Source organism: Myxocyprinus asiaticus, chromosome 6 (genome assembly GCF_019703515.2).
Source record: "Myxocyprinus asiaticus isolate MX2 ecotype Aquarium Trade chromosome 6, UBuf_Myxa_2, whole genome shotgun sequence".
In the NCBI taxonomy this organism is placed as follows: domain Eukaryota; kingdom Metazoa; phylum Chordata; class Actinopteri; order Cypriniformes; family Catostomidae; genus Myxocyprinus; species Myxocyprinus asiaticus.
The window spans coordinates 39,965,155-40,017,620 of record NC_059349.1 but is presented as its reverse complement, the minus strand read 5'-3'; the positions used below and the strand labels follow the sequence as shown (position 1 = coordinate 40,017,620).

The following is a 52,466-nucleotide window of genomic DNA, read 5'->3' as shown; positions in this document are numbered from 1 at the left end:
AATACTTTCAAAAGAAATAACACTAAAGAACCTCTTGTCAGCCATGACATACCAGACAGTGCATGGGTAAGGGTAGGAGTTGACCTCTTTCACTTCAATCGTGGGCAAGGGTAGGAGTTGATCTCTTTCACTTCAATCAAGCAGATTACTTTCTCTGTGTCGATTACTTCTCAAAGTTCCCTGAAATCGCAAAGTTGACACAGACAACAAGTCAACACGTGATAACTGCTTTGAAGTCTATGTTTGCAAGACATAGGATTCCAGATGAATTCATCTCAGATAATGGCCCACAGTTTGCGAGCGCTCACTTTCATAAATTCAAAGACAGCTGGGAGTTCAAGCATTCAACTTCAAGTCCAAGATACCCTCAAGAAAATGGACAGAGTGAAAGAGCAGTACAGATCATTAAAAACCTGCTGAAGAAAGTGCAAGAAAGTCAAGGAGATCCTTACATTGCTCTTCTTGAATACAGAAACAAACCACTGGGAGGAGTGAAATTGTCCCCAGCACAGCTCCTCATGGGTCGCAGACTCAGACTGAAAGCTAAGCTGCCAACCACGGGTCAGTTGTTAAAACTGAAACTCCACATAGATGTTCAGAAAAGTCTAAAGGACAGACAGTGGAAGCAAAAATATTACTATGATTGTGGAAAAAGAGACCTACCTACTTTAAGTGAGGGGGAAAATGTTGAGAACACATGGCAACATGCAGTAGTGATGAAAAGTCATGACAAGCCAAGATCTTACTTGATACGAACAACAGATGGTGGAGTTTACAGAAGAAATCAGAGACACCTGCTCAAAACCAGAGAGATGAGTTTCCCGGATTCACACATTCAGGACCCAATGGATCCACATATAACTGACTGTGTTCCCGATGTGGGTGCAAAACAAGTGCAGACACCTGTTGCATCTCCTGTGAAAGTAGTTTTTAAGAAATACAGCAAAACAAAGAAGGAAATATTACAACTATCGGTCCAGTAAAATATCTTACCTGTCCAGTAAGAAAAACTCCATCTCTAGGTCAGTTTTAAATCCTTTAAGATCTGGGAGTTATCGCCACCTCTGAAAAGCCAATACAAGCTCTGTCGCTTTCCCTTTTTTGCTTGCAGACTCACTCTTCTCGGTTTATTTATTTTGAGAACGTGTGATTCCCCAGAGGGTTGTCTTTTTGAATGATCCATGGTCAATGTCGCTCATTTGTTGTGGCTACAAGCTTTCAGCTTTAAACTACTACCACACATATCACTGCCCATAAACATGCACTGTAATAGCTGGATCTTCTTTTCTTTACAGACATCATGTAAACATGCACAGACGAATGACGGAATCATGCAATTTCCCACCAAATCCATCCAGACAGTTCTAAAATATAAATAATTATTATAGGCTTACCATAGTGAATCGGGGTAAGGCAAAAACATGGTTTGGAAGATGGATTGTTGGTGTACTTGCTCATTAATGAAATTGTATTCATTTCTAACAAAAAAAAATCTTACATAGTGTAGCTTTAAAGTAGGTGCTCCTTGAAGAGAAATCAGTTAATGCTGTCCTATTACATTTATTAACTCATTACTCTACAGGTCAACTAGAATTTTTTGCATGTCCACTTAAGATGAAATTAAATCTCACTGTGTAGTAATTATGATAATGTTTTTAAAGTGGAACCATGAGATATTTCCCCTCAATATGATTCTGTACAGATTTAGTATAAGAATATTATAAAATGTAACTCAACATCAAATATTTTTCAAATTTGACTGCAATATACAGTACACAGATTATACACACAGCCTCTTTTACCATTGATGTTATAGAGCAGGGATTTTCAATCTCTTAAAACAGTAAGTTTACCCTCAAAATGTTATTTTATTTATTTATTTATTTTTATTTTTATTTTTTTTGCTGATTTATATACATATAATAATGTTGTATAGGCCTGAACAATAGCCAAGCAAATAATAAATACGACACCCTATGCTAAATGTCAAAAATGATCTTTCTGGGCACTTATTATAAACAGCAGTACATTCTGGGCACTTATTTGAAGTTTTATCAGGTACTGTCCTCTAGTGTTATAAATTATTATCAAAATTCATATTTTAGGCATTGGAGCAATTCACCAATGCTTATCAGTAACCTTAAATCCAGTCTGACAGACTCATTCGGCAATGCATTATACACTGATTAATGGCTATAAATATTTGTTATTAATAATATGAAACCATATATTGTATTTGTTTTATTAAAAACATATGTCTGTCCTCATGACAATGGGATTACTTAAAGAGATAGTTCACCCAAAAATGAAAATTCTCTCATCATTTACTCAACCTCATTCCCTCCCAGATGTGTATGACTTGCTTTCTTCTGCTGAACACATGAAGATTTTTAGGAAAATATCTCAGCTCTGTAGCTCCATACAATACAAGTGAATAGTGACCAGAACTTTGAAGGTCCAGAAAGCATATAAGCATATAAAAGCAAAAAAGGACTTAAATATTAATATGTTTCTCACCCACATCTATCATATTGTGTCTGAAGATATGGATTTAACCACTGGAGTCATGTGGATTACTTTTATACTGCCTTTATGTGCTTTTTGGACCTTGAAATTTCTGGCCACCATTCACTAGCATTGTATGAACCTACAGAGCTAAGATATTCTTCTAAAAATCTTCTTTTGTGTTCAGCAGAAGAATGAAAGTCTTGTAAGTAAATGATGAGAGAATTACAATTTTTGGTTGAACTATCCCTTTAACTGTTTTTTTTTTTTTTTTAGCCTGAATTTGTGATAAACTCGCATCACATGAGCCAGTCACCGTCTCTATGTGAAACTGCCACAAACACATGAAGACACTTCGACCTGGTATGTTGAACTTGTAATAATGGACACGTTGTGATTTTGTTCCACATTACATTTTTATTGTATTTACTGATCTTTTGATCTTTTGATCATTATTCGCTGACATGCTGTAGCAACCCCCTGGGGAGGCCTGCCCCCGGTTTGAAAACCGTAGTTATAGAGCAAAGGAACCATCAATCTTTTCCCTCAGTTCTTATCCATGTTGATCTGTGCAGTCTGTGCATGTTGTTATTCTGGCACAATTTCATAAAATTTCTTCAAGCATTTTTGTCTTTACTAAAGAGAAAATAATTTTCAAGCATCATTATGATCTGTAATATTACCTGCTGTTTTTGGAACATCTGTCAGCCAGTAGCTTAACTCCACAAAATTCATCTTCTATAGCCTCTTGTCCTACGTAGGGTCACAGGTAGTCCTGGAGCCTATCATAGCTGTCTCAGGCCAAAGGCAGGAAACACCCTGGACAGGTGGCCAGTCCATCACAAGGGCTAACACACACACAGACATACATTTTCTCAGTCTCACCTACGGGCAATTCAGAGTTTCCATTTCATTTTACCTGCATATTTTTTGGACAACGTGGGGGAAACTGCACCCAGAGGAAACACACAAACACGGGGAGAACATGGAAACTCCACAAAGAAAAGCCCTGGGTGAGCCAGGACTCAAACCAGGGACCTTCTTGCTCTGAGATAACTGCGCTACCCACTGAGCCACCGTGCACTTAATGTTGTTTCTCAATAAGCAAAAATATCAAATAAGTATGATGATTGTGCTAAATTCAGTTCTACCTTTTTTGTTTCACTATATTGTCATGATGCTGTTGACATCATCCTGTCCATTAGATGGAGCCAGTGCTCCTCATGATAAATCACTATCCATTGTCAATCAATTCACTGAGAAGTTAAATAGAGGAAGAAAACAGAAGTAGCATGGTTTCCTGTAAAATCACAGAAAAGCTTAGGGAAAGGGCTGTCAGTTGTGTCAAACCTTATGATCTTACTGATAAACTACAGCATTTAAAGTAGAGTGTCTGAAACAAAATCATGATTGACTATCTGTTATCCCCATGCATCATGTAATTGTTCACCCTGTTGAGAGCTGTGACAATATGGCTGCCAATTCACCCTTTCCAGTGGCAGATCTTGTCTGCTATCTCTGCACTTCTTTTTTAAAAGACTCTGTTGTTCTAAGATGTTGCCACAGTTTGTGCAAAAGCTGTCTGCAAAGCTACTGGGAGTTCAACAAGTCCCTGGAATGTCCTGTTTGTTTTAGGGAGACACAGTGTTCTGTGCTTCTTCATAAATTAGGTGTGTCTAGCTATGCCTCTAAGGGTGAATCTTCAGATGGCAGCAACTTCAAATCATTCTGTGTGGAGAAAGCAAAAGGTGAAATGGTAAGTGAACCACATTGTACAGTCTCTGAAAGTCAGTGAGCAGTTTTTGCATTATCTTAAAAAGATTACTGGGACTAAGGGATCTACTGTGGTCCAGGTATGAATTTTAGAGAGTAGTTATTTAAAAGGCAATGTAACATTGTTTGCTCTTAGTTAATTCAAGATTGTTTAGTGGGCTTTTTATGACAAAATAGTACTAAGTAGAAGAATATTGCAATCAGTAGCTTCCCTGCTGAAATAAGAAGTTCAAACCAAACCAAGATGGTTTGCTGGTCCTAACTTCTATAGACTGGGCTTAGCAGGTTTAAGATGTTATCCCAGCCTTGCCAAGCTGGTGTTCATATGGTTTTGCTGGAATGCCAGCTGGTCTCTGAGCCTGACCAGCTGAAAAGTGCCCAAAACCCTTTCAAACACACAATGCTAGGAGACCAGCAGGTTTTTTTTTCTTCCAGCAGGGTTGCTATCTCAGTACCAAAGGTCTGATAGAGTGCCATGTTTAAAACATCAATTCATGATGAAATTAATGGTTACAGAAGTCAATGGAACATGACTTATCAGAGGTAATGAGCACTTTGGCCACCATCAAGAGAGAGGAGGAGATTAGTACTATGGTCCAGATGGTTATGGAGGTAAAATATGAATCAGTGGAAACAAACATAGAAGACATCAAAAATGGGCATAAAATGGAGATCACTTGTCTAAAGGTAAGATGTTTCACAGTTTACAATGATAGGCTGGCCAAACATTCTTTCTAGCAGAGAGCACTTATTCTAAACATGCTCATGTTTTTTTATTTTTTTATTTTTTAAGATTGAGCCGTCTTATGAAACCATGTAAGTGTACCATTTTCATTTGGAATCAAATCTCTTTTTTTTTTTTTTTTTTTTTTATATAAATAGCTGTCATCGAGTCAGCTTCTGTTGAATCTTCTCAAAGCTTTTGTTTTATACATGATTTAGTGCCTCTAGGGACGAGGAGGTAGATACAAACATGATGCTACTTGACACAGTTCCTGCACCCAGTTCCATGTTAATGGAGTCCAGTGAATCTAGAGAGAAACCTCCAACACCACCCACGACTACATTAAGATCATTAAGGTCCAACTTGTGTCCAAAATGTGGCAAAAGCTTTAAAAGAAAGTCTGACCTCAGAGCCCATAAGAAGACACACTCCTTAAAGAAGCCACACCAATGCTCCACATGTGGAAAGAGTTACGCTGGTAAGCATGAGCTGTCCTTGCATGTACGATTACACACAGGTGAGAGGCTGTTTGACTGTCCTTATTGCAAGAAAAATTTCAGCAGGGAGAGTGGTTTGAAGTGCCACCTAAGGAGCCACACAGGGGAAAAGCCATTCTCTTGCTCTCAATGTGGGAAAAGCTTTTCTCGAAGAAGTACCCTAAGAACTCACCTACGGTTGCATGTAGGAACCCTGCCCCACCAGTGTGATCATTGTGAGAAGCTTTTCAACACTGCGGCAGCTATGAGAGTTCACAGGGCGACCCATACCGGAGAAAGGCCCTTTCCGTGCCCACAGTGTGACAAGAAGTTTATCATTAAGTGTCAGCTGGATGTTCACCTGTATAGCCATTCAGGGAACAAGCCATTCAGCTGCTCCGTGTGTGGGAAGAGTTTCTTGAGGAAGCAAGAACTTAACAAACATCAGCTCATTCACCAGGACAAACGTCCATTTTATTGCCCACACTGCGAGAGCAGCTTCAAACGGGTGAGCCACCTCACATCGCACATGAAGATCCATTGCTCTGACACCCCTTACAAATGCACACACTGCAGCAAGTCCTTCAAGCATCCCAATAGCCTTAAAGTGCATGAGCGCCTTCACACCGGAGAAAAGCCCTACAACTGCAAGCTCTGTGGGAAAAGGTTTCCTTCATCAGGTGATCGTACCAGACACATGGCGATACATTCTGAGGAAAAATCCCATAAGTGCTCCAAGTGTGATAAGAGGTTTCGCTTCAGGAGCAGTATGAGGTCTCACGAGGCCACTCACTCTGATGAAAAACCTTTCCACTGCAAGAAGTGTGGCAGGAGCTTTGCTAGGCTTGCAAGCCTTAAAAGCCATGAGGTGGTCCATTCCGATGAAAGACTGTTTAGCTGTTCTCAGTGCGGTTTGGCCTTCAAGTCCTCCTCTACGCTCAGGAGCCACCAAATAATTCATTCCAGCAAGAATGTGTTGCACTGCACCACCTGTGGCAAAACCTTCACACGCCAAGACACCTTCAAAAGGCATCAAGACATTCACGCAGGGATTAAAGTCCACAAGTGCTCAGAGTGTGGAAAATGCCTGAGCTCAGCAAGCTGCTTAAAGCTGCACATGCAGCTTCACTCTGGGAAGAAAATGTACAAATGTGCTGAGTGCGACAAAAGCTTTAGCTCTATGTCCTACCTGCTCAAGCACCAGAAGATTGCACACACCGACGAAAAGCCATATGTCTGCTGGGAATGTGGGGATGGATTTAACACAGAAGGGAAACTTGTTACTCACCAGCTTAAACATTCAGGACAGAAGGAGCACGTTTGCTCACATTGTGGGAAGGCGTTTGCACAGAAAGTGACTCTCAGTAGACACGTGAAAATCCATTCTGAGGAGAGACCTTACCAGTGCTCGGAATGTGGGAAAGGATACATCAGGAGCGATCAACTCAAAAACCATCAGAGACTTCATGGTGGGGGAAATTAAAATGAATTATTAGTATAATGTTTATTTTTGAGATGTTCTACAAGTATTTGGTTATATTTAAGTGAAAGGAGTTGTAACTCAATTGATGAAGCTTGTTTTGTTAATATACATGGCTTTGCATCAGTGAGCATTTTGAAAGCTTTTGATTTGCTATTGAATCTACTCCCAGCACTTTTGTCCAGCACTTTTGAGTAATCAAGATTTAGGAGCTTTTGGGCCCTTTTGAGTTTGTTTAAATGACAATTTGTACTGGTTTTCAATCCACTAGATGGCAGTCTGTGCTTTTAGAAAGAACGCAAGAATGTGAATTATAGGAGGCTGCTAAAATGTGGCTTAAACCCAGTGTTGCAGAACCTCTGTAAAATCATGAAAATGAAAGCAATTCATTATGTTAAAAGAAAAGAAAAAAGATAAGATGGAAAAATATATGTATGTGTGTATATATATATATATATATATATGTATGTATATATGTATGTATATGTATATATATATGTATGTGTATATATATAATTTTTTTTTTTTTTTTTTTTGTTCTAATGTCACGAGAATGTTGTGTTCTATCATTAGAAACATATACTTTTGTGAACAATGCTTCTGCAGTCCTTATTTCTTTAAAATGTTAACTTCCTTGCATGTCCAGTGCACTTCTCGAACAGTTCCTCATTGGTTTGAATCACCTTTATGCTTTTCAAAATAAATCTGATCAACATGTAATGGCAGCCTAACATTTCTATGACTAAAATTAGATTTTGATGCAAATGTCACCGTTTCAGAAGTTTCTCTGAACACAGTTTTCTTGATTCTACTGTTGTCATCTCTTGAAAGAGATCAGAGGGGGGAAATCACGACATATGATTCAAAGCTGCATAGGTAGCAAGTGTTGGGGGCAAAAAAACACTACTTTTAAAAGGTATTGCTATATAGTCTGAAATTATATATGCTTATGATAATGACAATATTCACTCACATCTTTCAGAAATGCCACTGATGAGTTCAACCACGCACTCAATCCGCTCTTAATTCTCGCCATTTCTCTCCCCATTCCTTTTATTATTTTTTTTAACCAATCACGTTTGCGTGTGTATTCTCGTTTGTTGATCTGAATGTTTGTAGACTCTGATGTCACTCCAGCATTTTTTCCCCCCTTGCTGAACAAATAAACATAGTAAGAAATTCTAAGTCTGGTCAGGGTAGTCACACTCTGTCTCCCTGACAACAGTCGCTAGGCAACTAACATTTGTCATCCCTTTTATTTCTTACCTCATGTCCCGTTTTCAACCATCTGCCTTTTAGAGTGAAGCCATCAAACACTTTAAAATACAAATATAGTTCACATCATGGGGCTTCACCACAGGCTACGCCAATGTTCTTTTTCTCATATAGCTGGTTTATTTGCATATATGATTAAACGTAATCACAATCGCAAGGAAAAGCTTCAGACGAGTCAGAGTTATTGTAACAAATTGTCTTTAATCTCTCATTTTCAAAGACAAGAGTGGATAACATTCATTAATAGTGAGTAACAAGTAAACGGTGCTGCCATGTTTGACCTCTGAACGTTTCCAGAACGTTGCGTTTTCATAGTTGATGCAAAAGCCTGTGTGGCCAGCCCCCACAGAAATGTTTAGTCCTGTATGGTATATACAGTGGATTCCATGAGACCATGTGGTGATGGGTTTAAAATGTGAGCAGGTGAAATTACACAACAAACCTGATCAGTTCTGTGGGTTCTGTGTCTCATTATGTACCTTTGTTTCAAAATATGCTTACATGGCACTACTTTACTCTTTCAACATTAACAATATTTCTGAATAGATGTAATTTGAGGTAACCCTCCTGATAAGGTGGCTGTGATTTTGCCAAGTAGGACATATTCCTGGATCAACATCCTTGTCAAACAAACAGACCAAACACTTCTACCTCAGTCCCCTAAAAAGTCACACATTAACACTTTTATTTTAAGGGACATTGAGTGATTTTATATATGTACGATACGTAAATAGTAGCATTTAATTCAATGCACCAATTTACACAAGCATGGATTTATGAACAATTTACACAAATTAATTCTGCTAACATTTGTTTTTAGTTTTTTGTTACAGTGGCAAAAAATAAATAAATAAAATAAAATAAAAAATAAAAAATACGTAACCCTTTGGAATTTGCTGGTTTTCTGCATGATTTAGTCATAAAATGTGATGACTTCTTCAAAGTCACAAGTATAGACAAAACACAATGTGCTTAAGCTAACAACACAAACAATTATAATCTTTCATGTCTTTATTGAACACATCCCATAAACATTAATACATAGTGCTGTGGAAAAAGTTAGTGAACGCCTAGGTTAGTCAACAAAGACTAATCCAATTAATGAAACGAGATTGGAGGTGTGGGTTAGAGCTACTTTGACTTATAAAAAGCACTCAAACATTTTGAGTTTGCTATTCACAAGAAGCATCTGCTGAAATGGACCATGCCTTGCAAAAAAAAAAGAGATCTCAGAAGACCTACAATCAAGAATTGTTGCTTTACATAAAGCTGGAAAGGGTAACAAAGTTATCTCAAAGAGTTTAGATATTAATCTGTCCATATACACAAATTGTCTATAAATAGTGAGATGATTTATTACGGTGTCTACTTTCCCTAGAAGTGGCCGTCCAGCCAAGATGACTCAAAGGACACACCACAGAATGCTCAATGAGGTAAAAAAGAACCCTAGAGTGACCGCTAAAGACTTGAATCTTTGGAACTGGTTAACATCTCTGTTTATGAGTCTATTATATGGAAAACATTAAACGGGCATGGTGTCCATGGCAGGACACCATTAAGAAAGCCACTGCTTTCCAACAAAAACATTACTGTGCACCTGAAGTTTGCCAAAGAACTCCTTGACACTCCATAATGCTACTGGGAAAATGTTTTGTGGACTGATGAAACTAAGGTTGAATTGTTTGGAACATGCAGCACTGAAGAACATGAAGCACTACTACATATGATGTAAAAAGGGCACCACATACCAACATGAAAACATCATCCAAATGGTGAAGTATGTTGGAGGGAGCATCATGATTTGGGGTTGCTTAGCTGCTTCAGGGCCTGGACCGCTTGAAAAATTAATTCCTAAGATTATCAAGATATCCTACAGGATGTCAGGGTGGTTGTGTGCCAGCTGAAGATCAGTAAAGGTTGGGTGATGCAGCAGGACAATGACTCCAAAAACAGAAGTAAATCCACTACAGAATTGCTTCAAAAATAAATAAATAAAAAGAAAATCCACCTTTTGGAGAGGCCCATTCAGAGCACAGATCTCAACACAGATGCAGTGGAATGACCTCAAGAGAGCCGTGCACACCAGACATACTAAGAATATAGCTGAGCTAAAGCAGTTCTTTAAGGTAGAATGGTCTAAAATTCCTTCTGATGTTTGTGCAGGTCTAATCTGCAGTTACCGAAAACACTTGGTTGAGGTTATTGCTGCCAAAGGAGGATCGACCAGTTATTAATTCCAAGGGTTCACTAACTTTTTCAACAGCAATGTGAACGTTTAATGAGATGTGTTCAATAAAGACATGAAAGATTATAATTGTTTGTGTGTTGTTAGCTCAAGCACCATCATGTTTGTCTACACTTGTGACTTTGAAGATGAGATCACATTTTATGACTAATTAATACAGAAAACAAGCTAATTCAAAAGGGTCCACAGATTTTCTTGCCACTGTACATTCAGCCTAGAGTAGAATATTCAGAAAAATATAAAATGTTTATATATATATATATACACGCACACACACACACACAGTATAATTCTCTGGGGGCACTTTTTGATCCCAAAATATTACATATCTGGGTCATTTTTGATCATTTTCAGTGCCATTTTTGAGACCTGAGTCCTGGTTAATTTCTGAACCTGAGCCTAACCATTAGAAACCCCTGAAATCACATGGAAATGGCAGGTTGTTACGCATGTTGCTCAAGCCCCTAACCCTAACATTTGATTGGTTGCTGATAGGAATGTTATGCCACCAGGACTAACAAAGATGTTGATCCATAAAACACATTGTACTTTGTAAAATCACAGTTAAAGCCTCATGATAACAACATTATGAGAAAAAGAAATTACATGCTTTAAAACTACATGAAAAAGTGGGACATTCTCAGTATTGCTTGTCCTAACATCGCTTTTATTTAGTAACAAGTCAATTGAGGTGAAATGTAATTTGAAGTACATTTCTAACATGAACCCAAGGCTTTATGGCGTTAAGTTAATTAAAAGTGCCTTTTTCGATCTCTGAGACTTGCATTTAGCTACTGCAAGCAGCTAAATCAAATACTATATATTACAATCAACCCGTATAAAGGAAAATAAGTCTGATTGTTTGTTCACTTGTCAGACAGTAGTGTTAACATGGCTTGCTTTTGTTAGGCAGAGGTGTCAAATTAGTTCAACGGCAATTTGACACAACTCTCAGTTTGAGTTAATCTCTAGAGTTAGCTCTGTCTGACTCAAGGGACTCTATCAAAGCTCTCTCTACAGACCAGTCTGCTTTCCCTGCCAATACTGATTGCCTAATATTGCCTTCTTTCTCATTTTATGCTCATTAAATAGCAGGTCTGTGTATTTCTCCACTGCTTTGGTCGAGTTTAATTACGTGTGTGTGTGTAATTAAGAGTTTTAATTTATGTTAATATCAGTAAGAATAATAACTACAACATTTTATTGTTGTATTGCAATTTATCATTATAACTGCTGTAGCACCAGCAACAAATGGCCCATTACATCGTAAAACAATCAATTAGTAACTGTGATTTTGCTTGCGAGTTCGCCCCAGTTAATGAGTAAACAGACTTCCTGCCAGGTTAACTAAAAGGCAATAATGTTTCAAAATTCAAATCATCAAATAAGTAAAAAAGATGATTGAGGGAGGAATTATCAGTACTCAATCACAAATATTGCTTGTTTTCTTTGAATATTGTTCTCTTGTTTTCAAAATCTATGACTAGTCAGTTAATTCCAACCATTAACCAAGAGTTTTTGAATGCATTTTCTGAAGCACTTCAAATCAGACCATACACCACCTTTTCACTTCAATCATTCATCATGCTACGGAACTGCAAATGCAAACTATTTTAGCAAGTGCCAATTCCTCTTGTAAACAAGGCCCTGGCAGGTACGATTCTCAATTACTGCAAATGGCTGGCTATTTATACTAGAAAAAAACAAAAAAAACAAATGCTTTGAATACCATTACCCCTCCTCCACATTTCTGTTGATGAGGCCCATATGTTCCACAAAGCTTTGCTATTAGTCTCAAGGCAAATTTCTTGGGTGACATATGTCTCCGCAGTAACAGCTTGCATGAAGAACGATCTGTTGGAGGTCAACACGTTGCATCAATCTTTTGGTCAAAATTTGCCAATAAATAAAACTGATCTGTATCATTAAACATTGTACATAAAGACCAATTTTGTGTGAAAGAGAAATCTATCATCAGTTCAGCTCACACTGGTTATGTCTGCGATTGGTGCTTGATGCAATGTCCTAACAAAGCGCAACAACACATTTTGTCTGTTGTTTGGTTTCCATATCAGTTGTGTCACGCTGAGTAGCCCCACCTACAGTGATATCTCAGTGATTCAAAATCCAGCTCCTCGTAGCTGTATAAAGAGCACAATAGTGCGTTCTGGAAGTAAAAATCCTATTCACATTTCTAAAGGGGACTTGAATATTAATGATAACCTTTAAAGACAGACCTACCATGAGCTCCGAGGTTGTTAATTGATGGTATATGCTTCTGTTGAGGCCATCAGTCTGTGTTATTATAAGTGCATTTAAAAAAAAAAATCATGTTTAATTGCAAAACATACAGCAAACAAACCACAGCAACAGAAACCAGCAGCAGCCATGTCCATGACACACTGTGAATGACTCCCTACACTCTCAAACAACTTACCGGTATATACTTTTTTGCTTCAAATCAAAGTTTGTACAGTACCTTTGTGATTTGTTTGGTGATGGTTAGGAAACTGTGTATGTTTCTATTATTTTCTATGTGATAAACGGAGAGATTTTGAATGGGAGTAGGGTGAGAAAAGCTAAAAGAAAATCCATGCAATAACTACAGTATCTTTTTCAGTGCCTGGGGGCCTTTATTTTTTACTACAGAACTTATACTACAGTTCTGTATCCTTGCTGTGTCAGCATGCTTCTACTACAGGAGCTACTCTATCAGCACTAACAGCCTACCACAGCCAGCACGATCTACTCATTATACTGAGATCCAGTGCTATATTTGTGTGACTGTCTTTATTTAGAGAACTCTTGCTACCTTAAAGGTTATTTTCTTTTAGGATAGTTTTTACATTGCTGGCTTCTCTGCACCACTGTCACATTCAATGACTGAGAGACTGGTATAAACAACTAATTTCACACATACTAGTTTAGGTAATATCACTGGAGGATTATCGCCTCTGTGAAGTGGTGTGTCAACACTGTCTCTTATCTCCGCACCTGTCAATCTTATATAAAGTTTTCTCTTTTATCTCTCCTTGGCTCCTCTACCCTCTTCTCCTCCTTCCACATCAACCATCTCTCGCTCTCGTCCATTTGGATGTTCACACTGACAGCGATTTGGAGCAAAAGTGACCAGAAGGCATTTGTTTTACTGAGAGTTGTTCATTTTAGGCAACATAAGCTACTGTGACCATTCGCAATGTGATGTGGGCGTGTCCAGTGACTCGACAAATTTGATAAACGTGTGTAAAAACATTATTCAAATGGAAAAGATGCAATATAGCGATGACCAACAGGAGTGAGGACAGTGGAGCTCATGTGATTCTCTGTCTCCTGTGAGATGCTGTAGCTGATAATAGGGCAAGACGGAGAAGTAGTTAATGTTAAAGTGAATTATTTAATTGTTTATGGGGTCATTCTATGTCAACTAAACCAAAGGTCCTGGGCTGTCTTATTACTGCTGAAAGAAACAGATAAATAATGATCAATGTCAGATTATAAAATGCCATGTATATGTACATTCAATATTTACTGAGTAATACATTATTCTGCCCATGATTTGGAGCAAAAATACAGGTAAAAAAAATTAAAAATAAACTTAAAGTAGCAGCATCATTTTATTTTTACACCAAAATAGGTTGACTTCAGCACTTTTTTTTTTTTTACCATTACCAGGGGTGCTGAAGTATACGATGTAAAACAATAATAATGATGCTGCCACCTTTTAAAGTTTTTTTTATTTAACTGTAGTTTTGTTCCAAAATTATATGGCGAAAATTGCTTTTTGACCCCACTCTACAAAATAATGGATTACTATATTGATACATGGCATTGAACATTATGGTATATCTTTCTTCAGAAGAAATATAAGCAAAATCTACAATTTCAGCAAATTGATTTGAAATGGAATAATCCTATTTGATTTGCTTCAACCCACGTACAGTGATATAATAATAATAATAATAAAAAAAAAAGATGCATGTGAAACCGAAAGTGTGTGTTTTGTGTGAGTTTTATACATGCAATGATAATCTCGTTTACAATTTGACATATTATGCACTGCTGCAATTTATATACAAATGTTTTGTCCATCAGAATGTTAATTTTAGCAGCAAGAAAACAGATATCTTGTCAAAATAGAATGCCATCTTATTTTTACTGGCAATACATAACATTACTTAAAAAAAATAAAATAAAATGCTATACCCAGTTGCGCAGCCCACCAATTACATTAGGGCATCCAGCGGCAAGTACGCCTGGTAGCGACCAACAGTGCCGCTATCTCCAACAATAAAATCGCTGTCAGTGTGAACGGGGCATCAGTCCTTTTTTGTTACATTAGAGCGCTGAGGTCATGACAGGAACGTGATTTCTGCCTGAGCATTCTACTTCCTCTGTGTCTACTGAGGTCTCTGTCTCTTCCTCCGTCCCTTTCTCTGTCTCTGCCGAGGTGGGAGCGAGGAACCAGCCCAGACAAGAAGCGTTTAGCTCTGCTGGTCAGGCTCTCTCTTCGAGCTGCTGCGGGGGACCCCTCTGTCCAGCCGGGCCCTAGGCTGTGGCCCCGGGCCGCTCTCACAGCCGCCTCCAGTAGATCATTAGTGTGGTGGTCCAGAGAGACGGAGAGTTCCAGATACAAGCAGCCAAACATCATTGCGCTGGAGTGAGCCTCTGAGACAGAGAGAGAGAGAGAGGTTGAGTGATACCGACACAGATGGAGTTTGACAATGTCTTGTCATATCAAAACAAATTAGCTTTTGATAACTGAATGAATTGAGTGCTCTGAGAGAAGGAACAAATTGATGAGATGAGAGCAGATAGAAAAACAAGGTAAGAAGAAAACACTTATGCAAACTGACAGTTGAGGTGTAGCTTGCTTGATCTTTTGAAATAAGATTAAGACATACTGCAACTTTCAACTCAAAAACCCCCCCAATCCACCTAGACCATTTATGGAAAAGTAAACTGCATCAATGGCTCGTTCAGAAATATAAATGGCTTGTTCAGAATAGTTTTGTATTTTTCTACAGTTTTTAATTAGTTTATGTTATTCTCAGTAAGTCATTGTGCTTTATTCCTCATGAAAGGCGTTAAGAACAGTCTTGTACCTTTATCTCTCAGTCCAATTGACTTTTTTTGTGTGTGTGTGTGTGTGTCGGGGGGGATTTTCCCCTTTTTCTCCCAATTTGGAATGCCCAATTCCCAATGTGTTTTTAAGTCCTCGTGGTCGCGTAGTGATTTGCCCAAGTCCGGGTGGCGGAGGACGAATCCCAGTTGCCTCCGTGTCTGAGACAGTCAACCTGCGCATCTTATCACGTGGCTTGTTGAGCGCGTTGCCATAGCTTGTGTTGAGGCTTCACGCCATCCACCGCGGCAACCACGGCCAACTCACCATGTGCCCCACTGAGAACGCCCCACATTATAGCGACCACGAGGAGTTTACCCCATGTGACTCTACCCTCCCTAGCAACCGGGACAATTTGGTTGCTTAGGAGACCTGGCTGGAGTCACCAATTTACTTTAAATCAAAGTTTGTAATGTTGTGATTCACCTCTGACTTTGCTTGTTTGGTTCATGTCTTAGAACTGTTTTATGAAGGATTTTATTAAATCACTATGGAAAAAAAAAATGAATGGGAAAAATACTTCCGGAACCAAGATAGTTGAAAAAGTGGGTACTAGAAAGATAAAAGATACTATTATTCCAGTTGGTAAATAACTAACAATAAGCATGCCAAATAGTTTTCTGTTGCTGGATCTGGGGTATATGTGGCTCTGCATAGCCTTTAGAAGGATCCCAGCCTTGGAAATAAGTGTCTAAAGTTTAGTTTTACCAAGGTCACTGATCATTGCAGTTCAGCCTTTACGGTTTATGCAGCAATTTCAGCATGCATTGTTTTGTGAATTTGTTACAATGTCATTTCGGCTTTGCAAAAAGACTATTATTGAAAGATGGGGTAGCGCTGACTATATTGGACCCTGCAGCAAACCTGCAACCCATAAATAAGCATTGTTACTCATTTCACATACAAAGAGGAATGCCAATCGCTACAGAGCTCATTTATACAGAAGTTTTAAAGGTACAGTAGCTAAAGCAACCTCTTTAATAATAATTTAGAGAGAGAAATGGAAAATGGTCACATAAAACTGCTGATTTTATTTTTATTTTATTTTATTTTGTGTGTGTGTGTGTGTGTGTGTGTGTGAAAGAAACCTTTACTAACACCATGAGTGGCTTGACATGATGCTGGATATGAACCCTTAAAAATGGTGTGCCCTGTTATCATAAAAATGAAGGGGAACTCATTCACTTTGCACAGCAGAGGGGAGATTTATGGAAAGTGTGTAGCATCAAAGTGCGAGTCTTCTCAAGGTTATAAATTATGTTTATGGCTATAGACTCATCTTCTCCCAGCATCAGGCTGGGTGTCTCTATTTCACTGATTTAGCTCATATGACCTCACAGCATTAATGCATTCAGGGCTTTTGTGCGTGCCTATTTATCCAAGGCTTGAATGTCAGTATCAAATAGCTGACTCGCAAATACTTAATGTAAATACAACCCATCTACACCAAGCTGTATACACAGTGAGTGTGTGTTTGTGTGTTTTTGTGTTGGGTGGTAGAGTGAGAGATACAGACAGTATATTTCCATATTGACGACCAATCTAACTGCAGCATCCTGGCGGAAAAATATGCTGAGCACAGCTGTGCCCAGATAACTCCCCTCTGCCCTTCCTACACAAGTTCCTTGCTCCCTCATTCTTTCCTTTTCTCCCTCTATATCCATCTTTCTTTCTCTCCGTCACACCAAGGTGGACTAAAATACCTGGCGAAAGCTATTCACATGTTAGCGTTCACATTCATCTACACAAAAAAAAAAAAAAAAAAAAAAGATTTTTGGTGCTTGTTCAATTTACTGAAAACACAATTCCAGAAAATTGTCACAACTTACATTTATTGCATTCTATCCATTTAATTTGTAAAATGGAAGTTTACTTAATGCATTTGAGTTGGGACTACATAAATACATTTTTGGTATTACTGTAATGATGTATTGATGAAACTAGGCAGGGGATTTCTATTTCCCAGCATGCTCTGCATGGGACTGGATAGGAAGAAAAAGTGTTTTTTTATAAAGTGTTATTTTATGCATTTTTGAGCAAGATGAGAATATGAAACATTTTTGATGTTTAATATTCTGATAAAATTAGTATTTAAAAAGAATGTCTGTTATGCTGGAGTTTTGGGGGTTACCGTTGTGGTGAAGATTGGCACGTGTGCTTATGTTTAGGATGGGCTTTCATTTTCAAATGATGCTTGATTCGATTGCTGCTTAGCTTTATAAGCAGTTGCTATTAAATTGATAGTGCAACAGTTATACTGTCCTTAAACTTGCTCACCTGGCACATACTAATAATGGTTAATAAAATAAATTAAGATGGTCCAACATAAGAAAACGTAATATATGGAGTTTTACAAACTTAATGAAGTTGAGTTTAAACTACTGTAGTACATTAATTTGGCCTAAACCAAATAAATTATGTTGGCTCAATGAAACTGACTTAATCGAAATGAAAGACATTAAATTACTTTTAAAAATGTTCTACAATTCAATTAAGTAATGGTAATGACTTCATTTTTTGAGTGTAAAAAGCAATTGCTTTCCTGGTGCATATAGCTACAGAAGTACACAATCTGCGTATCAAAATACAAGTCACAATTCAACATAATCGCAAGGCATCACAATTTCATAACTTAATTAAACTGCACATCTGACCACACTGAGAAATGTTGGTCTCAGAGTTTGTGCTTATTGAGATGACCTGCTTCATTATTGAAATGTTGGAATTTATATGAATTCATAAAAAAAGATGGTAAAAAACAAACCTTTTGGATCTAAAGTATCAATACAGTATTGTGAGAAAAAGTATTGTCAATAAGCCATGTGACATATTACTCTATGCTAGTTTACTCCTTGCAGCAGACAGGGAAAAACACAAGTTTCTGGAAAAACATACACTCCTAGCTCCAGTACTCAAAGGGGCGATAGTTACCTTCAGATGTCTGTGTCATAAAACCAAATATGTTATTATTTACAGTAGTTAGCTTCATATAAACAAATTGATATTAATTTATATTCTTGTTAGTTTATATGTTAGTTAGCAACTAGCAAGTAGTTTGCAAGATTCTCTTCAAACAGTTTCTCCGCCATGACAGTAGTTAAGCTGAAACAGAGCCTCTCCCCCAGTGTGATATTGCTTTTATACAAGTTCAACAGACAAGTAAAATAAATAATAATGGAAAAACCAAGAAGCATCCCAAAAACCCTTGTGTGTGGGACTACTTTCAAACACCACGGATCAGGATCTGCTGTTGATAGTTCAAAAGATGCGCCCAAGCCTCTGTTAAAAACTCGAAAGCATCACTTAGTGAACTAGTAATGACGGCTTGGGCTGTTTCTAACAAGTTATTTAAGTAACAAGGATGTGTGTGTGAGAGAGAGAGAGAGAGAGAGAATGACTTAGCATTTGTGATTACCTGCATCTGTTGCTGTTGTGATCAGTAATGCTGATGCTGTTAGTTTAACTGCTCTATTCCTCAGCTGTCATGTAGTAGTAATCCTCTCGCGCAATCGTGGAGTGATGCTGCTATTAGGAATTATCCTACTCCCCACTTATAAAGTGGTAATAACGAGTACGTCATGTTTGAGTATTTTGTTGTCATAGAGAAAACATGAAGGACCATATTTCTTGGGGAACTCTTATTTTGACACAAACACAAAAACCGTACTCTCCTCCACCATCTTAAAAGTTTGTCTCCTCACAACTCGCAAACTCAGGTATCAAATCTCCCCATTTCCCAGTTGTAGTTATTACTTGAGAGGGCATTTATGTGTATCTTCCAAGTAAACTTGTATTATAATTCCGATAGCATGTCAAGGCAGCATGAGAGAGAATGCAGATTGTGGTGATGGGGCGTGGCCGAGCGCTGGTTTGTGAATGGAGAGCGAGGCGTGGAGGAATGAATGGGAAGGACTCGCAATGGTGTATAATTTCTCTAACAGCTGTTCTGTGTTTCAGTGAGCAGCATTGGGGAGATAAAAGGGAGACGAGAATCCCAGAGAAGAGAGAGAACTGAACCTGTGTGTGTGCTATGGCTGAAAAGTCCAAACAGAGTATAATTGTTCAGAATGAATAAAGTTTCGGAGTGTTAAAGCCGACTCCCGCTTCCTCCTTTCTATACCTACAAAGGGCTGTGTTACACAGATGTTATGAATGAGTAAATTCGCCTACTGACAGAAAACGCAGATACTCTCTCTCACCCAATAGCACTCATGACACAAAAGATGGTCATTTGTCTCTTGGCATCAAAATCTCTCTCATTACTCTGGTATAGAATGTCACGAACTTAAAGGGATAATTCACCCAAAAATGAAAATTTCTTTCATCATTTACTCACCCACAAGTGAAAGTAGAGATTGAGTAAAAACAATGACTTACATTTCGATCTGTTTCTCACCCACACCTATAATATATATTGCTTCTGAAGACATGGATTTAAGTCATATGGATTACTTTTATGTTTCCTTTATGTGATTTTCCGAGCTACAAATGTCTGGTCACCATTCACTTGCGTTGTATGGACCAACAGAGATGAAATATTCTTCTAAAAATCTTTGTTTGTGTCCTGCAGATGAAATTAAGTTATACACATCTGGGATGGCATGAGGGTGAGTAAATGATAAGAGAATTTTCATTTTTGGGAGAACTATTCTTTTAAGTGGAGTGATACGTGCAGTAAATATATCCTAGCTTTTTTGACTCCTTTATCAGCACTCTTGAAACACCTCTCATCCATTCAGATTCAAGGACCAGAACTAACTTAAGTATAATGTTCTAAAAACAGTCCCATATACGCTAGCCTTTAAGGTGAAATGTACAATTTATGGTTCACCAAACGGAATTGCAAAATAATGACCATTTACAAACAAGTTTCCCCAAACATTCCCCCGTCCTCCATTGGCCAGTAAAACAGACCAATCCCACCCCAAAACTCACTCCATTGGTTGAGCCATTGTTGCTCTGTCAGGCTGTTCAGGATGCTCAACAAACAGAGGACCAGTAAAAAGGCAAAAAAGCCACTGTATATTTACAGTTTAAGGAAATCAACCTTCTAATGGCTTACTTTTAGCTTTCTGAATAATAAACAAGGATAGGAGAAAGTATAAATTACTCCAAAAGAAAAGAGCACAAGTAATGTCCTACTTACCCCATGACTGGAAATGCACTGCTATCAGCTCTAATACACAAAGCACCCGCACACCATTTTCTTACTTATTACATGACACTAAGCTTACTGTCCCTCTCCTTATCCTCCTTATCGCAGTCCAGCAAACACATGGCATAGGGTGTTCACGTCACCACACAGGCGAAGGAGAGAATTAGAGGATGAAAGGTGTGAGGGAGAGAATATGAGTGTATACCATCATTGGCATACAAATACAACACACACACACAAAGATAGTAACACCAGCACATTGTGGGTGAGAGATAATACAGAGCAAACATTAAAAATGCCCTAAACATGCCAAGCAAACAGATGAGAGAGAGAGAGGCAGATGTAGCTTGACTAAGGATGTAGCTGATGACCAGTTTTAGCATCTTATTTACACCGTATGGTACGACTTTTGTACAGCACAGGGTCTGAGGATACACAAACAAAATGTCAATTTGCCAAATGCATAAACTTAAAATGTCATTTCGAAGCAGATTTTTTAAAATTATAATTGAACCCTGAAATGGGCGGGAACATAAAAATTATGGTAACACGCCCCAATATAGTTTATATGAAATCGAAGAAATAACAGGGTGTTACATCATTTAGAACACAATCTGGCAAGAAAGGTGTTTTTGCGTTCGTTTCGGTGGTTCGTAACAGCTCGCCTGGGTGAACTTTTAGAAAACACTCTTAGCGGCTGCTAAACACCTTCTTACTGGCATTGGTCCACATCATCATTAGGTGTTCAGTCAGTCAAAATCAGTCAACATGAGCACACCTGTGTGCAGAGTTATTAGTGAGCTGGTGCAAATTTACTTATATCTGAACAATTGTTCACAGAGACATTTTTCAAGACCATGTCATGTGATTCTCCCCCAGCCTCTCAAATGTCTATATCCCCCAGGATACAAATCCCATTTAAGGACTAATTTGCCTTTCAAATATAAATTTATCTCCTAAATGAGTGTTATTGAGGCAAAATTGTGGCTGCACTGCTGAATAAACTCCAGTCAGGCGAATCCGTGTTCCATTCTCATATCAGCTCCTAAATGGACAATATATCCACTTACTAATGGATGTCTCCTAGCAGCACCTGTTCACGGTGATAAGCTGAGTGAAATTTTCAAACCAAGAATTTACAGAGCTCTTTTATAAATAAGGCTAGATGGAGATCGATGCTGAATCACAGTAGCAAGGGTTGAATATAGATGACTCACTAGTGGGAGAGACAGAGGTGGACCAAAGGGACATTGTTTGAATAAGATACCTGTTGATTTATGGGATTTGTACTTTAAAAGTATTTGTTACGCTGCTGGAAAACCAGCACTGTATTGAAATTCCTCATATTGTTACTTATTTTTCTTCTCCACCATCTTTTTGCTCCAAACATACAGATAATTTCAGCCTTAGGTGTGCTTTATAGTTTATTTATTTAGTTATTTATTTTTTACTTTAAGAATTTTTAAAGTTTGACTTACAATGTAAGAATATTCAGCTGTCACATTTTTATTCATAACAACCAGGAAGCTCCAGCCACTTTATTCCTTCTGTCCATATGATATAAAATGATTTTATTTACAAATATCATGAATTGATTTCTATCAATTTTATTTGTTATACATTTAATAGGGCTGTCAAAATATTCATTGAATTGCATGTATCAATATTTGCTGAGAAAGGCCTCTGTGTGGTCTTCTTGTCCATGTGAATGCACTTTAAAGCCGCACACTGCAAAGTTTAAAAATCTTGTTTTAGCGCAGCGGTTGACTGACAGGTAGAACTTTCAACCTAGAAGTCCTTTGTTTCACTAGACACGCGCTCCTCGGAGAGTTAAAAAAAAAAAACTTCTATCACATATCCACTATTGTGTTGATGCTATATCCCCCTAATTGTCACCCTAGAACTGAATCGAATGCAAGTATGATGAATAAAAATAGACCATGACAGGAATTCTACAACGGTGTCCATCAGAGTGATATAGATTGTGCAACCCGTATGGCAAATGATATGTTTAAAGAGGAGAGAACAGCATGACATTTCTGTAGAATCCTTCCCAGTGATGTGGTTGTGAATAATATGGGGAAAACAGTTTAATATGACCATTTTCAACAGATGTGTAAAAGGTTCATGAACACTCAGTTTACATTAATCGTGTGAGTTGTAACACCTTCTCTTGATTGGTCAACTTCAGGCAGATCGCCAAATCGGCCCGAATTTTTTAAACATTTGTAAAAATGATCGGGAAGTCTTGAGCTGCTCGGGTCTGCTTGTAATTCTTCTCACACAATGCAAGCCACGACCACAGAAGTGGCAACGATTTCCATGTGATCTCTCCCGACTGGAAAAAAAATTAAAATAATAATCAGTCTGGAGCACGCCCGCCTTTATTGCCCCCTGTTGACTGAGACTTGTAAAAATATGAAGGTGGAACTTCAAGCTTGAATTTCTCCGATGGTATGAATATTCCTTATTACGGTTCATGATTAATTGCATTCATATTATTTAAAATATAATTTTTTTATTTAATTAATAGGACTGAATTAACCCTTTAGAGACCCGGGACCTCATTCCACCCCCTGTACCTCATCCATTTTTTGGATTTGTTTCCAAACCTCTTTAGTATTCCTCAATTTATCTCTTATAAATGGTGTAATTTAAAAAAAAAAAAAAAGAAAAAGAAAAAGAAAACTTGCAACAAAATAATTTTTATAATGGTTTAAGTACCAAAAGTGTATAGGGGTCTTTAGAGACCCGAGGTATGTAAGAGTGTCTGTTTTTTTTTTTATTTTATTTTTTTTTATCTATTTTAGTTTACTATCACAGGATATCTATTTCTTTGTTAAAACATAAATGAGTACTATATTCATAAAAATAAACATCATGTTGATATCACTGAAACACCAGCGCCACCTTGAGTAAGAAATAAGTATAATATGTATGTGTACATATGGGATACTGATAATTCACCATTGTTGATTTTCTGCGCAACAGTGAATTATCAACAGTGGTGAATTATTAATTATCAATATCCCATATGCACGTACACGTATTTAAAAAAAATATTTTTTTATGAATCCATCAATCCACACATCTTATCACGTGGCTTGTTGAGTGCGTTACCACGGAGACATAGCGCGAGTGGAGGCTTCACGCTATTCTCCGCGGCATCCCCGCACAACTCACCACGCGCTCCACCGAGAGCGAGAACCACATTATAGTGACCACAAGGAGGTTACCCCATGTGACTCTACCCTCCCTAGCAACCAGGCCAATTTGGTTGCTTAGGAGACCTGGCTGGAGTCACTCAGCACACCCTGGATTCGAACTCGCAACTCCAGGGGTGGTAGTCAGCATCTTTACTCGCTGAGCTACCCGGGCCCATACATATTATTCTTGTTATTTCTTACTCAAGATGGCACTGATGTTTCAGTGATTGATTTGATTTAAATTTGATCTAGCTGACATAGAAATAACATTGAAGTAAACTATAGCAAGTGTAACATATGAACAGTATGATATAACAAGTCATTTAGGTATACTACTGAAATAATGCAAGTTGTTCATCTATTTAGACTCAATAAGTGCCTGAGAAAATACATGTGTAACCAGCACTGGGAATGGAGATCCCAGAGTGAATTTCGTGGGGGAACGGCGTTCCCATTCAAACTGGCTTCATTTGTTATGGGAATAAAGGGTATTTTGATCTTTTCTCCACTAAATAGCCTATGAAAGCTTTGCAGGTTCAGAGACCTTCTGCATCTATGGTTGTGCAATGTTAACCATTGTGAGTGGCCAGAATACATTCACATGCGCGCACGCAATGCTGGGGGCGTGGTTTAGCATGACTGACAGCAAATACCCATTCATTAAATGTAATTTGGCTATTATTTTTTTTCAGATTTTTTTTTTTCAGAATGTTTATTTTTGACCAATAATTTTCATTTCTCAATTGTAATGTGGTTACAGATTACAGAGATATAATCTCTATAATCTGAAATAAGTTTTATGCTTTTTTATTTATATATTTTTTTAATTTTTATCCATGATGGCAAAGCCCCATTTTCAGCAGTCATTACTCCAGTCTTCTAAGAAAATAATGTGTCACATAATCCTTAAGAAATCATTTAATGTGTTAATTTAGTACTAAATTAACATTTTCTTTTTGTTAGAACGGTTAAAATGGTTGTGCTACTTAATGAAGTGTGGAAATCACAATATATTGTCTTCTTCCAGCTGAGGTATTGCATTTCTTTTTTTTTTTTTTTTTTTTTTTACTTTACACTTGCAAATCAAATTTCAGTTTTAAAAATAGCCAAAAAGAAACATATTTCTCCTCAAATTCATCAATTATTGTTCTTTTGAGAGATGAGGGCTATTCCATGCACTTCTGTTTTGAAAGAATACAACAAACTTGATCTAACCGGGACAGAGAGAGAAGAGGACAACGCAGATGCACAACAACAAAAGTACAGAGTCTCTAATTTGAGAAAGACTCCTAACAGGTCCTAAACTAGCAGCTTTATTTAACAGTATATGCCAAACAGTTGCATTGCTGCAAGTAGAGGATTCTTGGATGAACAAAAAGTTTGAAGAATACAGCATTTATTTTAAAAGAAATAGTCAACTGTAACATTATAAATGCCTTTACAGTTTTAATTATTTCAATCAATTTAATGCATCCTCGGAGAACAAGCAAACCTAGTTAAATTATGATATCTGTAGCTCAAGGACATATAGAAAACAGGCCTACCCTCCAAGCTGATTTCACGGGACCGCACGAGGTCACTCTTGTTGCCCACTAGGATGATTGGGGTGTGGGGCAGAGACTCCCTCATCAGCAAGCGGAGCTGGGCAATCCGGTGGAAACTACGCCTGTCCGTCAACGAGAACACCAGGATGCACACCTCACATTGCAGGGTGGACAGGTCCTGTCAATCAAATTACATACAGACCAATTACAGCAGAGTTCAAGGTCATACAATGTCATGCGGTAATATAGTGGTTGATGTCATCCAATCAAAATTTAGAGTCAGAACTATCCATTTTATAATGAGTATTAGAGGATTATGTACTGTCATTAGGTCGCTGCAGTAATAAGAGAAGGATAGCTTGTTAGTGTGGAGCTCTGGATTGTTTGTGTCTGTGAAAAAGAGGATTAGCAGGATTTAAAGAGATGACCTTAAACCTATTATGGCTTTGTTGTTGTTCCAGTTCACAGTTTTTCTCTGTCGCTGATGCAACAGAGCTCAGGTGTGTTCAAAACGGCCATTTGGAGCAATGCATCAGGCAGTCACAACCGTTTACCCCTGAGAACGTCACTGCACTTCACTTCAAACACTTGAAAGCTGAGAGTGTAAAAGTACGGTCACACAGGAGTCGGGCCCTCTATTCATGACAGATATGACGGGGCCCCTGTCACTCCATCTTTAATGAACTGAGAGAAGACAGACAATGCTTCTATCCCTTGTGGACTTTTTTTTTTTTTTTCATTGCATCTCCTAAAGAGAAAGAGGAACAGATAAATAGATAAATCAAAAGAGAGAGAAAGCCTGTGTCCTACATCCTAATCCCTGAAGGCAAATTCCAGCCCTCTGGAGAGCTGCATAAAAAATTAACATCATAGCAGAGCCAAATCGTACTCAGCCCCGGAGCATGACATTCACACAAGCCCAGAAACAAAGAAGGGCAAATTCACTAAACAGTGGCGGCACTTTTGGTCATGGCATTTCTGTGCAAAACATACTAAATCATACGTACAAACCACCAGCAATTCTGTTCAATCAGGCACTAAATGCATTGAAATAGCGCTGGCATAAGCATTTAAATTACATCACTGTCAATTTTTCACTAAAATGCCTCTTTACGTGAATTTGGCTCATTATAGATTGCGACTTATTCAAAAAACTCAGCACTAAATTATCGTTGTACTATTACTGTGTACTTTCTGTGGTTGGTAATAGCGTGACATTAATCAAATGATGATCAAATGATTGAAGAGAGTGTCATAACCGGGCATATTCCCATATGCGCAGTGCAGTCGAGAACACCTTCGTAGAGATCAACCGATAGTACATTTTTACAACCCATACCAATACCAATTATTTTAATTTTTACATAATGTTTTGCACAATTGAAAAAAAAATAAAAAAATAAAACAAAATCATTAGACAACAATAAAAACACATATGCATACATGTCAAGTAATTTTTATTTGTATAGCACTTTTCACAACACATATCATTTCAAAGCAACTTTACTGAGAATTATGCTTCAACAGAAAAGGCTGTAATATAGTAATGTGTACATATATTTTATATCACAAAACAACTTTACATAAATATAATGGTTCGTGTTACACTACTCGTGTATTAAAAGGCTAAGGTATTGTTATACAGGTGCATCTCAATAAATTAGAATGTCATGGAAAAGTTCATTTATTTCAGTAATTCAACTCAAATTGTGAAACTCGTGTATTAAATAAATTCAATGCACACAGATTGAAGTAGTTTAAGTCTTTGGTTCTTTTAATTGTGATGATTTTGGCTCACATTTAACAAAAACCCACCAATTCACTCTCTCAACAAATTAGAATATGGTGACATGCCAATCAGCTAATCAACTCAAAACATCTGCAAAGGTTTCCTGAGCCTTCAAAATGGTCTCTCAGTTTGGTTCACTAGGCTACACAATCATGGGGAAGACTGCTGATCTGACAGTTGTCCAGAAGACGATCATTGACACCCTTCACAAGGAGGGTAAGCCACAAACATTCATTGCCAAAGAAGCTGGCTGTTCACAGAGTGCTGTATCCAAGCATGTTAACAGAAAGTTGAGTGGAAGGAAAAAGTGTGGAAGAAAAAGATGCACAACCAACCGAGAGAACCGCAGCCTTATGAGGATTGTCAAGCAAAATCGATTCAAGAATTTGGGTGAACTTCACAAGGAATGGACTGAGGCTGGGGTCAAGGCATCAAGAGCCACCACACACAGACGTGTCAAGGAATTTGGCTACAGTTGTCGTATTCCTCTTGTTAAGCCACTCTTGAACCACAGACAATGTAAGAGGTGTCTTACCTGGGCTAAGGACAAGAAGAACTGGACTGTTGCCCAGTGGTCCAAAGTCCTCTTTTCAGATGAGAGCAAGTTTTGTATTTCATTTGGAAACCAAGGTCCTAGAGTCTGGAGGAAGGGTGGAGAAGTTCATAGCCCAAGTGGCTTTAAGTCCAGTGTTAAGTTTCCACAGTCTGTGATGATTTGGGGTGCAATGTCATCTGCTGGTGTTGGTCCATTGTGTTTTTTGAAAACCAAAGTCACTGCACCCGTTTACCAAGAAATTTTGGAGCACTTCATGCTTCCTTCTGCTGACCAGCTTTTTAAAGATGCTGATTTCATTTTCCAGCAGGATTTGGCACCTGCCCACACTGCCAAAAGCACCAAAAGTTGGTTAAATGACCATGGTGTTGGTGTGCTTGACTGGCCAGCAAACTCACCAGACCTGAACCCCATAGAGAATCTATGGGGTATTGTCAAGAGGAAAATGAGAAACAAGAGACCAAAAAATGCAGATGAGATGAAGGCCACTGTCAAAGAAACCTGGGCTTCCATACCACCTCAGCAGTGCCACAAACTGATCACCTCCATGCCACGCCAAATTGAGGCAGTAATTAAAGCAAAAGGAGCCCCTACCAAGTACTGAGTACATATACAGTAAATGAACATACTTTCCAGAAGGCCAGCAATTCACTAAAAATGTTTTATTTATTGGTCTTATGATGTATTCTAATTTTTTGAGATAGTGAATTGGTGGGTTTTTGTTAAATGTGAGCCAAAATCATCACAATTAAAAGAACCAAAGACTTAAACTACTTCAGTCTGTGTGCACTGAATTTATTTAATACACGAGTTTCACAATTTGAGTTGAATTACTGAAATAAATGAACTTTTCCACGACATTCTAATTTATTGAGATGCACCTGTATAAGGTTGTCTGATAGCCCACTAGTACACTGCAATACATTCAATAGCTATACATTCTAAGAAAAGCAAAAAGTAACTGTAAATACATAGCCACAATCACATAGTCCAGCTGTTAATGGTGCTGTAAATGATTTTTTCATGGAAAGGTATGCAAAATTTTTTACTACTCCCTGAAAGATATTAATGAAATAAGTGTCCTAAGATATCTCACCTGTCTCTGTGACAGCTCTAGACTCTTTAAACAGCAAACAAAAATATTTCCGTGGAGCGCGGACAATGACGCTTTCTTCCCGTCAATCATTTTGCGTGTTCTCATAGTATTATAGTTGCAGCAAATTATTGAGGCATAACGCCATTTTTATGCAATGTTGCTCATAACAGTTGTCAGTTGAGGGCGCCATTTTGGTACTGTTGTTTTTGACAACCATTTTTGCTTGTGTCAGTCTCAATAAAGCTCATTTGGTATCTTTGGAGTGCGGCATTTTGGAAAAAGGGGCATGGCTAATCCAAAAGTCTCATCTTGTTAAAATTCTAGAATGGCTAAAATCGCTTACAGCACCTTTAAGGCATGTTATCTTAATATCATAACAGAGCCTGACTACCACCCCTGGAGTTGCGAGTTCGAATCCAGGGCATGCTGAGTGACTCCAGCCAGGTCTCCTAAGCAACCAAATTGGCCCGGTTGCTAGGGAGGGTAGAGTCACATGGGGTAACCTCCTCGTGGTCGCTATAATGTGGTTCTCACTCTCGGTGGGGCACGTGGGGAGTTGTGCGTGGATGCCGCAGAGAATAGCGTGAAGCCTCTACACGTGCTATGTCTCCGCGGTAATGCGCTCAACAAGCCATGTGATGCGCGGATTGACAGTCTTAGACGCGGAGGCAACTGAGATTCGTCCTCCGCCACCCAGATTGAGGCGAGTCACTACGCCACCACGAGGACTTGGAGCGCATAGGGAACTGGGCATTCCAAATTGGGGAGAAAAAGGGCAGAAAATAAAAATAAATAAATAAATAAATAAATATCATAACAGAGCCATTACCAATCAAAGTCTTTTTAGCAAGTCAGTCCACTGGCAGCCATCTTTGGAATGCTCATGAAAGTGCAGCTCCTATCTACTTGGATGGAGGAACACCGAAATCTCAAAAAAGGTTGGTCAATATTGCGATCAAAGAACATTTCAAATCAGCAGTAAAATCTGACAAAACTGGATTCTTAAATTGTGCTCCTTAACCTCAGATTACACAACAAACCCCCCCCCCCCCAATTTTCCCAGCTTGTATAGCTAATAGCCATGAGCATGTAATGTCTGTATCTAAAAGGAGATTGGCTCTTTTGCCTGTAAGCCTGGACTTCCTTTCTACATCTGCTGACCGCTGGGCGTTCTAATATCTTTCATTCATTTTAAAAGAAGTGGCCCGTCTCTACTAAATAGTCTCTGTACCAATGTTTTTCTCAGCAAACTAAATACTGACAAAACACTATTTTTACTGTATTTTTACTTTGAGCAACACATTTGCAGCCATTCCAACAGTAAAATGCCTTCACGGATATCTGACACCAGGGCTTTACTTTTCACACAGTAAAAAGCAATTTTAGACACATTTATGTTGTGCCAATTGTCATTGTTTTCACATAAATCTGGTGAGCCTTTTCACAGAGATATTACACTGTGATAGACAGTTTTGATTACGTGGATGGTGATTAATGGTGAAAACTAAGTAAATGTTACATTATATTTAATATATGTTATGTCATGTGTTTGCGTTGTTACCTGATTTGCATAGTGCCTTAGTGAATTAGATGTTACAACGATGCAGACAGTGGTTGAAAATAAACAGTGCTATTAGAGGCAGAATTGATTCTTAGTTAATTCTTCCTCAGAGTCTTTGGAGGGATGAGAGTCTACTGGGGTGGAGGTGATAGGGGAGGGAGGGCCCAGCCATCTGCCACCACCCCACACAGGAAGGGCATCTGGGCCGTACACTGAGAGGAAGACCTCTTCCTCCCGGAGTGGACACATGTATAAGCAGCACAGCATTGAGACAGCACAACACGGTCGATAGTGCTCTGCGTAATGGAAGGGTCTCTGGGGCCGGACTGACAAAGTAAAAGGTCTTTTCATCAGAGAAATGAGAAGAGCATGTACACAGTATCTGACTAACAGCATCAAGCCCTTCCACTGCTGTTAAAGCCATCTGTCACTGCCCACCCATTCAGGGCCAGATATGCACACAGAAAATCATTCCTGTAATGGCTCTGCGTACACACAAGCAGGTATGCACATTCAAATTATTACCTTGCAGTGATAATGTAATACCTGCACGCATATGTATCAAACTCTGTTTATTATTGTCACAAAACACACACACACACACACACACACACACACACATGCACACGCACACAAATCCCTACCATGCAGTCAGCAAATATGCCTGCCAGCTTTTTGGACCCCTCTGTGCAGATTTAGATTATTAAATCCGGCACTCTCATTAAAAGACATTGTCTATATATGTCATTACATTTTTATGCTATTAAAGTGGGTTTCTAAAATGAAAAAAGATAACTATGCAAGCTAATCCAACTAAATGTTTTTCCACACAGCATGATGCTTTTTACAAGCATTTAACATTATGAAATGCTTGAGAAAGAGATTAATGTTGTATTCACATAATTGTTTTAAAGACTAATTCAAATGAACAAAATGCAATCTGAAAAATCTATTTTGACCATTCTTTCACCAGAATTTCACAACGGCCCAAGTGAAATATTAAATACCCCTTGCACTTTTCTTTTTTAAAGCTGCTGTGTGGCATTTTTTTGATGTTAAAATACTTTCTTCTATCCCAGCTTAATGTGCAGAGACACATATAAGTAGGTCATTCGTAGGTTGTCTTCCCTGAAAAGTCAAAATTTTTGAGTGTCCTGACATAGCAACACTGGGTCAATCAGTTGTGAGAGTTTGTTTGTCCAATCAATTTAAGATAGAATGAGTTTGAAAAAAAGATTTCTTTTTGCACTTCTGTTTGGTGCAACTAGTGGTGCAGAAAATACACAATGCATCTTTAAACCCTTGAAGTTGTTCCTCACTGTGCTTCTTGTTGCTGGATTTTAGGCTTTTGTTTCAGAATAAAATGAGTTCATGGGAGGTCATAAAGCAGATTACAATCTGGGCACAACATGCATTAAAATAAATATCCCCTAACTAATCTTTCACCCAGAGCTCATTTTCCAGACCCTGCTCCTCTCTCTCCACTGGGTCATTTAACACAAACACACTTCCTTCCCGCTATATCAACCAGCCTGGCATAGGAAGACAGATTGCATGGAAATTAGGCCAGGGCCTGACCACGAGCCAATACAGGAGAAAGAAAAATGAAAAAATAATGGATGAACATGAGAGGGAGTCAAGGGGGAAGAGGGGCTTGCATTGCGGATAAGAGACTTTAATTTGTTGCTCTGTAGGTGAGAGAGGTTGAGTCTGATAATTGGATGCTGGGACTTAACAGTGTTTCAAGTTAGATTTTTTGCACCGAGTGATGTGCCACACCCCTGCAGACAGTCACCAAAGACCATCTGTCCACATTACCTCCTCTCAAAACCACAAATACACACAAATATACACACTCTGCCAGACAGCCCGCACATAAACACATGGCACTTTCCATGAATACAGTACACTTTGGTGTCCCTTGACAATTAAAAAATTAAAGGGGACCTATTATGCAAAATTCACTTTTACATGGTGTTTGAACATAAATGTGAGTCGGCAGTGTGTACACAACCACCCTACAATGTTAAAAGTCCACCCACTCCTCTTTCTTATGTTTCTATTAATCTAAAACAGTGTCTCAAAGTGATTGGTTTTCGTAGAGCAGGCCTCACCCACGACTGGTGACGGACTCCACCCTATTATCATAGATCCTCCCCTGAGTGATCTAAACACAGTCCGCCATTTTTTTCGACGCTGGAGCAGCTACGGTGAGAAGAATAATATCTCAGCTTCGTAAGTGTTCTGTTGTTGGCTGTAACAGTGAACATAAGTGTCTTCATGTACTCCCAGCATCAGAGCCACTGAAGATGCAGTGGACAAGTTTTGTTTTTGAAGCAAATGTGCCCCAAAACATACCAAAATTTGTGTATGTTTGAGTAAATCGTTTTACACCGGACTGCTTTGTGAGTGAGGGTCAATATAAAGCAGGATTTTCCAAAAATTTGATTCTCAAGCATGGATCAGTACTAACTGTTCATGTTCAAGCTTTATATCCTGAAGATGTAAGTATCGCACTTTATATTTTGTGAATGTATGCAAATTGCCTTTGCGAATGTGCTTGTTAGCTGATTCCACAGCTAATGCAGCTAAAGTAACCATTGTCTCTGATTGTATACACGGAGAACAGAGCTATGTCGTTATTTTAAATTTTTAACCCGAAAACACTTACTGTCAGTTACCACTGTCTCTGATTGTATTCACGGAGAACAGAGCTATGTCGTTATTTTTACGCTTACTGTCTGTATAATTCATAACCGCACCTTTATTATGCACAATACAGTAAGGTAATTATCTTTTTGAAAACTATGTACATTTTCTGTGAACATAAGAGAGCTGTACTAAAAGTGGAATGTTTACATATATGGCTGAACTCCGGTATTTACGGTGTCAGTCATATTGGTTCTGATTTGTTGTTGCTGTAATATCCGAAGCACGAGCTGTAAAGTCACAGCCCTCTTCCGGAAAGGGGGCGGGGAGCAGCAGTTCATTTGCATTTAAAGAGACACACATACGAAAACAGCGTGTTTTTGATTCCACCCAAAAGAGGCATTTACAACATGGTATAAATATATGATCCATGGGATATTTTGAGCTGAAACTTCACAGACACATTCTGGGGACACCTGAGACTTACTTTACATCTTGTAAAAAGGGCAATAATAGGTCTCCTTTAAAAATTAAAAATTCTTTAATTTATAAAAGGAAGTATAAGTTAATCAATAAATATTTTGTCCCAAACTAGCCATCCCCTACTAATAGCTTCATTTAGGCAACATTTTGCATAGTCGTTTATATATTTGTATTTCTTCCATTTAATTTCATTTCATACATAAATGTTTTTCTAGAAAATTACAAAAATAACAGGTTTTAAATGGTTTTGAATGTTGGTAACAGAGTTGCAAAAACTGCAAAACTCATATGAAATTAATTGGAAATAGAATAAAATATTTAGTTTGACATCCTGAGGTTGGCAATCAACTTTTTCTGAATGTAAAACACCTCCTCAGTCAGTCCATTTGTTGAAAATGAAAAAAAGAAAAAAAAAGTTTGCTTTGTACCCTTTTCACGGAGAGTACCACAATCCATCCAATCCAAAAGTGCTTTCTTAGCCATTACACAGCCAATTATACTGCTACAATCAAAGCACATACCTCCACAAAAATAAAAGCCTGCTTTCTCTGCACACCAGCATCAAACAAAAATGTCCCTATGGCACAAAGCTTACACTCCATAATGACTCTAGAATCGTTCCACACTTAACCATACGGCTCCCAGCAGTACTCTACAAACTCTGTCAGACTGAGATATATAGATGTATTCTTCACACAACTACAAAAAAACAAAAACAAAAACAAAAAAAAACACTCCACACCGCCTCGTCTGATTTCGCACACAATGGCCCCTTCCACGCCTCATCTCCACAGCGTGCCGGAATCCTGGAAAACATATGAGCTACTTAGCATCATCAATATTTCACCTCAAAGTATTCTATTAATTATAGCCAAGCTGAATAGCCCAGTCTATTGGTTAAAGAGCATCAGACAGTAACTGGGAGAACGTTCCACAGTGTTAATGGCTGGCTAGGAGCTCTAGGCTATGGCCACGTCCACACTAATATCTTTTCGTTTGGAAACACATTGATTTTTGCTACTTTACGCCTCTCATCCACATAGGAACAGCGTTTCCTCCACTGATATGGGAGGCTTTCAAAAACGCTCTCCATAACTGCATTCTTTGGAAAATGATGAGTTTAGGAAACTGTAAACAAGAGTTTTCAAACAACAGTATATTAGTGTGGAAGTTTGGAATGGAATGTTAGCATACTGTAAACTGCACACTGTATGCTTTACACTGCATGCTTTACAATTCCTTGTATTTATTTTTAAAATAGTATGTGACTATGCAATATGCAGTGATAAACATTTCAAAAAGTAATATGCTCCATTGAACTCTTAATATATATATAAATAAATATGCTTATGTTGCAATTTTGATTCATTTTGTGTGCAAGTCTTTTTTAAATGTATTTATTTATTTATTTTTTGGAATACCACACCTAAAATGTCCCAACAACCTGACAGATATCGCTCAAATATGTCTTCTGAGATATCACACCAATCTCTTTGACAGCCCTAGGCCCTGTAAACAGCAAAAACACAAATGTCAGGGGAGCGGTCCACACTTTTTCAACCTATCAAAAAACAAATATATCAGAAAAATCTCTACCTGTGAGTCATTGTGCACATTTAGGTTTGCTGACATAGGGAAATAAATTTACAAATAGCTTACTTAAAGTTACACCTTCAAATTAAGCTGGGACAGGAGACAGTATTTTAACATTGAAAAATTACATACAGCTGCATTTGATAACGTTTCCAGTTCATTTGTCCAACCGGATCCATGGCGTCATTGCACTGACTGACGTCCCTTACGCTTGTGACTCACTCACGCTCAAGCATAGAAAGGAGAGCAACAAGGCGTGACGTAATTCTAAGAGCTGACAAACAACAGGACGGGAGAGGAGACAGAATGCATCCCAAGCATACATAAGGACAAAGTTGACCATGTGTCAGCTATTTTTGGAAAGAGAATGAATTAAACATAAAAAACATTCTTCCCCCCACTGTCAAAAGAACTTTTAAGTTTCCCTGCTAACCAAGGCAGCCTAGTCTTGGGGTGGCTTGTGTGTTTATTCTTTTGTGAGTATGTATCTGTTTGCATGTGAATGGATGCCCTAATTGGGCTGATGTGTTAGTTTGGGTGGATAAGTATCATTTCCAATGGTCTCAGTGAGAGTAGAAGGTCAGCTTAGCAGCTACAGATCTAAAATAAACCTGCATACTCTGCAGCGACTACTGATGCAGCATGGTGTTAAAATGAGTTCATTCACTCCACAGTTTTAAGTCCTCACTGGGAAGGTTTTAAGATGAGTTTATGAAAGTACAAGATAACTGGATACCTCTTTAGCATTTTATGCATTTTAAAACTGAAGTGTGTAATTTCTGCACCACAAGCACCATCAAACAGAATTACAAAAAGGAACATTGGTTTAAAAAAAAATAATTCTGAAGCCTCCCAGTCTGCTGATAATAATAATAAAAAAGAAAACAGATGGTCCCGTCCAAAAGTCACGCCAATGTCTAAGGTGCTGTGTTGGGTGGCCGGGACGCTCGAACAGCACCACAGAGTCTTGGGGGAATTCAATAAACAGTTGCACCATTTTTACGCATGGTATTTCAATGCAAAAACCACCCGCTATCTAGTTTAAAGGTGCACTCAGTAACTTTTGTCTTTGTGTCATATTGTACTTAGACTGACGTCTAGTAGCTTGGATGCAGCATCATTTAAAATCAACAGTTTTCAGAAATGTTGCATTCACAGTCAGCCATGATTACTTTAATCAATGAGTGAAAGTGTCAAATAACAGGACGGTTACTGACATTAAGCGAGTAGTATTCAGCTGGTCATGTCATTCTATGGCAGCCCCCAAGTGCAGACCCTCTCCTTGAGAATTAAACAGCTTTTATAACGTTACTGATATGACTGGAGTCTTCATTTTAATGTGAGTGGTCATGATTTCCTACATATACTGCAAAATTACAATTAATTTCTTTACAAGTTAAACTTTTTAATGAGGAAAAAAATGACTAAGTGCACATTTAAGCAGATGCAATCAGTGCTGAAAGGGTGCTGCGTCTTAAGTGTTTAGATTAGGGCATTGTTATTCCTTTACGTGGATAATTGTTTTTATGTAAATTAGGCTCATAATAGATTGTGCTTTTATTCACAAAACTCTGAAATATTTGCCCAATGGAAGAAATATTGCACTATTATTGCCCAAAAAACACAGGCGGTAAACAGAATTGTATTTAAAAGAGAGATCTGATGGGGGAATTCACTAAGAATAAGTTGATTAATAAAAACCTGAATGAGATTCAGGAAATACCACGCACAAAAGTGGTACAAATGTTTAGTGAATTCATCCCTCAGAGCGTACAGTTTGCAATCAACCTACTGTTCGAAACACTTTAATTCAGTGTTTTTGTTTGGTTATTTTTCTTTTCTTAAACATCATTCAAACATTTAAAGGGCTGTATATCTTGTGATATACAAATACAGTATTTAGTTGGCCTTCTTCAATATTTTTTGCTAAATAAAGGGAACCTTAAAAGTCTCACTATGTCTCTGTCTGTCTCTGTCTGTCTCTCTCTCTCTCTCTCTATTTCTCCATGGTCCAGTGAATGCAGTAAGCTGACAGCAAGGTCTGACTGCACTGACTGCAGTCACAGTAAACTTACCGCATCCTTTGAGCAGATATGCTGTCCTAGTTTCCCGAAAGTGCTGACCTTCACAGAAACCTAAGCCTTGTACCATTAATTGGTTATGATAACATTCTGTCCTAAAGATACACAAAGATAACATGCTTGGAGTACTCTACCACAACTACTAAGGGTGCACAGTTTGGTCCAAAGATTATCATCATAATGCAATTAGGGATGTCGTGATTAAACTATTTCACTATTAACCATGATTAAAAATGTCAGTTAATTTAACTATAAGAATTCAGAATATACAGTTAAAAACCGTGAAATGTCTTATTTACATGTGGCAAAAATATCATATATTTATATATTTTGTGTGGTGCTTGGCCTGAATTTTTAAAATATGTTCCAAATATTAACATACAAATAGCTACGTTTATGTGATGTGTGGAGGAGGGCGTGGCCGGGCCATGATGGAGCACGGCCGGCACTGAATCAGCTGATCAGTGGGAGAGCGAGGCAGCCGGAGATGCCGGTTTGGGAGAGAGAGACACACACACGGCCACGTTGTATGTGTGTCTGTGTCCTTTTGTTTTATGTTGTTTTAAGTTTAATGATATAAATGAAGTTTATGTTTACTGTTCAGCCGGTTCCAACCTCCTCCTTGCCCGTCCTTATACTGTTACAATATATTAATGAGATCAGGCTGTTTTTTCTCAGATGTTAATCTAACCGTCAAAAACTTACATCATGGCATTCCTAATTGCAATTATTTTGACATATATTGTGACTTCAGTTTGAACTGCAATATGATAAATATTCAAAATCTCATTTTGCTGCTGCTCGGATATCAAAGCTCAAACCACAAAAAGGCATAAAATTACATCAAATCAGCAGCTCTTATGTTCAGTAGGGTGTGTGAAAACTACAAACAGTCAAGCAATAACTCAATCTGGAGTATGCATTTGAGTCATGTTGTAGGGCGCCTACACACTAGAATTTATGCTATGTCAGAGAATGCTGTGAATCCATTGAGAGGACAAAATTGCAAGTGATACCAACATAGGACCAAAAGTTGAGGAAATTTCTACTCTTGCTGCAACACTGGTGTAGACTTTCATTAACTACGTTTCCATCCAAGGGTTTTTTGTGGAAAAAGTTTTAGCGCATCAAAATAAAGCTGATGGAAACGCAAATTATCGCTAACATTTCACAAGTGTCAACATAATATTTTTCCCTTTAACTCTAGTGCATAAACTATGTCGATACAGCAAATGTCATGAAAAACTGGTTTGGAAACACTTTGTCGAGAAAATTGGCATTAACGCAAAAATGTAGTGTCACATGACAGAATTTACCCCAATCGTTAGCCTGTGTTAATCATGACGATGGTATACATCCTTGAAAGCCAATTTATTACGTGATTATGGATTGATCTGGATGGCATAAATATCCAATCACTGCAAACATGACACTTCCAGGAGTGCCAACACAAATACCTCGTATCAAGACATGCACATTGACAAGTGCACAGAGAACAAATGAATGGCCACTGTTTGTGATTAATTTAATCGCTTATTTATTAAAGTTGCTTTTCCACACTATTCAAAATAATAGACGGCACGGAATTAGACCACAATACAAAAAACATATAATTTCTGTGCACAAAGTTGTTTTAAATTAAAAATAAATACACAATACTAGAAGAAAAGCTTCAGTGTGCTTTTTTAAAACACTAACATATAGCCCAATTCTATACAATTATTGTTTAGTTTACTTTTGAAAAAAATGCTGGCAAAAATTTCCTGTATTAAATTAAATAAATTACCAAACGAAAAACGCATTAAATACCAAAAGGAATTTATTTTTTATTTTTAGACCTATATATATATATATATATATATATATATATATATATATATATATATATATATATATATATATATATATATATATATATATATATATATTATATATATATATATATATATATATGTCTTGTCTTTACTCAAACTTAAATTAGCCATACCCTGTTCTGTAGACGAATAAAGTCGGCTGAATGACATTTTCCACACTTCAAGACTATAAACTATCAGAACTATTTGTCCAATGCGGAGTTCACTTTCAGAAAACTAGTCTTTGAACATTTTAAAACATATTTATATTTTAAATCTAACCCTCATTACCTCGGATCGCATTTGCTGATCTTCTTCAGAAAATGTAAATTGCATTATGACGCTAAAATTTATTTTAGATGATAAGCAAGTTCAGTTGGTCGTTAAAAGTTGTGGGACAAATATACGGGACATAATGCAGTTGAGATGGCAATGCTTTAGATTAGATGATTGTTCAAAATAGCCTATTGAATATCAGGAATGTATCATATGTAAACCCTGAAATTACACCGCATCAGTTTTTCTTTAATAGCTGTACACACAGCATATACACATGGATGGAAGGTCCTTATACTAAGACCGAAAGTTTACCCCACTACTTGGTGCAGGTTGCCAGCTTGAACAGGGCCATGACGATTCGCTTTCGGGTCGGAATCGGTGGCAACCTGCGATAGGTGCAACATCAGGACCAATATTACAGTCCTATCAGAAGGGTAACAGCTCCATTTTGATTGCAATTCCTCATCTTCTGATTGCATTTATTTGTGAAATTAAAATGACAGTAAGCTGGCTAATTTTAATGAATTGTCTCAATACTCTCCCCATTTTACCAAAACTTGAGGGGAAAAAAAATGAGGGACATCTGGGAGGCGAATTAGCCATAAACACACATTTCTGTATGGAAATGGCTTAAGGGTAGATTTCTTTTGCGATAAACCAAAACTTATGCGACAAAATGTTTTTTTAAGGCATGATGTCATCACACACACCATTTTTATCGATAAAAGGCCATTTGAATGGAAACAGGCAGAAGACGGCAAATTTAGCAAAAACTTTATGCATTTTCACTATGTCGATAACACAACAGCTCGAAAAGTGGATGGAAACTAGTCTATTGATAAATGAGAAATCCATTTAGCTGTTTTCTTGCTTGATTTCAAAGTGACACGACTTTTTCGTCATCCTCAAAAAAAACGTATGCAATCCCATCCATCAAACTGAGCTTTCTCCAGTGTGAAGGCGCCCTTATTCTCACACTGCTGCCAACAGAAAAGAGTTACTCTTAAGCAAACAACACCATGGACTTGGCAATTTCAGCCATTTTGCTAGCTTCCTCTAAACTCCTCTAAGCCCTGTTTACACATGGTATTAAGATGCATGTAGGGTGATCAATCTGTGACAGGACCACGCTAAATACAGGTGTAAACGGGGTCCAAAATGTTTTGGGATTTGTCCACTTCAACCACACTGGTCTCCTAGTGTAAACACTTATCTGTTTGAACAGCAGCAAAGCACCACATACTCATCTGTCAATCAATTGATGCGCTAAAACATGTAACTTTGCCAGTTACAAGTGGTTTTAAAAGGAAATAACTATCCAACAGAAAAAAACAAAGAAAAAAAAAAACATCATACTTATCAGGCATACTGAAGAAGATCTGTGAAGTCTTCTGCATGTATATCAACATGCAGTGACACGAAGCTCACATATTTGAACCTCAGTTTTTACAGGTAACCACTGAAATAACTGAGAATTCTGTTTAATTTTGTCATGTATGTGATTAGATTAAATGCAAGTATAATTGTGGGAAACTGTGCACTTCTTTGCAAACCCCTTTTTTTGGGAGTGTTCACATACAAGTCAAAACTCTGGCATATCATTCAGAGACCCTTTTAACAAACTAAGTGCAAAAACAGCCTATCATGAGCCACATATTCTTATATACTGTATAGCAGACTATAGACTAAACAGAGCACCACTAATTCACTTTGAAGTACACAATTGCAACTATATTTTCATTTAATACATTTTTTTTAGTTTGGTAATCGCACCATAAGGATTTTGATTCAACCAATTGTGCAGCCCTAACCACTGCTCACATAAAACCTTTAAAATGAATTATAAAGTACAGTAACTACATCCGAGACAGACCTCTTTCCACGCATCAATCCACACATTAAAATCAGTGATCCATGCTGCTAGAAGGGCAGCTCTGTATCTGCAAAATTAAAAATAATCATTGCACAGTTTATCTGGGATCCTTTTGTTTGCAGTAATCACTGGTAGCCATGGCAACCTGGAACGAGCAAAGCGGGTAGGGAATGTAACGCAGTTGCTGAGGTCAGAGGTCATGTGATATGGTGTGCCACCAAGGGAGAGGGGCGGATGGTTGTACAGGAAGGAATAGAAATGGTCTGAGAGAGAAATGGCAAAATGGCAAGAGAGAGAGATGATGATGGAATAGGGGGAGTCTGGAGTACTTCCAGTCATTGCTCTTTCTGCCCTGGAATTAGTCCAAAACTCACAATCATTCTGTGATAGCAGTATCGCTATTGACATTCATGCTTGCCCACACAAAGAGAGGGGAGTGAATCAAGCAGCATCTGATTTTGGAAAAATCTAATGAGACGAACATCATTTGCAGTGCAAAACATCCAATAATACACTGCAAAATCGTATTCTTATCAGTGCCTTTGTCTGGTTTAAAACCAAGTAAAAATTTTAACGAGAAGCAAAATTGCATTAGAAATTAAGACTTTTCAAAGAATGTGTTTTATGTAAGTGACATAAGAAATAATTATAAATGTATATTGTCATTGCAGTGGCGGATTTTGTTCACAATAAGGTTGCTGTTAACTACTATGAAAACTAATTATAACATATACAACCGTATTGAAATGTGTTAACTTGTCACTTAAATTTAGTGTTTCGATATTTTCAAATGGAAAACAAGACAAAAATAATGATTAAGAACAGGATTTTAGAAGAACAACAGACCTGGTTAAGTCACATAAATTTGAATATTCACAAGGCTACAACATAACACACATGTGGTATGTTAAATATCTATATGCACAATACCTGGCACAGGTGTTTGTATGATATCTAGTGAACTGTGACCCAAAAAAAAAAAAAGACACATTCTGTGCATGTATGATTCATACAAAATCTCAACCATGTGCCCATGTGATCACTGTGATATACACCAGTATGTTCCAGGCAAGATTTATCATCACATTTCAGAGTATTAAGAGAACATTGAGTGAATGATACACCCACACTATACGCTTTGGTCTGTCAGGCTAGGGTGTGAAGGATATAAATGTATTGTATATAACATCAAACGATGTTAAGGGGCTATCTAATAAGGATTTCTTCCCTTGTGAAAGTCATGAATCATGTAAGGGGAGGACAAACAGATTGAGTCAAAAGTGAAGTAGGAAAAGTTGGTTGATATATGAATTGATAAGTGAGGTCAGAACTAGCAGAGAGGCATCAAATGCGATTTCCCATTCCAGATGAAGATGGATGTAAATAATTCAATTGCACAGATGCTTGGGAAGAGATGACACTGCTCACAAGGGTCAGAATCAAAGAGTCTCTTTTCCCCTCAATAAGTATAAGGTTTTGAGTCATAGTTCAATTGCACAAATGTTTGTTTTCTCTAGATTTGGTTTTGTATGTTGATTTCAAACATTTGTAGTTCATAACTGTTGTATATTAGAAATATATATTGAACTCCAAACTACAATTCGAACAGCATATAAGATCATATTTTTGTAATTGCTCTTGGCTAAACAAGTGAATGCAATAAAAACACACTGGCATAGCGGCAAAGAACAACTATATAATGAAGGTAGATTTTAACAAAGTTTTGTTAAAAAGTGTTTGAGAAAGTGTTCTCAGGATAAGGGTATCTGTCATAAATGTCAGGTTGGGGCAAGTTGTCAAATGTGTTTTAAATGTTAATTAATTACAATATCTGTTGGTCAAAATAATGGTTTAATATTTGTATATGTCACTCTTTACATTTTTGCTGTGTCATGTATCGTTTTGTGCTTCATTAATGCCTTTCTGAAAATCTATTAAATAGCCTATAATGGGCCATTTAAAAGTCCAAATTGCGACAATTTACTCAATACAGTGTGAAAACCAAAAAGGTAAACTCGTGTTCAGTGAACTGCATCTTTTTTCCTTGGCAATTACATTGGAAATGATCAATAGCTTTTTCAGTAGCCAAGACTTCAAGGTATGTGCCAGTACAGATGTGACTAAATTGACTTTAAAAACAACAACAACAACAAAGACCCTGAGTAACAATACCTGGAGTAAAAAGGTGTGACAAATAGCCAATTTTCTTCAACTTGATAACATATCTAGATTTGTCATCTTGCTGACATTATAAATTACTCAAATCCCACAATATACTAGTGTAACCATAAATAAAATGCATAATGATGCCACATTGCCACATTGTATTGATCCATATGGTCTTAGATTACTGGTACTCTAAAGTCCTGTGCAGTCTAAAAACAGAAGCCATAACTCACTGGGAAATAACAAGGAAGACTTGGACCAGGCTGATTTTATAGAGGATACCAGTGTTAATTTAGTTAATCTAAATTAATTAAAGTTACTTTTTATGGAAAGTAAAGCGTTACGTTACTTTTGCGTTACTTTTTTCTCACTGCCACTCTCTCTTCTGCTATGCATTCAGTACAAATAAAAGAGATATGTAGAGACATTACAGGTCATGCTAGCTACTGTACAGTACTCATGTCAAAATAAAATACCAAACAAACAGATATTTATTAAGTCTACAATCAGTAGGTCTTCACATCATATTTATAATAAAGACTCAATAACAAGAATATGCATGATTTGTTTTTCCATCGACATGGCAGCCAAAATGAATAAAGAATAACCACTGTCTTACCAAATGCAACAAACTCAACACTTCAACCTGCATTATATATGTTATCATATGCATCATACCAGCCCATCGACAATGCCAGAGTCAACTTGAGATGTTTTTCAGAAGTCAGGATAAAATTCAGTGGGGAATACCAGTCTAACATGTTCAAGGAATAAGTCTGATGAATAAATAAATATTTTTCACTTAAGTCATCTCAGTGCACGCTTGTTTTGGGCTGATCCACGGTGCGTACAGACACCACTGGTTTATCGCATACAACTGCAAATGTGCATATTGACAACTTGAATGGAATCATTTTTAATGCTATGAATCAAATTACTTGTTTATTATATAACAAAAAATTTGAATATTTTAAGAAATGTAGACATTTTCCCCATGTACACAATCGATGTTGAATGTTGCTTGCAGCTGCTGATCCAGAGTCAGCTTTTCTCATCCCATTCTCCCAGTTACATTCTGCTCATTTAAGCTCCAGTGCGCAAAAAAATCCACCACTGCAAATGATGTGTATAACTGGATTCCACTGAAGCCTTCAGATTTACATTCCTTTACCAGCAATATTTTGCCATTTTTAAAACAATTCTCAGGGTGGGCTAAAAGAAGACTTGTTGTGCTCTGCCCATCGTTAATAAGCATGGCTCATACTCTCTAGCAGTGGCGGATTTAGGCATGGGCGACGTGGGGGGGCAGCACGAGGCACCCACACAGACCCCCCCACCCCCCCCAACAACTTTGGGGGCGTGTTGAAGCGGGTTTCGCCCAAGGCGCCATTCAAGCTAGAATCGCTACTGCTCTCTAGAACTACAATACCCATCATGCCCCTCCTCAAATTTGCACACTTTTACTCCTGATTTATCACAATACAGGGAAAGGAGAGGTGTACAAAAACAATGTGTTACTTATTTAAAAAAATTACTTAGATATTATGGTCTACCCCTGGAGTCGCGAGTTCGAATCCAGGGCGTGCTGAGTGACTCTAGCCAGGTCTCCTAAGCAACCAAATTGGCCCGGTTGCTAGGGAGGGTAGAGTCACAAGCTGTAACCTCCTCGTGATCGTGATTAGGGGTTCTCACTCTCAACAGGGCACGTGGTAAGTTGTGCGTGGATTGCGGAGAGTAGCATGAGTCTCCACATGCTGTGAGTCTCCACGGTGTCATGCACAGCGAGCCACATGATAAGATGTGTGGATTGACTGTCTCAGAAGCGGAGGCAACTGAGACTTGTCTTCTGCCACTCGGATTGAGGCGAGTAACCGCGCCACCACGAGGACCTACTATGTAGAGGGAATTGGGCATTCCAAATTGGGAGAAAAGGGGGATACATTTATTAAAAAAAAAAAAAAAAGATATGTCTAAAATAAAAAATATTGCGTTACTTTACTCGAAAAAGTAATCTGATTATGTAACACACGTTACTTTTATCGCGTAATACCAAACACTGGAGGATACACATAAAATGCTTGTGAAAGTTTCCTAAACACCAGCAGATGCACTCAGCAGAAATGGGACAAATTACAGGAAACTGAAAACAATTTCCCCTAAATTAAAAGGAAACAGAAATTACAAACAACAGTCAAACCTCTGCTGGAGGGTCAAGAGCAAAACACAATCTTTTTATCTTTCTCTGCATCCCCTCTTTTATGTCTCTGTTAACCTCTACCCTTCTCTCGCTCTCTTTCTGCCTCAACCACTCACATTATGATTTGTGACTGTGCCTACCCATTTACCAGAACTGTACACTAATTAACTAAAATTTATGCTGGTAGTAAAGTCATTAGAAGACATTTTAAATAAATTCTGAAAGCCACAAAGTACAACACAGACAAAATAATGAAAGCCTGGTTTAACCCTCAGAGATCAAAGCATTGATAATGCATTTCTTATTTTTTTATGCCCCTTTAAATGGATATATCACTCATCACTGTATATCACTGTTATTCAGCTTTATATTTTATTCTTGAACCATTATTGTTATCTTGTTACAGGTCCATCTGCTCTGTTCATTTTATGTCATTATTTAAGTATTTAATTTAATATTGTCCGTTTTGTACATTTACATTGATTTTTTATATAAGAAGAAACGTTTATCTTAAGTTATTTTATTTGTAGTTGATTGTTCTGCACTTTTGCACATTGCAAATAATTTTTTTTTAACCAAAAGCAGTAAATGCACTGTCTGCTGGTTTATTTTGCTACTTTTCGGTACACCACATTAAGTATGCCACTTAGTAATGTAAGAATTTGAATATTAAAGTGCAAATTAACACCGGACCACTCTTGTGGGTTTGATACTGTTACAATTAAAAACCGTAGAAGGGTAAAAACATGCCAGGCAGACATTGGTATGATGTAAGCAACACATTTACAACTAATAAAATTGATAATGGGTGTGTTAGATTTATAGTGTGCACTGACAATAGTCAATTGCATTGGCGGCACCGAGGGGTCCCCAAATCAAATTCTGCTTAGGGCCACATAAAGGCTTGGGCCGGCCCTTCTAGTAAGCCTCCCACACTCTAGAACTACAATGCCCATCATGCCCCTCCTCAAAGTTTGCACACTTTTACTCCTGATTTATCACATTACGGGGAAAGGTGTACAAAAACAACGTCGTTACTTATTTTAAAAAATAACTTGGATATTATGGTCTACCCCTGGAGTCGCATGTTCGAATCCAGGGCGTGCTGAGTGACTCCAGCCAGTTCTCCTAAGCAACCAAATTGGCCCGGTTGCTAGTGAGGGTAGAGTCACATGGGGTAACCTCCTTGTGATCGTGATTAGGGGTTCTCGCTCTCAATGGGCCACGTGGTAAATTGTGTGTGGATCACGGAGAGTAGCATGAGCCTCCACATGCTGCGAGTCTCCGCGGTGTCATGCACAGTGAGCCACGTGATAAGATGCGTGGATTGACTGTCTCAGAAGCGGAGGCAACTGAGACTTGTCCTCCACCACCCAGACTGAGGTGAGAAACCACGCCACCACGAGGACCTGCTAAGTAGAGGGAATTGGGCATTCCAAATTGGGAGAAAATCGGATCAAATTATTTAAAATATTGTGTTACTTTACTCGTTACTCGAAAAAGTAATCTGATTATGTAACACACGTTACTTTTATCACGTAACACCAAACACTGGAGGATACACATAAAATGCTTGTGAAAGGTTCCTAAACACCAGCAGATGCACTCAGCAGAAATGGGACAAATTACAGGAAACTGAAAACAATTTCCCCCTAAAGTAAAAGGAAACAGAAATGACAAACATCAGACAAACCTCTGCTGGAGGGTCAAGAGCAAAACACAATCTTATTATCTTTCTCTGCATCCCCTCTTTATGTCTCTATTAACCTCTATCCTTCTCTCGCTCTCTTTCTTTCTGCCTCAACCACTCACATTATGATTTGTGACTGTGCCTACCCATTTACCAGAACTGTACACTAATGAACAAAAATGTATGCTGGTAGTAAAGCCATTAGAAGACATTTTAATAAATTCTAAAAGCCACAATGTACAACACAGACAAAATAATGAAAGCCTGGTTTAACCCTCAGAGATCAAAGCATTGATAATAATGCATTTCTTATTTTTTTATGCCCCTTTAAATGGATACATCACTCAAAAATGAAAATTCTGTCATAATTATTCCTTCTATAGAACACGAAAGGAGATATTAGGAGGAATGGCAGCCTCAGTTACCATTCCATTTCAATGAAAGGAAAAAAGATGCAATGAAAATGGTGTCTAAGGCTGTCATTCTGGTTATGATAATTATGAGATTTATGCATATTTCCTTTTTGGGTGAATTTTGGAAAAGTGTTGCAAAATTGCAATGCTGCATGGGCTTTCAAGGTTGCAGAATTTTACCACTGTTGAACAAGTATATGCTTTGACTTTCAGCAAGCTAGGTGGCTAAAATTTGGATATGTTCATCTAAGAGCAGCCCTCTTTTTAAGTTTTAGAATATGGAATACTTCTACACCTCACTGACACCCAAAATCATTTGGAATAGGTTAATGATTTACTGAGGGGGCTCTGTTGTGTGAATAATGTAAAAATAAATATTGACCGCTAAGACTCACTGCGAAATACTTATATCTTAGAAGATTGCTAAATGTGATCCAAAATGGAGAGCAAAGGTTTCAGTAGGCAGTGACCATGTTGTGACTTTGGCATGCTAAGGAGATTCAATTAGTAAATATTCTCCTGCCAAACTTGTTGCTAGGATGAATTTCAGCATCTGAGCTGCGTTTATACTTAGTTTTAACCCATATTTCATGAAAAATAGGTATCACTTAGTGCTTTAAGGTGTCCCTACGAGCAACTTCAGTCCTTCGCTGTTATAGGTCAGGAAGAGCTTTACCATGCCAACCAGACAGCGAGTGGCACTTCGATGATCACTGTCTGCATCACTTCAATCTATTACGATGGACTTTACAAGAGGATGAACTGCTGCCAACTCAACCATACAACAAGGCATACTTTACTGGCCACTGCCTGCACTTCGGACCTCGGATTTTCATTGATTTTCAGTCATGTTTTTCATTTAAACTGCTCAGTGAGGACTTTAAGACATCAGACATCATTATACAGTAGGACAATCTTCTGTTACAGCATAATTTTCTGTAAAGTTGCTCCTTTGAAAAGCACTATACAAATAAAATTTGTTTACCCAAAACTAAAAATTCACCCAACCGTTTTGATGTATTTTCTTCCATGGAACAAAAGAGGAACAATTTTGAAGAATGTTGACGTCAGTCCCTAACATTTTGCTTAAAGGGATAGTTCATCCCAAAAATTTATATTGTCTCATCATTTACTTACCCTTATGCCATCCCTGATGCGTTTGACTTTCTTTCTTCTGCTGAACACAAATGAAGATTTGTAGGAGAATATTATAGCTCTGTAGGTCCTCACAATGCAAGTGAATGGGCACCAACATTTTATAGCTCCAAAAAGCACATAAAGGCAGCATTAAAGTAAGACTCCAGTGGTTAAATCAATATCTTCAGAAGCGATATGATAGGTGTGGGTGAAAAACAGTTCAATATTTAAGTCCTTTTTTACTATACATTCTCCTCCCTGCCCAGTAGGTGGCAATATGCAAGAAGAATGTGAATCGCCAAAAACAAAAGAAGAAGAGTGTGAAAGTGGAGCTTGATAGTACGGCTGAATTCGGAATTGCATACTACCCATACAACTTGTACTACTTCTGCCATATTTGTCTATGGACCTTTAAAGTATGGACCTACAGAGCTGAGATATTCTTCTAAAAATCTTCATATGTGTTCAGCAGAAGAAAGAAAGTCATCTGGGATGTAAGTAAATGATAAGAGAATGTTTATTTTTGGGTGAAGTATTAAATATAGTTATATCTCCTTTTGTGTTTCACAGAACAAAGTCAGTCAAAGACATGAGTGTGTAAATAATGAAAGAACTGTCATTTTTGGGTGAACAATCCCTTTAAAAAAAGTTGTTTTTCTCCCTAGGGTTAAACAAATCTCAATTTGCTTTTATGCATGGGAGTGTGCTTCACCCACCTGTTTCCAACTGTCATACACTAAAACTGTGCTGTCCTCATCATCAACGGTCACTCGTCGCTGGTAACCCTCATCTAAAACACACACAAACAATTGTTAAAAACTGGCACTCTTGCATATAAAGAAAATGAGATCATCAGCGTTCAATAAGCTTCTAATTTTATTTCTGCAGTTAAGCAGAAACTGGCAATTTCACTGGGTTCAAATGTATAACAACACACTGTGGAAAATATTACAAAAAGTTTTGAAAGGCAAGTTCAAAATTGGATTTGAGACGCCGTGGTACAATAATTTAGTTCACTGTGCAGAATCGATGCACAAGTACACTCAACTCAGGTAAGGAAAAAAAAGAGAGAGAGAGAGAGTCAGTTTGTCTGATTGGCTCTTTACCCCTAGTAAATGACACGCTCTGTTTGTGCACACATGCTCTCAGCCTCTGTACTGAGAGAAGGAGCTTGTTCTCTCCCACCTCATTAAGACACACGATGATGAAAGACCTAAAATAAGATGGATGCCTTCACGGCACCGACTCTGCTTTTTCCAATCAAAACCTGAGAGCCTTACACTAGTGATCTTGGGTGTCTGCGAGGTGATAAGTGTGTTCCATCCCAAGCAAATCTAAAAATAGTACAGTCCTTGGCATCCAACTGAAGCTTCATTCTGAGCACACAATAAAGAAGCTATACAAATATCTTTACCATTTGCTTGATTTTCTGAGTCTATAGAGAGTGATCTGTCGGACAGTCCGGCAAGACAAAGTGCCAGAGAAGATTTGCCCACTCCGTTTTGGCCCAGGAGTACTATCCGAAGGGGTCCGTGGTACTTTTGTTGTGGAGGTTTTGGGGTGGGCGAATCTTGGACATTGCTGATACTGATTTGTGGAGTCGCAGGCTCGTCAAGCCCCGGCGTCCAATCGTAATCCTCAGACACGGCCTCCTCTCGCCTAAGCTGATGCTTGATTGGCAGGGGGGTGCTGCCCCTGCGAAGTGGGGGAGCAGCCGAGAGAGTTAAGCCATAACCCTGTGAAATCCAAAGACAAGTAATAATATATGATCAGATCAGAGGCAAAGATGTTTACCCAATAAAAATGACACTCAAAACCAATTACAGTCAGTAGGATGTCTGGATTAATAATGTATAGGAAGGTGAACGGTTTTGATCATTTGGGAATTCGTTGTGTACTGTACTTTAAATGAAATTAGGTCAAAACAGTAATAAACACTGTTTGTCCTTGCCCACTATATGAACCCTTTCACACAAACAAGCATTCGCCCTATATAAAATGTGCATAAACATTCCAACAGACAGCTTTGTCGCAGTCTCAAGGCTGTTAGGCTTCATCCACCGATCTCTTTTTAACCAAAATCACCAAGAGGCCTCTTGAAGTGTTTACTGTGTTTGCTCGCAAGGGCAACTACCATCAATATTAATACAGCAATTAATCTCGCCGCAGCACTGCAGGTGTGCCGGAAATCTTGTACTACTGTATGCAATGACTATAATTACGAATAAAAATCATTAATTTATCAAACAACCCAAAAATGAGAACTTGCAAACATTATTAATTGACATCAATTATTATAAATTTTTTTTTCTATGTTTAGCATTACAAGGAAAATAAATTAAAATTGAAGGTTTCTGTACAGGAATGTTTTTAAAACACAATCACTCATAAAGTGGCACAAAGGGTGCAACGTTAAAGGACTATTGCATGCAATAATTATAATTATGAATAATAACCATTAATTATAATCATTATTAATCGAGATTTTAATAATGAATCAACTACAAAATGATAACTTGATACCTCATTATAATTTATAATGAGTCAAATGATCACTACTGCTATCTTTTAATATTTACATTGAAAATATATATAAAAATAGAAGGGATTTCGATTATCATTTCAGTTCAGGAATGTTTTCAGAACACACAATCACTCCTAAAGAAACAAAGTGACACAAAGGGTGCAGAAGAAGAGGGCGTGTGCTACACCGGCGTACATCCCAAACCTGTGAAGTGAAAAGGACTCAAACACACACATGCGGTGAAGATGTATCCAGCTCTTACCTGGTCCGACATCGTTCCTCAGTTCATCTGTTATCAGTGAGACACTCCGCCGTCCATGTCATGTCACTGAGCGTCAAAAGCGGCACACAAGCGTCGGTGGAGACTGTTACATTACACTCGACTCATATGCCATCACATGGCAGTAGTCTGACAAAAAAAGACACGCTACCGATGTGAATTTGACCGTAATGGCGCGAAATCCACCTTTTTTCTCACGTTGACTTGAGTGTAAACATTTAATCTCTTCTTTGTGAACAGCAGCGCTGCGTGACTAACGTGTCACTGTACACCTGTGCGTCCCTTTAAGTCTCTGTAGTGAGTGGCTTTTCATAGGAAAGCGTGTAGCCACGCCCCTGGGCTGTAGCCACGCCCATTCGCCCAAGTCCTTTACCTGAATGATCTCAATCTGTCTGGTCCATTATCTGTCTCTCACCCACGCATATCGAGGAAAAGTGTTAATTTGCTTCGTCCTTGAAAAGTACTTTGTTTTACCCCATAATGACTCGCAAATCTCTTTCTCTCCAAGTCTTATAAAGCGCATCCTTCAAGAATTCTTTTTTCTCTCTCCAGTAACTGAAGTTGTCAAGTGCTTCATGAATTATTAAGTGGTCGTTTAGTTTTATTGCAACCACATCAAGTATCATTTATTTCATAGGAAGAAGGAAAAGCGTTTCCTTGAGGGCTCTTTTAATATTTTCTGAATAGACCAATTGATCTTAATCAGTGTAGCATTCGTTTTCTTTCCATATTCAAGGGTGTAGATTT

The 52,466-nt window shown here is 38.0% G+C and overlaps 2 protein-coding genes across 2 annotated transcripts; one reads left to right on the top strand and one right to left on the bottom strand.

The window, feature by feature from the left end:
• Positions 1-239: 239 nt before the first annotated feature.
• Positions 240-6,961, top strand: si:ch211-119o8.6 (uncharacterized protein LOC556659 homolog). Its single transcript, XM_051700914.1, has 5 exons — positions 240-561; positions 4,176-4,261; positions 4,795-4,965; positions 5,072-5,094; positions 5,221-6,961. Exons 1-5 carry the CDS (start codon positions 240-242, stop codon positions 6,959-6,961), a joined length of 2,343 nt encoding a protein of 780 aa, XP_051556874.1.
• A 1,453-nt stretch (positions 6,962-8,414) lies between these two features.
• Positions 8,415-52,002, bottom strand: LOC127442332 (GTP-binding protein REM 2-like). Its single transcript, XM_051700281.1, has 5 exons — positions 51,702-52,002; positions 50,330-50,651; positions 49,632-49,705; positions 25,503-25,680; positions 8,415-15,143 (listed from the first exon to the last, which is right to left on the bottom strand). The coding sequence occupies exons 1-5, from the start codon at positions 51,711-51,713 to the stop codon at positions 14,809-14,811; spliced, it is 921 nt and encodes a 306-aa protein (XP_051556241.1). The 5' UTR covers positions 51,714-52,002; the 3' UTR covers positions 8,415-14,808.
• Between the last annotated feature and the right edge of the window lie 464 nt (positions 52,003-52,466).

What these genes read in the sequence shown, in the direction of transcription:
- LOC127442332 (XM_051700281.1), bottom strand. An exon ending in TGTATGACAGTTGGAAACAG is followed by an intron (nt 25,681 to 49,631) that starts GTGGGTGAAGCA and finishes TTTGATTGACAG; the next exon opens with GACCTGTCCACCCTGCAATG. An exon ending in CCGTGAAATCAGCTTGGAGG is followed by an intron (nt 15,144 to 25,502) that starts GTAGGCCTGTTT and finishes TCTCTGTCTCAG; the next exon opens with AGGCTCACTCCAGCGCAATG.
- si:ch211-119o8.6 (XM_051700914.1), top strand. Translation starts at nt 240, where the DNA reads ATGTTTGCAAGACATAGGATTCCAGATGAATTCATCTCAGATAATGGC. An exon ending in AGAAAGCAAAAGGTGAAATG is followed by an intron (nt 4,262 to 4,794) that starts GTAAGTGAACCA and finishes TAATGGTTACAG; the next exon opens with AAGTCAATGGAACATGACTT. An exon ending in TGGAGATCACTTGTCTAAAG is followed by an intron (nt 4,966 to 5,071) that starts GTAAGATGTTTC and finishes TTATTTTTTAAG; the next exon opens with ATTGAGCCGTCTTATGAAAC.